The sequence below is a fragment of the Diadema antillarum genome, unplaced genomic scaffold (assembly GCF_040938485.1).
Source record: "Diadema antillarum isolate AM-2024a unplaced genomic scaffold, OU_Dant_1.0 scf00000071, whole genome shotgun sequence".
NCBI classification, from domain to species: Eukaryota; Metazoa; Echinodermata; class Echinoidea; order Diadematoida; family Diadematidae; genus Diadema; species Diadema antillarum.
This window is the reverse complement of record NW_027270960.1, coordinates 5,861,705-5,933,793: the sequence shown is the minus strand read 5'-3', so window position 1 is coordinate 5,933,793 and position 72,089 is coordinate 5,861,705. Positions and strand designations below refer to the sequence as shown.

General features: G+C 37.4%; 1 protein-coding gene across 2 annotated transcripts; it reads left to right on the top strand.

The window, feature by feature from the left end:
• The first annotated feature begins 19,214 nt into the window (after positions 1 to 19,214).
• On the top strand, positions 19,215 to 71,554 carry LOC139716903 (carboxy-terminal domain RNA polymerase II polypeptide A small phosphatase 1-like). Of its 2 annotated transcripts, XM_071628426.1 has the most exons (9): positions 19,215 to 19,403; positions 41,448 to 41,569; positions 43,739 to 43,780; positions 52,330 to 52,431; positions 58,408 to 58,464; positions 62,687 to 62,779; positions 66,517 to 66,615; positions 70,001 to 70,087; positions 70,861 to 71,554. In XM_071628426.1, exons 1-9 carry the CDS (start codon positions 19,328 to 19,330, stop codon positions 70,996 to 70,998), a joined length of 816 nt encoding a protein of 271 aa, XP_071484527.1. In that variant the 5' UTR covers positions 19,215 to 19,327; the 3' UTR covers positions 70,999 to 71,554. The 2 variants fall into 2 exon arrangements, with proteins under 2 accessions (XP_071484527.1, XP_071484528.1); XM_071628427.1 differs by lacking the exon at positions 43,739 to 43,780.
• The last annotated feature ends 535 nt before the right edge of the window (positions 71,555 to 72,089 follow it).

Here is a 72,089-nt window from a genome sequence, read left to right as displayed (position 1 = left end):
CTAGCCACCAGACCACATACTGTAAATGTAAGGCATGGGCTATCAATATAAATACTGTATTGAAAGTGCATTGTGCACTCCACATATGAAGTTACAGGTAGCTTCAACAGAGTATCAAAAATCAAACAACTACAACAGCACAACGTTCACTAGAATTGAAGAAGAATTAGGAAGTTATGGGATTTTACAGTTTTGCATCTCTTTAATATTTGCAGTAAATCTTAATGTCTACATTCAGTATATGTACATCTAATGAAGTAATGATATCCAATTGACTTCACAATCTCCCATTGACAAGCCTACTATATACACCGAATACTGAATAATATTTCTAATCTATAATACTGTATAAGCTGTTATTTTCGCGCACAGATATTTTTGTAAATGAGCAGGTCATAGACATTTTCGGGAGATGCTGTTTCCGCGCATTGACACTGAGGTCATCTTTAAGTTTACTGGTAGACTAGCGCAAGGCGATAATTTTGTGTCTTGTTAAATTCGTGGCCCAACAGTGATTCGCAAAATTTGTGAAAATTATAAACCCTCACAGAAATATCAGCTTATACAGTACCGGTAATAAATTTCCTTTTGAAATAAAAAATAAAGGTAAAACATTTGTATTGAGTATTAAACTACTTCATGTCTAATTATTTCTATACTTGTCAATTACGATAGATTATCAATAATGACCTCTACAGGTGTAAATGGGGTTAAACGTACATAATTTTGCTATGGAAATTATCTGAAAGTATGATTTTTCTGTGAAATCTCTACTGTCATATGGTGAATAATCCAATGGAAGGGTCATGATGTAATGACATCATCATACCTTATTTGCATAGTTCGTTGTGTACAATATCACTGTAATGTGAAAACATGCAAAACTTAACCATAAAAAAGTGTCTAGTTAATATGTCAGATTTTGGTGAATTCTTTATGTTACGTTCATATCCTTAACAACAGAGCACATCTCATTACTCAATTGAACAAAAGGAATACTGGGAAAAAATCTGATGATTTTTCTTTTTAGATATAAATACGAATATGCTGTTAATATTGGAAATGTGGTGCAAATAATGAAAGAGTTTCAAAAGGGTTTTAGTAGCCACGGAATCTGTGAAAATTTCCATTCTACACAATTTTCCATTCATGTCTACTGTAGTGCATATTATAAAAGAAAGACAATTCTATACACTCTACAGCATGGAATAGATCTGATACAAATATTTAGATAGCAAATACACTGCATATAAGATCTTAAAGAAAAAAATATACAGGTCCAAGGCTGGAAATAAGGCTAGAAGCTACAAAGTTGTCGACTGCATGAGTGCCCATATTCCCAGATCGCTGGCTGTCACACTTGGTTAGCAGCAAAATTAATCCACCACATGACGTGGCTGGGGCATGTACTCTTTGCAAGCTTACCAGTGATAAACTGGTGTTAGGAGAATTTAAAAACAAAACAAGAACACGAAAAAAAAACAACAACCCTTCCTTGACTTTTTCACCAGGAAACGTGGCTGCCCCCCCACTCACCCCATGGGAGGTAGGCTGAAGAAGGTATGGCTTAGCATACATAATGTCCAGATAGTATCTCCCCACTTCACTGCATCCATTAAAGGGTGAGAACTCGCTGAATTTAAAACATATCATATTGCCTGTATTTTCCCATTTACTCATGCAGGCACACAGACACACACAGACACACACAGACACACACACACACACATGCTCACACATACGCAATCAGCAAAGAGCCAATCTATGCTTTGGGCCAAAATATCTCATTACGGGTAAATTATACGACAGGAGTACTCGTACTGCCGGTGGAATCCTGGAATATTAAAAATATTGTGGTATCTAGCCCACAGCATTTCTAAATTTGAACACAATTTTCATATGCCACAAATTATGTGTCAAAAAAATCTCATGGTACATTGTACTTTAAATAGGGTGGTGATTCCAACTTTGCATAAAATACCATGTTCGCAGTTGCAAAAAAAGATAACCTTTTTGGAAATCTGGGTGGCCCAACATAAATTTTAAGTCATGCTGTATCATCGCTAGTTTTGAGCCCTGTATGCTAGTAAGAAATTTTGTTCTAAATTCACCTTGTTTGAGGGCATTTTAAATATACGAAGTGATGAATAATTAACAACTCCATATATTTTACCGATGGATATTGCTTGCAAGTGAAAAATTGTGTGTGATATGTATGAGTTTTACATGTCACTTATCAAAACACGGTAAGATACACATTTACAAAAAACTGATATCCACTGCAGTCCTCCGGTTAATACACACTATCAAACCTTTCTCAATTTGCTGTACAAATAAAGCTAGAACCTTCCTTTAAAAATTTTCTCTGTGATGCTGACATGAGAATCTGCAATTTGTACAAATAGCTTGACTTTGGGTAGGAGCAATTCAGCAGTCCCTAACTTAAACTTTAACTTCACTCAATTACAGACTTTGTCTTTAAAAACATACCGATCTTCATTCATTCTATTCAACCTACAAGTACTGCAGAAACAGGAGCAAAGGTGCACAATATAAGTACCGTATTTCTAAAAGTGTACCAATACCCCATGTATCATATTTGCTATATATTTGTAGAATGTTCTTGAGACATGCCCTATGTTATGATCTGATATAATGAAACACATTTACTTTCAAGGGCTGTCACAGGGGAATTATTTCCAGGGTGTTGGTGCACTTTAATCTGGCTAAATTTTAAGGAACTTCGCTTACAAGTCAATAATTCTATTGAAGAGTTTCTCCGTGTGAACATAGTATAATATATATTCATTATTCTAAATACATATTGTGCTCTTTTTGACAAGATACTGTACTTTGCACTGCTTCAATAGCTTACAATAGCTGTGAGAATTTCCATATTAAACATCTTTCAACATTTACACATAAGGAGAATTTGACTGTTTCCATCAATCTACAAATGAATGGAAATCTGTCAGATGTTAATAATACATGAATCACAACTTGCATTCCATCACAATAAGTGCGATATTGGTCAAAATTGCAGCCTCAGTTTTCTTGAACTTAAAAGTATGGAGGAATATTAAGATGAGGATGCTAAATTGCAATTTTTTAACAACTAATGACTGTTGGGCACACTACAGAACAAAAGCAGAAAGTCCTATATCATGCCTGTGTGGTATGCATCTATTACAATTCTACTGGCTATAGCAATGATCATGTTCCTGTATAGTGATACTATCAGTGCCTTTAAAATACTTTGCCCAAAATAACTCATGTTTTATACATTGCATACACGGACAGTTTTTCATTCTGCTATGAAAAAGATGCAGATGTCTTCCTCGATGCACTAAATTTTTTTTTTTTTCATCCTACAGATCGGCATCCATTGTGAAACATCAATCATTCTTAGAGGATGAAATAACACCTTTACACTTCATAAAACATATGGCATAAAAAAAGAAACATCATGGAGAGCCAACCAGCAACTTTGGCTGAAATGAAAGAGATGCTGGCGCAGTTGAAAAATCTGTTGAAAAATCAGCAGGCCCATTCACACATACAGCGATATAATGCCGTATTTTGCACAGTACAGTGTATTTAGCAATAAGAACACAAACACCTCGCGAAAAATGTATGGTACTTGTACATGTATCTCGAGTGATCTAGTAGTTCGAAGTTCGAACAATGTGGCATTTGAATGTGAATCCTTTCACTAAATACATTTACTGTATCACCCTTCAAACGGTGGTGTGTTTCTCATTCAACCTGACATATACTTCCCCGTCTACTACATGTATGAAAGAAATTGCTTTATATGTGCAGTGCTTCCCTTGGAGAGGTGTAATTTTGGGCCAGAATCGTCATAGTATTTTGTGAATGAGAACCAGTGGCGGATCCAGGCAGGGGTGCACTGGGCGCATGCCCCACCCCCCCCCCTTTATTTTCGTTAAAACAAAAGAAATAAAAGAAAAAATTGGGGGTGGGGCGCTTGCACTCCCCCTTTTTGTAAAGGCGCCCCCCTCTTTACGGAATTCCTGGATCTGCCCCTGAAAACAGTTCCAAATTAAATGCCACGGTATCTATTACTTGGTATTTTGCGAATTATGAGAATACATTGTAGTTTTCAAAAAAAAAAATGGTATTTAATACCATGGAGTACAAATTTCAATGTGAATGCACCTAATCTGGTCATTGAGTGAAAACTGAATATTTGCACAGATTACACATACCAGCAACTTCTTTTCCGAGTTACAAATTGTAGCTTTGTTTCATTGACTTAGACACAAACATGTGTATGGTAATTGGTGCTCTGAATTTAGTGAAGGGTAGACAAAAAAAACCCCAAACAAATCTGATGTTTTCAACTCAGCAGAGAGTTGCACTTCAAATCTCTTCACACCTTACGGCACAAAGGCTACAATAAAGGGGAGATTTATCCAAAAATATGTGAATTTAGTGAAAGCTATGCAAAAATACTGCAAAGTACACATCAGTGATGGTTCTAGAAAGTATCATGATCAAACAGTCCATTCAAAAGTTACACATTTTTCAATGTTTCCTAGTAGCATGGGGATACTTTTTTAATTTTTTTTTCTCTCTCCAATGTGCTTGTTTTTCTTGTATACTGTTACCAAATGTAATGTTATCATCTTCGCCTTGTTCTTGTTACATGTACGTATTTTAATGAGAATTTGGAAATAAATGAAATGAATAAATGAATGAATACATTGGTGGCCTGATTTATTTGCACCGACCGGAGTACATTCGAAAACCACAAATAGCACCAGTCAGTGGAGTGCATCAATGCGTTAGATACGCTCATCGGTAACAGTTGAATCTAGTCGAGATTCTGTGGCTGTGTTTGTACATGTATGTACAATACCTGTAATACACAACATTTTCGCGTCATGAAACTTTTGCGAATTGGAGGTGACAGCCTTTTTCCCTGCAAGAAAGTTTTGCAAGTTGCCTCTAACATTCGATGCATATAGTGTAGACAAGAACTTTTGTTCTTTCGTAGTGACTGGAAGAAATTACATAAGGAATTACAGCTGTACATGAATTAAGTGAACTCCTGGAAAATGCATAATGCAGTAAAATGAGGAATCTTCGCATGCATTTTAATGTATTCCATGGATTTTCCTGAGAGCAATGATTTGCGAAATTTGCGAATGCATGCGATAATTTTTGTCTACACTATGATATGCACTGAATGCCAGTGACAATTTGTGAAAATTTCGTGTTGCAAAAAAAGACCATTGGCTCCAATTTGCAAAAATGTCATGCTGTGAAAATATCTCGCTTTATAGTACCGGTACTGTAGATAATGTAAACAAAAATGTGATGAGTTTAAAGCCATTTATAACACTGTACATTAAAAAAAAGAGGGGGTTACATGGGTTAACAGGACTATATAGAAATGCAAAAAAGCTGTTCTATAATGAAGTGATCGTTTTTAAACATAGATCTCTGCCTTCAGCGAAATATATTGAACCTCTCCACAATCTAAACTCTACGCAACGAAGTAAAATCTTTAAATTCCATATTATTTCTCTCTTTTAGGGGAGAGGTCACACGTTGATATTATTGACGCATAAAGGTCGACTACATTGTGGGATGGACTTCAATCTATTGATGCATAAAAGATAGAAATTGAGATTGCAGGGTTGTAATATATTCATCACGATACATGATAGGCAAGCTCATATTTTGTGGCGATTTAATATACACCACCTAAGGAGGAACAAATAATGATGTGCAATGTCCAAAGCCCCAAATTATGATTACAGTGCAATATCAACAGCACCGAATGAGGCTTATACCATCCATTAAGGGGTTCCCTGATCATACATGGTGTTCTATTGGCATATCATAATACAATGTAGATCATGCCAGAAATAAAGCAATCAAAATGACATGATATGCAGGGGCGAATCCAGGAATTCCATGGAGAGGGAGCGCATAAAGGAGGGGGGGGGGGGGGTGCACGCCCTCCCACACCCCCATTCATATTTCTTTTCATTTCTTTTGTTTCAATAACAACAAAAAATCAAGGGGAGCTGCACCCGGTGCGGTCCTACCTGGATCCGCCACTGATATGGATCTACAAGCAATCATTAGTGTAGATTTTATTAGAATAAATCATATAAATCATACTCCTAGCTGTTGTGTTCCTGTCATGTACTGCCATATATACACGTTGTACCATGTATGTCAATACAGTTTGTAAATGTATGAAGCACATGTATTCAATTTAAACCATATTCCCATCAGCGTGTGGGCACATCATCACACTATTTCAGTGCTAATTAAGAAGATAATGGGTTTGGATAGAAAATTCATGCTCCATTGTAAAATTTGGAGAGCAACACAAATGGTGCTATTTTTGTGGATTTGTGGTGTCATGTAAACTTTGTTGGGGGAAACTCTGAGAGGGAAAGTACAGTCAAACCTGCTCTAGTGACCATCAGTCAACATGTATAATGACCACCTGCCCAGAGTGGCCATGTGGTATTGTGCTGCAAATAAAAAAATTAAAAAAAATGAACCTGTGTAAAGTGCTCATCTGCCCAACACAATTAGTGACCATGGATTTACAAAGCAATTCCAAACAAATTTGTCTATAACTCAGCAAAGAAATTTCATGTGATGTTTTACAATGTAAAATGATCTGTGTTGTTGGTTGTCAGCACTGTACAGTACAATTATTGGCCCTAAGTTTTGCACTCAAATGATACACAGTGAGTATGTTTGGACTGTTCACACAATAAAAAATCAGATACATTATGTACATTCCTTTTATACAATGTCAAGATCAATCACTGATAACATTAAATAGCAAGTTTTTCTCTTCTCCCATTTCTCTGCCATATATTCAATCTATAAACCTTACATCATAGTCAAGGGTGGGGGAGTGCTTATGGTTCTTCATAATTAGCATATTAAGCTCATCAAGAATTTAAAGGGCTTGTATAGTTTTGGTTGAGACGTAATTTCAGGTTTCTAACATTTTTTGGTGAGATAATGAGAAACCTCTTATGAAATATGAAAGAGCATGTAATTCTATGAGGAATTCAACGTTTATTTGATGAATTGGTTTTGAAATGGCTGAGATATCCAAAAAAAGAGTGTTGTAATAAGTGTGAGACCCACACTTTTTCACGATCGCTTTGTTTCACTTTGTTTTTGGATGTTTCAATCATTCCAAACCCGATTTTCATCAAATAAACTTTGAATTCCTCTTAAAATGGTATGCTCTGTACTATATCATAAGTGTTTTCTTGGTATCTTGCAAAAAGTTAAAAGCCCAATTTTCATCTCCACCAATACTGTACCATCCCTTTAAGGGCATAAATGAGCAGAAATTACAAATCATAATGGAAGTTTCCTTTGTCATATATGGCTTTGATACAGTTGCCAGATCTTCAAGTATGCATGCACTAGTACTTGTACCTCACAGTAGAACTTGGCCTTGAACTTTTTTACAAATACTCATGCTGTAAGCACCTTTACAACTGTAAATTTTATTCATACTGTGTACTTGCTGAAGAGCAATGAAGAATGGAGTCACAATGGTTGTGTCATTGTTCTCTTAGTAAAATATATGTGGCTGAAAGAAACACTGTGCACATCAACTCATATCATTCCACATTTTGTTTTCTTTGTTTTGTTTTTGCTCTTTACCCTGCAAAATTAGCAGAGGAAAAGCATCAATATCTACACCCTGGCCACTCCTTGAAAATCATGGAATTGCTTGCAGCGCCTGTAACACTGTTGTTGTTTTGATTTTTGTTCTTATTTTTCGTTTTGTTTTTGTTTTTGTTTTTTGTTTTTTTCTACCTCCACATAGGTTATGTTTGTCTGTCTGCTAGTCTGTCTGTATGAATAATTGCTTGTCTTTTTACAAAATGACTCAAAAAGAACTATATGAACAGATCTAACAGAAATTTTCTATTAAAGAGAAGTTGATACTTGACACAAGGAACAGATAATTAAATTTTAGTACATGTTACTTGTAGTGATCTGGATCAACGTCTGGTTCAAGGATTATTTTTTCAAAGAATTCTTTATCATTGGGAAAATGTATGTGTAGTAGGGCAAACATGAGCTACTTGGCAGAGGTCTGCACCCTCCAAATCCAGTTTTCCTTTTTATTTGTCTATATAATAATGCTAGCAAAGATCAAAGGTGTCTACTTGTATGATGGAATAGTATGGTGGATAGCATTAGGTATTTAAATTTCCAATCTTCATAATGAATTTCCCTTAAAAACTGGCAAAACATCAACAGAGAAAGAGGTAGTCTTCTCTAAACCTATGCAAAAAAAAACCAAAAAAACAGTACACATAAAAGTATCAGCAGACAGTAAGATTGTATAATTCAACCTGAAGGTTACACCAGGATCCTGTTTCATAAAACTTGTTATCAGTACTTTGACAGTAACTGCCACATTTCTATTTTTGAAATAAGAAAATTTTGAACATGTTCAAAATTTCTCCGCGACAAGAAAAACTGTTTGTGAATTTGATTGCAGTTGTCTACGAATTTAAATTCCCTAGAATTCGCTACGCTCGCAAATATTTGTCGCTCAGTGAGATACCCACGTAAACTGGAAAAATTCTGTGAATCTCATACTGACTGTGTAAAAGTTGCAAGCCCTGACTTTACTGTGGGCAGTATACAGTTAGAGGCTAAACTTTTGACGATGGCAGGCAATACTACCCTGTTGTTTATTTATGAAATTGATTGTAAATTACTGGACTGCTTGTTTTAATTTCTCTTCTTGACCTTCTCATATATTCCATTTCCTGAAGCCTTTTTCTCCTTCTTTCTCTCTCTTTCATTTGTTTTCATCTTCATTTGCACATCTGTCTTGTACATGGTTGCATATGAGTTAGACAAAAAAAAATCTGTCTGTCCAGAGGAGCTTTTTAAATATCTTTTTTTTTTTACTTTTATGCCCGGATTCCATGAAGCCAGATGCAGACTCCATGGAACATATCCCTGGCTACAGACCAATCTTTCAGTCAACATATGTGACCCGCTACAACAAAAGAATCCTAGAGTCGCTGACGGCTGAGCCGAGAAAATCGAGTTTGAAGTCACATCATCGAAATTGGTCAAAACCAGTGAATTTCTGTTTTTTGCACAATTTTGTAGTCTAATGTTTTGTCTATCATCTGCCGAAATTTCGAAGCTAAATGATCAAAGGAAAGGCAAGAGATCAGTGTTTTTCTAAGCCATGATTTTCCGACTTTCAACGAAACAGAAACGTGTCCGAAGATTTGGATTTAGCGCCGCAGCTAGACTCCTCCCCTAGCAACGAGGGAGTGATCTTATTGGTCAGTGCGTGGCATCCTGATTATTGATTGGTCGTGCGTAGACCGCTGGCGCTATTAAGCTTGAATGAACATCGCAGAGGTCGCTAGGACCGTGCCTTCTATTGTCAAGCGGTGAAAACTGTGTGGCCTCCCCTTGATCATGAAGGCAAACTTTGAAGGCATTTTTCTCGATACAGTACTCTGATTAATCAGTGATTTCCTCAACCACAAGACATGCGCTAATAAAACCATCGATATCTCCGCGACCGAGTACTTTTATGAGTTGTGCCATATCTGAAATTAAAGAAGAAGTGTAAGGGAATAATATCATGCCAGTTTCAGAAAATTGTCCTCCCCGACTTTCGGATCCTTTTGTTGTAGCGGGTCACATATAGCTATGACTCTTATGAGTGTGTTATGGTTGCAACATTGTCCTTATGTCCATAATCTATAGACTGCATAATCTAGCCTTGGACTCGGTAAAATTGAGATCCTAGTGTCTGGGGTAGAACTTAACTACACTGCAACTTGCAAGAGTACTTGTACTACAAATGATAGGTATTATCTGATATCTACGGTTATTAATATAATTTGAAGTAGGCTGAACTGTTATCATGGTTATATATCTCTAGAAGAAGTAAAAAGAGTTCTTGAACACAACTGAGAGAGAGAAAAAAAAACAGTTATACTCACCTCTTTCACTGCTTGCGTCAGTGATATTCGAACTCTGGGTCGGCATATCATTCATCATTATTTTCTCTCAGCTCACTAAACTGACATTCCACCACAGTTTATGCCTTGCCTTGGCCCTGGGATCTACGGACGGAATACGCGATACGGCGTGGTGACTTACTTTTCAGAGTTCGGGAGGTCTAAAAGTAACGGCTATACGGCTAACAAAAGGTAGTTCTAGATCTATCTAGATGAATATTATGCTCTAGCACTCGTCAGCATGGAATGCTATGAAAAGGACAAATGCAATATTGTCATCTAGGTTGCGAATAATTCGATGATTCCTCCTAGACCGTCAGTATCACCAAACACGAAACGAAATTGCTGCGATGCGGCTTATTCTGACGAGCGAATACCGTCTGAGCGGTGACGACCCCCGGTAGCTCTCCGCGGCTTGACACGCAGTGCCTGGTCAGTGGATCCAGCTGCCTGCTGTTAAACTGCTGTCCTGAACATATGGCAAACTTTTCCGCGATTGCAACAGACTGACAATACTTTTCTCTTCGGCCAAATGGTCAAATGAATTCCGTTTTTGGACATTAAGTTAGACGAACGTCACATGGATGTATTGAAAAGGGGCAATCATTCAAAAGTTTTTACTAATGATCCAGCCTCCGCCCCTTTACCGGTAGTAGAGAGTACCATAAACCAAAGAGCGTACACACGCGTCTAGCTGTCACATTTATCATACTCACACAACACACACACACACACTTGCCTGATTTCTTTCTGCCTGCCTTTGTTTATCATCATCTACCACAAGCTTGGAGCATACACCGAGAGATGGCGTCCTACAAAATACTTTAGTACTGCAGCTGCAGCCTTTATGTGACTAGTTTAGTGTGAGAGAATTTCAATTTCGTATCTGGGGGGTGTTTCACAGAGCCGTTCTTAAAGTTAAAGAAGGACTTAGTGATCTGGGGCCTGTCTTATAAAGACTTGTGATAGAAATCAATCACATCTTTTTTGAGAGCTGCAATGCAAGTTGCGATTGATTTGGGGACTTGTGATTGATTTGTAGGCTTTATAAGACGGGGCCCAGTTCTTATGTGCTATACATATCAGAATCGCAGTATTTCAGCACAAGAAGTACTGGTCACCAGTCGGTCTTAAGTCCTTCTTAACTTTAAGAACGGCTTTGTGAAACACCCCCCTGTTCTCAGGTAGCATGATCATCATTATCACACATTGTCAATAGAAGTTTTTCACTATCTTTACGAAACGCTAATTCGTTTGCATGCACAAATAAATTTTCTCATATTAACCCGCACTTAAATTTTTGAAGTAATACTCCTTCATTTTGTGTGTGTGTGTGTGTGTGTGTGTGTGTGTGAGTGTGTGTGTGTGTGCGTGCGGTCTCTTATTATGTTGACATGATATTCATTTGTCCTGAAGATAATACTGTCATAAGAGGTAAGGAATCCAAATGCATTCATAGGCATTAAACTCTTCAGAAAGAAAATTAACTTATTATTCGTATCTCTCTCATGGCTTTTTCGACAACCTATCTTTTGACACAATGATCATTCAGTGAAAAAAAGTTGTATTCTTTAATTTTTTTTTTTTTCTCGGAGGTTATATAACGGGTTTCCAACCAGTAGCTAGAGACACGTGTTGAAAAAGATTTTGGAATATACGCAAGAAGAAGGCATATTGCATTATGTCATTATCAAGAGAATCAAATTGTTTTACTTCGTAACATAATTTGTAATTCAAGTTCATAATCTTTAAAACGACTCCAAGACCCTTAATAGAGACTTATTGATCCATTAACGGTTGAACGTGCTTTGTTAATATGGCGCCGAAACAAATAGGTCCAATATTCTCTAATTTAGATTAAAGTGCTCTGTGTTATGTTCTCAAATGGACTCAAAGAATGTACTTCGTATAGGAGGTATTCTACCTTATCAACCACTGTTGGTTTACTGTTCTTAACAAAAACGAATATCTCTGATTCAGCATAAAATTTCCCTACTTTATTTCAGTGTTTGTACGGGAAAGCGATCGGTGGAGGGAATGGCTTATTATTTTTAAGTATACAAGACTGGTTATTTCACAGTCACTATGAAAAATGTTATGTGAGGTCTGACCTCACATAACATTTTTAGTGACTGTGAAATAACCAGTCTTGTATACTTAAAAATAATAGGCCATTCCCTCTTCACTCTGTATAACTATAATAAACAAATATTGAGCCATTCGCCGTCCTCCTGAATAGACTATTGATTTCAAAATATTCATTTCAGGTATAGATCAATTCTTGTTGTTGTTGTTTTTGTTTTTGTCTTTCAAATCTGGGTAAAACCTTCCATTTGTCTGTGCTGAGGTGTGAAATTCATGTAAAGACTGCACATCGATGATATTTTGAATGTCATAACATATATTTTCATGCGGCATTGCAGCTGGCTGGTATATCACATATTGGAATTGTAATTGATTCATGTCTTCCATTTTCCGACTCTTTTCCCGTGTCAATGGAAGCCGGAATGTTTAAACCCTAAAATTATGTCGTATTCACATTATCACTCCCATGTCATAATTGCTATTAGAGCAACTGCTAGTGTGCAGCATGTGGTTACTTGTTCTCGTTTTATCACACACATGAATTTATGTGAGAAGAATCTTCTGTACCCTCGAGTATTAATAGTCATTCTCTTTTGTTTATTTAGTTTGGTCTTTAGTTGTATACCCGTCCTGGCGTGCTCCTCATTCTGTTGTCCGCATGCACTAGGCTTTTGTTGGGACCTTCTATACACTCAACAAGCTTTGCTTTTTAGTAGGTTCCATCGTATTTCTCTTTGCATTCTTTACTTTGATTGAAAATGACACATCGACCGCTATGTATGTATATTATGTTTGTATTCCTATTTCTTTTTGTGTATATCCAAGCTGGACATTTCGTATTATTATATTTTGTTATGTTTTATGTATTTTCCATCGAGAAATACGGAAATAAACTTGAAATTAAAATTGACATTGTAATAGGGCCCTATAACCAATGTGCAAAGTTGCTTCGCTTTCACACCATCAATCTAAATCCAAATTACAAATGCAGTTCACGTATAGCATATACGACTGCGACTGGAATGTCCCTTTTTCTATTTGATTTGGAATGATATTTTAGCCTTTCAAGCGTATGACGTGTGTGATGTGTGTGTGTGTGTGTGTGTGTGTATCAATTAGTTGGTTTGACTCTAATTGATTTATTGTCGATGTTTAAGGGAGATACAGTGTTTCATTGCAGTAAATACTGGAAAATGGTGTTAATTTTGTTTTAAACAGTATTCGTTTCTTTGTTTTTCCATTCTGTACCGAGAATGGGTTGTTAATCAAGTATGATTTTAAGAAAATCAATAAAGACAACAGTAAAACGAAGAGTATGCATGTGTGTAAAATTATTGATGCATTATAAAAATAATAAAGAGTGGGAGATTACGCGTGCGCTTGGGGTAGGGTATGTCTGGGTTTAGGGAAGTGGGGCTTACATGGGAGGAAAAGCAGGTTCCTATGAAAGGGAATTGCTTAATAGGCTTCAGAGTAGGAATACATGAGGGCAGGGAGGGTATTTGCCGTTCTGTTTTATAGACTCCGCAAATATATATTATGTTCACTTTGTTTGATTCAGCGTCATTACCTGATTACGGGGATAAAATTAAATATTGTGATATATTTTCAGCTATTCTAATCGTAATTATTTGATTTGTACTTCAACTATCAATATAACTGTTTTGTTCTGATTTTCAACACATTTAAAGTGATTGTGGAAATTTCATTTGTATTAAAGGTCTAATTTACCTTTGGGAGCAGTAATTTAAAGAATGTTCAAGATATCACTTTTGATCCATATGTGTAGGTTAGTTGTATATATCACAAAACACCTCACCGCATGAAATTTTTGCAATGAAGCCTAAAGTATAAGGAGATATCACTATTTTTCTCATTAAACCATAGACGGTTTAGTCTGGAAACATTTTTATTATAACTATTGTTCACATTTTGTACATTTAACAATACTTAACATCGATTATACTGGTTCAAATTTTTACATTGTTTGTTTAGTATTCCCCAACAATACTTAACATCGATTATGCTGGTTCAAATTTTTACATTGGTTGTTTCTTTTCCCAACTCATATTTTAAAACTATTTTGAAGCACTAATGCTGGGTTTTTGTTTCATCTGCAAACGCTAGATATGCCTTTAAATGGAAACATGAATAAAGATCCCTGGTGGAAAAAAGTGTTCTGATATAGAGTATTTATCTTGACAGAGAGGAATTCAGATAAACGCCCTCAACGACGGATCCGAGCTCCTCCCTCAAGGAGAGTCCGATCCACAGAACTCTGTTTTGGTCCGATCCGGTGACCAGGAACCGCGAAGTATAAGAAAGTTTCATACCTCAGTCTGACAGTGGGCCGTGGACTCACACTGATAATTATAGTAAAACATCAGTGGCCACTCAAAGGTGCACCGCGGGGTACCGCGGGAGGTTGGCGCACACATTATAAGCTTGGTAATCATACAGGCACTAGACTTCGTTCATATTGCAACTCATGAACTGTCATGTTTCTAGCAGGAGTGAGGACCTATGATTAGGCTAATCATGGAGCTAATAGCTCCATTGTATCTGAGTCGGCCTATAATTTCCGAATTTCCTCAAATTTTACAATGTACTGCTGATATTGCTGCATTATGTTTATTTGCGTCCACTTTCTATGGAATTTAAATCTAAAGCTTGTACAGTGTAAATATAGAGTAAAAAGAGTTTGTTCGCAAAAACCGATAAGTCCATTTTTGAAGATTTTGCAGTACGGTCTCTGTCATAAAGTACAAAGTAATACCTTTTAAATGACATATTGGTCACTACATATAAAGGTACATTTCTGAAGTTATGGTCAAAAGAAGCAAATATTTTCTTATTATTCTCTTTATTTTTCTTGACCTTTAATCGCAAATATCTCCATTATTTTGGCAAATATGGACTTATCGGTTTTTGCGAACAAACTCTTCATATCTACATTGAGACAGATCAAAAAACTTTACAATGCCATAAAATCATGTTCAAAGATGATATGGTGAGCCTGTTTCATTCATCATGTCTGCCAACGTCTATTTTCAATAAAACATTTAATAAAAAGCAATAATTATGAAAATAACATTCTATGGTATATGTCACTTCCTGGTATCTACACATCATGTTTATACGAGCTTCTGAGGTTAACCAAAAAGGAAACACTTCGACTCCCAGGTAATCTTGCAAAATAAATTATTTTCTTCTCGCCTCGCTGGAATTCCACGTCTCTCACATTTCACTCATGATCAAAGTGCACTTCCTGTCACTTTAAGAACATTAACTCTTTCAGTATCATGTCGATGTATATACACTAAATTAATTGAGACTGAGGAACTTAACGAGTTCAGAGGTCACGCATTGATGGTGGGGACATAACCGCCAAAGGAAAAGGACGTGTTGCTTGACTTGCTTCTATCATTGAAGAAAATGAGACTATACTCTTCATTGCTTCTGCGGATGGGTGATTATGATATCATATTTATCCAATCCACACTAGTTGTCATGATTAATTCTTGCGAGTGATGATCTCTTTGAAAGGCGTATATCCACTGAACTTTGTCGCTGTTTAAATTGATCACAAAAGAAAATATAGAAATAGCTTCTCGAATTCCTGTCTGCATAAATGAAAAAAAAACTGATTGCATGTAAACAAAGGTATTGATAAATAAGTATATGGATAAATAGTGAAGAAACAAAGAAGGAAAAAGTAATAGGAATGAAAGAAGGCAACGACGGACCAATGTTACTATGACAATTCGAATGAAATGTTGGATAAAATGTTTTGGTTTATATGGATGATTGAAATAAATGAAAAGGACATGAAGGTTATGATCCTATTTTGAAAAGTTGCGTTTGCAATCATCACAGTCGATCATGTTTGTACCAATCAATTAATTTCAAATTGAAATTGCAGCAAGAAGAAGAAATCTCAAGTTGTACTAAAAACTCACATTCTCAAGAATACTTTGTTTCAAACAAAGTCAAAATAAAATACCTATACAAAAGTAACACCAAAGTAAGATTATACTATTTTTTTTAATAATAAAAAAGTCATCACGCTTCTTCAATGAAAATTGGGATAACCGAAAATTACGGTCTGATAATAAAACCGCAAAGAAGCTACTTGACGAATAGGCCATTATATATAAAAAAAACCTCGCGGAATAACATTTTTTGAAGGTACTCTGACGGATAGGCCTATATAGTGATCATCTTGCCAGTGTCGTTTTAACACAAGCGTATATGATTTCAGTGTTCATCCTTATTTAGATTAGGCGTGGAGGATTTAAGGAGAACATTAAAGGCATGCAGTTTTGCTCTTACAGATCGTAATACTCCTCCAGTAATTATTGTCTCGAATATAATATTCAATCACAGATTTTGAAATGTTATTACGGGAAGTGAATTTGCTAAGCCTATAGATATCCTGGGCGATGTTCGTTATTCCGAAGGTTCGTCAATCCGAAAATGAAATAAGGTTCGTAATTTCGAAGATTGTATATTCTTTCGAAAACGAAATATGAAATTCAATTCACAAATAAGAACAGAAGGCTGCCTCACAGGGCGTGACGCATACTAGTATTTCATTTATTTTAAGAAAAATTATGATGACGATAAAAACATTATGAGGTACGTATATATCTCCCATTTCTGCATGCTGCTACTACATAACAGGTAGCCTCTTATTTCTACTCCTGTAGGAGGAGCAGTAGCGCGAGCAGTAATATAGCAGTATGATATTTTAGCATACTATATCATATTTTGGATAAAATACTTAGCAATCTTCTATGAATAGTGATTGGTTGAGAGATCTTCAAGTAATTATTTTCAACTCTTTCAGAAGGTAGGCCTATTTGACACTCCGTGCATGATATACGATTTGGAAAATGACGTCACTGTTTATGACATTTTCCAAATACTGTACTGTACTACCAGTAACTAGTACATGGGGTACTCCACATTATGATGTCGCGTAGATGATTGTGACATCACAAACAAAGTTCTGACATCGCGCCCTGCTTCGAATGGGCACTTTGTGAAAATGTTACAGAGCAACTATGACATCACAAAGCAATTCTGACATCACGCACTTACTTCGTACAGTCATTTTGTGAAATGTAACAACACTACTGTGACATCACAAAGCAATTCTGACATTGCGCTGCTTCGTACAGTCACTTGTAGATCGCATCCAACATGCGACTTTTCGCCTCATATAAAAAAATGAAAACAAATACTAAGTATACTCTTCCCAATTTCGAGTTTCTGGAAAAGAAAAAGTGCGTAAGATGAACCCTAGGAATTTCAAACCTTTTCGTTTTAGGATTAACTAACTTTTTATTTCGTAGTCAAATTAACCAACCTAACGAACTGAACAACCAGATATACTTGGCACAATATTTTCTGAATATTCCAACGAAGGGGACACTATGCAGAATTTCAGTTGAAAAAATTCAAAAATTATACGTCGTGATCATGAATGACCAAGTTTATTCATAGATCTTCAAATAGTTCAAGCAGTAAATGAGAAAGTCAAGAAACAATAACAACATTCAGAATTTAGCTTGTTTGGGGTTTCTTTGCAATATTGGCAAATTAACAACCTGTCGTCTCACTTTTTAAATTGAAAACTTTAAAACAATTTCACCAAAAGTGTACGCCAAATCATCGAATTTCATTTCTAAAGATGCAAAAGCTCCCTCATGTGGAGGGGAAGGGGAATATCCCCTTCCTCAATCTCCCCTGTTATTTGTAGGTCTCTGCGCAAGTATCTACTGGTAGATTTTCAAATGATTTTCATCACCACAAAGTAGAATTAAGTTTTTTTATGTTCTTTTTTTTTGCAACTTTCAAATAGGTCTTAGTAACCTATCGTCTTACATTTTGACAAACTTCAAAATGAAGGCCACCCATATTATAGGTAGGGACCCGTAGTACCTATACTGTACACCAGATCGTTGAATTTAACTTGACTTTCTGAAAATGCAAGGCCGCTCCTCATCGCCAGCATAAAAAGTCTCACAATGAATGTAAAACACACACACGCGCACGCACATACACACACACACGCACACCAAACAACAAAACAAAAACAAAAACAGTCCAAAATCCAATTGACCTTTTTTTGAGATCACTGTTCGACCAATTATAAAAATGACTTAATCTTGATTGTTCTGACTACATATGAATTAACTATTTTTGTTTTATTAGACACATGTTATGTGGTTATATCGTTTCATCTGGTAAAGGATCGACAAGGTATAATAGGGCCTACAATTGTCTCTAATTGTAATCATGCCACTTTACATATCAAAATCCAAATACAGTTTATATATAAGCTAGATTTAGTGTCATTGTCCTCATCCAGCGGTTTGCCCAGAATATCAATCCATTCTCCTAGCTATTCTTGCTGTAATTCATCCTTTCATATACCAGGGAGGTGAGACACCTCCCTGCATATACCAAGGATATCCCAAAATAGCAGCTGCTATTATACAGTGGGTGGATATCTGCTCAATCCGTATTGTGAGTAATTGTAGAATTGCAGACTGTTCAGCACTGTTCAATAAAGAGCACTGATCTGTAGACTGGGCTGACATGAACATTTTGCTTTCGTGTTCTCAAGTTATTTAATACAACGTACAGATAACACCGCGCCGATGTCTTGGAATCAGTTGGATCTAGAAAGTAAAAAGAACATAAAAAAAAACAACCAAAAAAACAAAACAAAACAAAACAAAACAAAAACAAAGTTAATCACGCACGAATATGTCGTCTAACAAAAAGCCAATCTTGGGCGTACGATGTGTGCCAGCTAGATCAGCTAATTTCATGACACATGCTCTTTAGTTTTCCCTATTCCGCCTGGTAGCTCTGCCTCTAGCACAACCTCGGCACAAGACTGACCATGTAAAATTCAGTATGCCCTGCAAGAATTTGTGTGTGTCCATCCTACACAATTCACGGGCCAGCCCTTTGGAATGCCGCCAATTTTCGCCGAGGGTTTATTTACATCCGGGCTTTTGCTGCCTGAACCCGCTCCATGTAAATTGATCTTATTATTTTCCCATAGAAAATGTTGACCCGAAACCTCCATTTTGAAACGAGCGTAGTAAACTGTGCCGTGACTGCCCATGCAAGGATTACTATTGCATCGAATTTGGACAAGATCTTCTGAGAACAAGTAAAGACAAGCACGCTAGATGGAAAGTACTTCCATTATCACTCAAGTAAACCGGGATGAGGAACAATTAAATACATTTCCTACATCAGAATCAGGTAACTTTTGGTGCTATTTTCGAACGATCGTCGTATGTTTTCTGCGGGACGTCCACTTGATTCGCACGCAGCGCTCTCCGCGCGAACGTACGTGCGTACGCCAGTGATTTAATACCCATTTTATCGTGAAGGGCTGAGCTCGAGTTTCTTCCAAAATGATTGTTTCCTGTAAATTTCAAGTTACTTTTTATTATCTAAGAGGGCTATCAGCAAATGATGTAACATGTTTAGTACTATGAAGACTGTACAATCAGTATTACCTGACTGTTTGAGCTGATATTTGAGGGAGAACTAGAGTAAACAGTGAACGGGCGGGCGGGATGATTTTGAAAATCCGGAAGCGCTGGAGCGAAATGTTGATGGCTTCACAACAGCTAGTGTAACGAATAGAAGAACGCTGAACCCCTTTGATTTCAATAATCACCATATATGATCACCTCAATTATTCGTCAAAATAGAGCTAAAAAAAGCCACCGAAAATATAAAAAAGAATAATGCACCAACATCGCATATTGTGTCAGAACTAGAGACTCCAACCAGGTAGTTGTTGAACGTCGCCCCTTTTTCTAGCTGAGAATGGTGGTGCAAAACAAAATTGTAACGTTAAACAATTCTGACACTGGTCTTTTTTGCTCCTGTGTGCTGTTCACTGCACTGCATATGGTGGCCTGTGGCTGTGCTGCTACATGTAGGCCTATATTGGGTGACCCGCACCTCGCCATATGTTTATGCATATTTGAATCACATTTTGTCACTAAAATTCCGTGAAATCCCATTTACATGCTGGAAAAATGCTGAAGATTCCAATGGATGGAACCACAAATTCACTGTTCGATACCGGAAATTTGCAGCTATCGTCCTCAAACGCGAACCATGCGAAAAAGTTGCGCGCTAAGGAAGGGGCCCGCAACTTGCCACCTGCGCTCCCATAGACAAAGCACGGAAAAGACGTGTGCGGGTGACCGTGATGCTCCCATAGACAAGCACGTAAAACTAAAAAAAAAGAAGCTTGTGGATGACCGTGAGACTTGATGATACTTGTAACACGTAGGACCTATTCCTCACTAAACTGTACATGTAGCTGTTATGTGCTAGCTGCTCATATCATTATGTGTGGTCTGGCTCTAGGCCCTACCTACCTACATGAACTAGATGTCTAGATCTGTAGTAGGCCTTTCCCCTTTCATACCATTACCAAACTCCTCTAGGCTCTGGGCCGGATGTCACCCGAGCGCACTCTAGATGGACGTCTGGGGTGTGATTTGTTAAGTAAACACGATGCGCGGGTAGAGCACCGTTTCATACCAGAGGCTCGTCTGGAGTGTGCTCGGGTAAGCTCGGCACACGTTACCACAGCAGCTATTTCTTTTGAGTTTTAAAATTGTTTCTTTCTTTCTTACAGCAGTTTAAAGTAGAGCGTTTAAGATTAAAAGATCAAATCACACTTCTTAATTATCTATCATTAACAGATTATTAATACAGCATATTGTCATCACTGATTTTATCGTCGTTACCTGCATTCACATTGCATGCATGCATACTGTACAGTGAATTGTGTTTAATACACACATTTTTTTTTCCAACGCACGTACAAATGTAAGTGGTAAGTGATACAAAGCGCGTGCTTAGGACCACGTTTTACGATTTCTGGTTTTGGTCTATAAGATGTACAGTGTTCGTGCGGAGACCTTCATACCGGAACGACATTCAGTGTTCATCCACTGTTTGTCCACCGTTCACCCACTGTTTGTGCTAGACAGTCTAGCACGCATCGCGTCCACTATTCGTCCGCTGTTCGTCCACTGTTTACCCAGGTGTCTTTTTCGGGCTACCTTTCATACCAACTGTGGTCTAGGGTGAGCAGTGGACGACCTCTGGACATCATCCACTGTTCAGCATAGCTGACTGGTATTCACCCATAAAGGTGCATGAAAAATGTTGTTAATTTTTGACCCATTTTCTAAACCAAATAATGCACAAGTTTAAGTTTGTAGCGTTTAATATTGGAGATCCAACTCACTCTTGAGTGGACTGCATCTCCACTAACGGACTCTCATCTGTGCATTATTTGTACAAATACAATATCATCTGAATGTAAACAAGTATAAAAATACAAAATGCTTACCGTTCAAATGGAATTGAAAGACCGAACATCCAGAGTTGAGACTTTACTAGCCTTCATTCTGACGAATTGTCCAACACCTGCTACAGTGTAAGTTTCATTCCTCTATACAAAGGCAAAGTGGTAAACTGGTACGTACTTCTTGGACTAGGTTAAAAGGTTATGTGTCCATTTAGCCTGATCGGATGCTGTGCTTTGCACCTTTTTGGTTCTTTAAAAGAATGCAATGATAATTCTAAACAAATCACAAAAGGTATGACCTTCAGAGTTCTGAATTGTAATTTGTATATTGACCCTCGACCCCCATCGGCATGCAGCCCCTACCCCCTCCCCCCCCCCAAAAAAAAAAAATATTCTGCAGCTCCAGTTGATACCATAAGTCTATAGGATAAAGAGTAACCCTACATATGTACTTGCACTCGTAATTTATTGTCAGTAAAATTCTGTCAGAACCGTAGAAAAGCCTATATGCACCTACTTCTGTATTAGTCCTGCCATATTAGTACTACGTACAGACCTACTATCCATAGTGCCCTTGGACTCTGCATTACATGCACTTTAGCATTAATATACTTATGTAGTTAGCAAACAAAAGATGTACATTTTTTTTTTTGTCTTTGTGTGTTGTGCCTGTGCTATGGTGTACAAGTTGTGTGAAAATTTTCATCCAGCTAAAAATTCTGCATATTAAAGACATACAATTGTCGTACACATAATAGTGTATGTTTTAAAACAGAAACAAGCTGTTTCTCTGTCACCTGCTGAGATGTTTAGGTTTTGTCTTTATTATGTCTTTCAATTTATGAATAGGCTTTGTCATATTTTCCCCCTGTTTGCAACCTCTTTGTTGTTGTTGAATATTCAGCCTTTGTTTGATCAGAAGATCATTCACCCATGTCATTGCTGTTTGTTATCCAAGGATGTACCAGTAAACAAGGAATACCAGGAATACTTGTTGTTGCTTTAAGTATCTCAAGCCTACAGGTAGAATATGAAATAGCACAGTGAACATACATTGTACCTTTGTACTCCCCTGTGAGTGTACACTGTATGTAAAGCGTCCAGATCATTTGCCAATGAAAAAAAAAAGGCAATAGGACAAGAATTTGTCTTTTATTTTCCTGTGTGTATTTCATAAAGGGACATTCCAGACCTTTTTTTTGTGTGGTAATTTCACATTATGGAGTACATACAGTCTGTACATGACGGATGTACACACAGTTAAATCAATAGTGCCATGTGTAGATTTGTGGAATTTATTGTGGTCCTAGAGCAGAAAAACCAATACTCTGGAAAACCCAAAATATTATAGGGGGCCTATTGAACAAAGCTGATGACATTTTAAAACCTGTGTTGTACATTGTAGGAGACTTTACCCAGTAGTGTACTTGTAGCAGTGTAATTCCATGACAATACCACTTGCTTCACAGCTTCACCTGTGTAGAATTTATGCATGCTTTCTTCTTAACATTGTTCTGCTTCCCAGAGTATGCATTGTACCTTTAGATCATGCATTCTTTCTGTGAAGTATTAACAAAGTTGTACATTTTGTATGTCATCATCCTCGTTTATTGTGTTTTGTAAAGAATTTCAGAAACATTCTTATTCCTTATCCCAATCACCATAAATTCTAGACTGGTGGTACTGTTTCAAATCCTTTATATCGTATGTGTACTCTGTACACTTTGTACATGTATGTGATTGTTACTCTCCAGGGCACTTGCTTGAAAATAGAAGACTTTTAAAAAGAAAGAAAAAAAAAACTGCAACAGCTGTTCATAAAATTTGGAGATCAAAGAGATTAAAGAGGTGCTAAAAAAAAATTACTAGTAGCTGCTGGTATCTGCTGCCTATAGTTACAATGTAGTCATACAATGTTTGGGCTTACATTGAATAATACAATTATTAAAATGTAGATCTAGTGTACATACGAGTTTGTTGGCATACTTACATGTACTCGAATTTTACACATTTTGCATCTGTGTGTATTTATCTTTCTTCATAGAATTGGTTAATGAAGACATAAAATTTTCAGCTTCAAAACAATACCAGTTGTGTGAAATACAGTGTAAATGCTGATGACAAAAAGACAGTGTTGTGACATCCACTGCACACTGACAGTACACGTACAAGTCATGTCCAACACCAGTAGGATGCATATTATTCTTCACTGTGTGACTGAGTCTCAAATGCAGCCTCTGAACAGGAAATAGTGTTAGCCTCAGTGGGCCAAGGCTTCGTGGCCTAATTTCTTGTCACGATTGAGATCATTTTGTGAGACAGCAGTTCGTTCCTGTTCCGCTACCTGTATTGCTATAATGCAGTCCCTTTGTCATGTTTGAAATAATGAGATTATAAATACACAAGAATACAGGTTACCACCTTTCATGTCACATTACCAAGGCCAATTTAGAGTACAAATGTAGGCCTATGCCTGTATGGTGATAGGCCTCATATGACTAGTAAAGTGCTCCTATTGTCTTGTCATACAAAGATGAGATGAAACATTCTGAAACTCTTAAGAGTCTTTTATAATTTTTTTTTCCCTTTGACCATGGTGTCATCTTTAGTCATGTTCAAGACCAGATTATGTTTCAATCAATTTGTTCATATATGATACAGATGTGTAGACTTGATAATAAAGAGATATTATTGTGCAAGGGGTTTCATTCTCTTTTAATGTTCATACACTGTAATTGACATAATACATGAATTATGTGTACAAACTTTATGGCATTGTGTGCAATTTGTAGATACATCTGCATGAACTTTGCCAGTTTTTCTTTGAAGAATGTGAATACATTTGTAGGTGTACATTATCTGTCACTTTTCAATTGGATACGTACATGGTAGTAATACATGTACATTGCACAGAAGACACTACATTGTACTGTACATGTATATTACAGGGCCTGGGTACATGAGGGGGATTAGATTCAGCTTTGCAGATGCATTGCAACCCTTTTTATTTTTAGTAGATTATACAGTGCTTTAAAATATCAAGTAGTGCTCTTTATTCAAAGTCAAAGAAGATTAGAGTGCCTGTACACACTATATCATTTTTACCATCAAGAGCAAGGGCTATAGATAAAAAGTGATGTCACTCTTTAAAGGTCCAGTTTACCTTTGGGAGCAGTGATTTTGAAAAATGTTAAAGATATCACATTTGATGCATATGTGTAGGTCTGTTGTATCACAAACCATCCTACTATGAAATTTTTGCAATAAAGCCTCAAATATATGTAGCAGATACAGGGCTGTATCATTATTTTTTCAATAAATCATAACTGTAGACGGTTTAGTCTGGGAGCATTCTTACAACTAGTATCATAACCATTGTTCACATTTTATGTATTTGACAAATATACAAATTCAAATTTTTACAGTGGCCGTTTGTATCCCTAACTCACATTTTAAAACTACATGTATTTTAAAGCACTAATGCTGGGTTTTTTGTTTCATCTGCAAATGGTAAATTATGCCTTTAATGTTTAGAGTGAATTCCATGGCAGTCTCGGCCTGTCCCCTTAGTTCCACTACAGGACCGAGCATTCCTGTGTAAGTTCCTGTAGTACTACAAACGTGTACAGATGGAACCTTTCCCCCTGCCCCTCTAGCCCCCCTGCCCCTCTAGCCCCCCTCCCCCTCCTCCCGTAGAGCTGGGGTGAAAAACGAACGCCAAGTGGACAGGAGTCTGGCTTGGGTACAAGGTTATGATGAGGTCATCCCACGAGTGAAAGCGTTGCCGAGATGTGGCTGGATGAATCATAGCAAGAATTTGCATCTTCCTGTCCGAAAAACAAGAGCAAAAAGACACAGGGAGAGAGAGAAAGAGAGGGAGAGGGGGAGAGAGATACATGAAGAGGGATAGAGAAAGGGAAAGAGAAAGGGAGAGAGGCAGAGAAATGAAAAAGGATGTGAATACATTCATACTGTGCATGGATCGTTGTCCAACCACATACAACAGGGCAGGACTTTCCCGAGTAATAGTGCCAGCCCATTCATACATTACATTTGTGATTTGTATGTATTTTGCAGAAACACAGCTGAAATTTAGGTGGCGTACACGTAAATCTGTATGTATAGCCTACAGCTTTAATAGAGGGTGTTTGCATACTGTACACGTACATGGTGTACATTGTACATGTTTGCCTAAGTTGCAATTGATGCTACAGAACTGTAGTTTGCAAGCATCGTTGGAAGTAACACATTGCCCAGAATTTTGAAAATTGTATTGTTTGCGCTTAAAAAAGAAGAAGATTCTTCAGGTTGATAACTTGTAAATTGCTAATTACTATGGTGCTTTGCTTGAAAAGCAGGAACATGTCACAAATAAACATACAATATCAAACTTGAGTGCCATTGAGAGAAATTTTCTCAAATTTCCCTTTGAACAGGACACAGCAAAGATGAAGCTGCAACATATTAGAGGTACATTGTACATTATACAGTGTAAAGGGTTCACTAGAGCTGTGCTGTGGAAAATCTGTGTGAATGGAATCTGTCAGTGTCATTAACACAACACCCAGTCATGCATATCAAACTTTAGTGACACAAAATTAGATCCTCTGCTATTTGGCAAACAAATGTGAACGCTGGACTTTGAAGCCGGGTCTCCTTTTATCTTTCTGTCACTATCATTAACAGTATTTGAATATATCTCACCCCACACAGGGCCGGGAAAAGAATCGCAAACTGTATGGGTAACTGTACGTACAACTACATGTGTATTTGTTGTACAATTGTAGGACAAGTATGTCTGGTTGTCTTGAAAGAGAGTAATGTGTGAAGTGACAAAAAGACATGAGTACAATCTAGAATTACAGACACCATGCTATACACCCCGTGCCAGATTTAGACTGGCAGTGTCTACACTACATTGTAGTCCGCAGTATGGAATTGTGTATCAGGGAGAACGTCATGTATATTTTTTATTAAAAATGCAATTTATACATCTGTAGGTACTTTTCACAACTGTGATTTTCGTTTTAGTAACAGGCACTGTTTTATTTTTTTTTATTGTATTTTTTTTTTGGGGGGGGTATGTGTGTTCCTTTAAGGCAGACACAGCATTATGCATAATCCTGTAATTTCCCCCTTTTTTCCTCATGTGCCTCAGGTAATGGCTAATGACCAAGTTGCTACCGTCATGAGGCATTTCTGTTCACGCAGAGTCCATATGGGGAGTGAAATTGTCTTGTGCACATCAGTAGACAGTGTACATGTACGTGTAGTGTACATCGTAGGTCCTAGTTTGAGATTTTATTTCATACACTGTATCTGCTTATCTATAGTACTGTAAACAGTACCTTTAAAGGAACTGTTTACCATTGGGAGCAGTGATTTAAAAAAATGTTTGAGTTGTGATGCATTGCATATACTGTATGTGTACAAAAATAATTCAATTGTATCACAAAACATCCTACACTGTACCAAATAAAAGAATTTGCAATAAAGCCTATGATATCACTATTTTTCTCAAAAGACCATAACTGTAGATAATTTATTCTAGAAACAATTTTATTATAACTATTGTCGACATTTTGTATCAATACTTAATATTGATTATACTGATTAGAATTTTTTTACAGTGGTTGTTTCTATTTCTAACTCACATTTGTAGAACTATTTTGAAGTACTAAAGCTACATATACATGTAGGTTTTTGTTTCATCTGCAAATGGTAAATCATGCCTTTAATAGTCACTCGCTTTCCTGTTAAGTAGCGACTGGTTCCGTAAGTCTGGGGTAGTGATAGTTTGATTTATGTGAATCCTGTGTAGTGTGTATTGGTATCATGCACTGATTATCATTCTGATATTAAAAATTGATAGCTTGAAAACAACTTTTTGTGCCTCAGCTGTTGTAATCACCAGATGACCCAGTGTTTATTTGCACTCTTTCATTGTGTTAGCGTGGTGTAGATGTCGTCTTTTGATTGAGTAATCAATTTGTTGGACAGATCAGATATATGCAGTTGACGCAATTTACCTGGAAGGACCTTGATGAAACAGCTGCTGTAACACCATGTAATTTATTGCAGTAGGCACTATTTGTTTGGCTTGCCCATATACAACGTTGTATGCACAATGGTCAATAGTCAGCACTGTAACTTGTACAAACTGTAGGTCAATATTATGATTTGTTTATTTGCTTTATAAATGTAAGTTTATACTGCATGAATATATTAAAGTCAATAAAAGGCTGTTCACTTTGAACTCAAGAACAGGTAATCTTGTAAGATACAGCACTTGTAGTTAAATTTTGAATACTGCTCATTACAATTGATTGGTTTTATGGGTCAATGTGTATCACATTGCATTGTACAGTACATTGTATGTGCCAGTTCTTAATAAAAATATTGAATACTCCTTTAGGATCAGATGTAGCTTGTACAGCAATATTCTGTATCATAAAAGCCCTTATACCCGTGGAGTCTTTAATATACTGAAAATGTTATAACACACAATGCCAGTATGTGATGAACAATACACACTACAAGTGTACCGGTGTCTCAAATTTTCCACAATGCATCAGTGTCAAATGGCACAAGGACTCTTCCATTAAAATACAATTGATGGTCCATTGTCGATTGTGCAAAGTAATACGTATATTGGTATTTCAAGGAAATACGCGACTTGTGCATGGAGTTGTTAGTGCTTGATGAGCATGAAGGCACAATACTGAATCAGGTCCTACAATGTATGTACATACAAAAGGACTAATTTGGCAACTACATTGTATCTAAGAGTTGTACCATGCCACATTCAAATGTACAGTTGACTCCCATTACAGACTGTCTATTGAGGTCTTGTGGACCAGCAGTTTTCTTTTATAACATCGGAATTTTGTTTTTGCTTGACAAATCTATTGTATAAAGAATGAAATAATTTTGGGCGTGGAATTTTTACTTTATTGTAAGGGAAACGTGTTTTCAGCCATTTTGATTATGAACTTTGAGAGAAGGGGAAAATACCAAACATTTAGAGATGGCTGTGTGAATACAAGATGGATACAGATATACTGTAGAATGTACATCATACACGGTAGATATGAATAAGGATAAATAGCATGCTGCATATACTGTAGATAAGGATAGATGTAGTATAAGATGAAGAGAGAGAAAGAGAAATAGGAAGAGGGAGTCCAAGAAAAATGTTTTTTTTTTTTTTGTGATTCAAATACAGCTGCACTCATTGTAAGTCTCTGTTGCCGTGGACTTACTGTATACCAAGTTTACAAGTTTACAAGTTTATTTTATTGATGATCCTTCAAGAAACCCCAAAGGGGTGTACAAGGATACAGCAAACAATAAACCAGTTTTAAATAATTTCATATCATTTCTTATCATTGTTATCAAAGAAGAGAAGTCCATAAAACTTTACCCAGAAAATTACGAGCACTTTTTCTCCTAAATTAGTTGTAAACAATGGTGCCAGCAGAAATTATTATATATTCTTCACCAGGCTTTATTGTGAAGAAGAGAAAAAGTTCCTTGAACCATAACAAACCTCGCCTATCCAGAGCACCATGTAAAATTACTACCACCTGTGTGTGCCACCAGGACCTAATGCTCCTTGATACCTGGACCACAGAAACCACATTCTGGGTATCAATACCATTTGGTAAAGAGACACGCCCCCCTGTAAAGGCAAAGGAGTGGTTGGTTTTTTATACAGTGGCAGCTCTGCATTCCTCACCACTTGATTGACATGGAGAGTGGCTGTGGGGCAGGCATACAGGACGTCTACATGCATACAGTGCATATTCACAAACCAACCACTCATCCATGTCCACTGGCATGTCTACATGCATGGTTGTATGCAAACATTTTAGCCACAAGTGTGCCGGGCTTTTCTTCTCTCCTTTTATTACCTCCGCCAAGGGAGGAGGTTATGTTTTCGTTACCATTGGTTTGTTTGTTTGTTCGTTCGTTCGTTTGTCTGTGTGCAAAATAAGCCAAAAAGTATTTAATGGATTGGGATGAAACTTGCTGGAAAGGTTGAGAATGACACAAGTCACAAACGATTAACTTTTGGTAATGATCCGAGAATTTTGGGGGAATTTATGAAGGATTTTTTATATTTTGGCAGGTAGGGTCAATGAACTTGGGAGTTCAGGCTGCGCGTATTTGAGGTTTGCCTGCGCGCATTAAAGTGCGTGCTCTAGTTTCTGCTGGGGCAAGGCGCGCCATGCAGCTGAGGGTTTATGATGTAACAAAGGCTTCTGTATTGGGAAATCGGGCGACTTTCAGCACCGATGCTGTGTGTACATTTGATATCTCTATGGAAGAACGAGATCAGTGGTGGAAATAAGCTGCATGCTTGGTGGATGTCTGCGCTCTCAGAGTGCTTTTCTAGTGTGATTTTTTTTTCTTTAAAACCAACCTCATTCTATCACATTGATCAAGTACAAAAGTGCAGCAAATCCAGCTCTAAAAAGGCTACTCCTCTGTGTGAATATTGTTGCAGATTATAGAGATACACCTGTATAAAGACACTCTCGTACAAAGGATGACAGTATTGAATAATGATGAAAACATGGCACTGGAAAAGGTCAAGATTTTGTTTTTGTTTGCATTTGTTTTGTTTTGTTGTGCCTTGTTCATTTGTTTGTTTGTTGTTGTTTTTTTGCTGTATTGCCAACATAATGCCATATGGAGAAAATTGCCTGCATTCACATGGTTATAGCTTTCATGATGTCTTCCTCATTTTAGTATTTTTTCATGATGTGCTGCCATACATGTACAGTATTAGGCTGCGTTCACATAGAAGTATACTATTCGGGTATTCGGGCTCATTTTTCGAGGGCACGCGAATAGCTTGAATCGAACGATAGGATTTCCTCACACCGGTTCACATAAGAGGGCACTATTCGAAAGTACGAATAGCTGCGAAAAGTATAGCAAAGTGGTAATCGAGCTTGTTCGATTTTCTTGCAGCGTATACCGTCTCTCATTTATGAAATAATGACACTTTTGGTCTGGATTTGCCCTTTAGCAAAAATAGGCATGTAGATTGACATTCTGATGTAGTTTAGAAATTGTTAATAAGATTTGTTTGGATGTAGGAGGAAGAAATCCTCACTGCATGAGATGGTGAGTTGACGGTGCGGGTGATGGTGTATTCGGTGCCCGAATACCGAATAGCGAATAGCGAATACCGAATACTTCTATGTGAACGCAGCCTTATGTTTCATTCCCCTGTTGTCCAAACAGATTTCTTTGTGCAAGTGTAGCTTGAAGGACCCTTTTGAAAATCTGTCCATCACCATCTCTTATTCGTAATAAGTATTCATTAGTGCTGGGTAGAGATGCCAAGGCCTGTAATGAAACCTGAAGAAATGTTTGACCTTGAAGACAGATTTTCTTTTTATTTTAGTCTCTCTAGTACACTTGTACTTGGGCATTTCAAAAGATATTTCTACCTTTGTCCTAGATGGGAATGCTAAGAAATGAGAGTCTCACAACTTAGGCAGGCAAGGGCTTCCTCCTTTTTTAAAAGTACCTGAGGATAAAAATGTATTTTTCCCCTTCAGCAAGGGTTGTAGCACCCTGCCTTCTTTGTGTACTATGTACATTTGTAGCCTACATGTACTGTATGTACACTTGTACAAATGTCAAATACAACTTGTATGTTCTTTAGAGGGCTACAGTACCAAATACAGCTGTAGTATTTTGTTACCACAATGTAATATGGTTCCCCTTCATTCAAAGTTTAAAGATTATAAGATTTATTATCGGAACTGAGTTCTATTCTTTTCTGAAATTATTGCATTCAGCATGTGTTTTAATATGCTTGCTGAATAACCAAAATATATACATACATTGTATTATCTACCTTTCGTTGGCCTACATGGTACACACTTGTATGTATAACTTGTAGATATTATGTACACATATGTACATTGTATGTAGTCCTACAAGTTGTATACTCTACAACGATATGCTGTTAGGTGTGCCGAGGTTTGCAGCCCTGCTGTCAAGAGGACTAGTGTGCACAAGTTGATATCTCTGATAAATCTTCTGTCCCTGCCGCAAGATTGAACAGTCTTGTAAGGTCTGAATGTGTCTCATTTGTCAGGAAGCGTATGCATTACAATCTGGTGCGTGCCTGGAATTGTCATTAAAAGAAATGCACAGTAGGTCAGCTCGCATACACGTAGAACATTCGCACTACTGGGCTAGTGATGACCAGCAGAATTCATTCCCTATTGAACCGCACTACATATTATGGAGTTAAGGACTTCTGAGTTACATGTAGTCTCAGTCACAGTCTTTAACATTTTTTTTTTTACATGTCACAATAAATGTAGGCCTATTGCTGACAATTATACTGATGTGCAAATGTGTCATGAATGATTTGTCAGCATTTCTTGCATTTTGTGTGAGTTCAAGTGTGCCATTTTTTACTTTCTTTTACTAGAAATTTGCTCGAAAAATGAGTATTACCCAGTGACTGCTTTTGAATGAACTAGAGCAGAAATTGGAAAGTGTAGACTGAGTGATTCCATTTTTGCACATTTATGGTGCTAATCCCACAACATTGTTTATACCATTTTGTACGTATACAATGTGTCCATTTCTAAAGAGCAAAAATTGATGGTTTCTGCAGGCATACAGTGCGAGAAATATGTTTTACTGTAAAGCGAGGAATTTTCGCGTGCATTTTAATTTCACGAATTTCGCGAGTGCCAAGATTCGCGAAATTTAAATGCACGCGAAAGTTCTTTTCTACACTGTATGCATTGAATGCCAGTGGCAGTTCGCGAAAATTTCATGCCGCAAAAAAGGCCGTCGGCTCCAATTTGCGAAAAATTCATGCCGCGAATATATCATGTTTTACAGTACCTTTAACGTTTCTGACAAGCACAGTGCACACTGTACAAGTCATTGTTGAGACTAAAAAAAAAATTAAAAGGATATTGCTACACTGTACATTGCACAAAGTGTATGTTCATTTCTTGGTCATACCCAAAAGGTTCAAAGTCCTGTCTGCAACAACTTTAATGTGGAACAGCTCTATTGTGAGTGTCTGTGTAACTGTCATGCAAACACAAAAACAGAGTTTTGACTACCATTCATAACACGAGTAAAAACTAAGTATTTAAAGCAACCCTATAAAATGTGCACACTAAAAGGATGCCATGAGAAACACAGAAGTCTGCAATTTCAGTTTACATTGCTGTATACAATGGGTTGTATTATGTATAGTGTCTTGCAAGGGATAGACATATATTTTGCCCTCCACAATTGTCAGAGAAATGAGAAAATGTTAAATACAAGGTTCTCTTTTAATGCCATAATCTTGTGAAGAATGTGCAGACATCAGTAATATCAAGGATGTATGATGGGGGAATGGCTACAGCAAGTTGTGTTTACATTTTGCCAGTCTGAACTGTTGATATAAACATTTGACATTTTTGTTGACTGTATTAAAGTCAACATTAAGATTGAAACTTATTCATAAATTTCCCATTTGTAATATAAAATCTCTGCCTTTTGATATTTACATTGTACTTCTGACATGTGCACAAATAAATGCAAACACATACATTGTGATTAGCAATGTCTACAGTATTTTTACCTGCTGTGCAACATACACAAAGTGCCCTTGAAAAGAACCAGTGTACGGTCTTCACTTCTAAAGTACACATACTCCAATGTCTGTGGAGAGCCTACATATTCTTGAGGCAAGACTGCAAATGTCCAGAGAATTATTAAAACATACAGGATACTAAGGTCAGCGGGTGCATAAAATCACGTCTGACAAAGGCTGCCGACACAGATTCATGCATGTGGGACTTGGTAATATGAGTCGCACCCTCTTTTGTGGGGTTGGAGAGTACTGGTGATGGGAGGCTTGTGATGATGAAGCTAGTGACATCTAATGGCATGTTTTAATGCTTCTAGCATTGAAAGTACTGAAACTGTATCACATACATGCATTCTAGGTCACAGGCATATAGATTATAATGAAGTTAATATAAAGAATGCAGGCTGCATTAAACTGCTTTGCTGTCTAGATGCCATTATAAAGATCTACCCCCCTCGCTGGGAAGATTGTGTACGCAAACTATTGCAATACATGACTCAACTTGTGCAGTTCTTTGTAAAGTCTCTCCAAAATCAACAAACAACAACATTTAAGAGGCATTTTATCATTACTTGGAACAGTGGTTTGTTTTAGAGATCAGTAGGCCTACAACTGTAGATGGAATTGTAGGCAATATATGCTATTGAACTGATTGAAAGATAAATGTTCACACATTTTCATGAAATTTACAAAGTTTGTGTTGAAATTCAAATCAGATTATAAGGTTCTTGTCAGAGTCATTATGAAGAAAAAAAATCATATAAAATTCTAGCATGAGACCAAAAGGAGGAATAGAAGTGAATATTAAAGATACATTGTACATGTTTAGCGGTACTGCATGCTTGACAAGACAGGCTACTGTAATGCAATTTATGATTATAGACAATACATTTTGATGGATGGATGATTGATAAAGCAAGAAATATTGCTGGGGAATGAGTATTAAGATGGCATGGATATTTCAAAAGGAATGCATACAAACGTGTAGACATCATGGGGGTACCAGACATGTACGTAGCATAAAATGTATATTATGGATGTGACCAGAATACAGAGGGACAAATAGAGCTGCATTGAATATAAATCTCAAGTGCATGCTGTTTCATCATCATCATCATCATTCAGATATTTATCATCTGATTCCATGTGCTATTAAAGATGAAAAGTTATTGGCTGGCATACATGTACATGTGCATTGTAATTAACTACATGATGGCCAGGGAGAGAGAGAGTGAGAGGGAGAGATATGGTTGTTGGCATGTAGTGACCTCTTTCTCCTGTGCACTGTTAAAGGGGATGGCTAGTAACTGATCAGTGGGAATCAGTGGGAATGCTGGAGGATGATTGTTCCAATCCTTGTGGGATTCATTTAAGAGTGCATTATATCTGTTGTTGTGTGAAAATTATTTGCTTCAGAATGGTCTCATATTCAAGTAATGTGCAGTTTAATGTTTCCAGGTTAGCGTGCCTGGTCAGTGACGGGGCATTAATCTGCACATTACTTGAATATGAGACCGTTATGAAGCAAATAATGTTCACACAACAGTAGATACAGTTGTATATAATGTACTCTTAAATGAATCCCACAAGGATTGGAACAATCATCTCTCAGCATTCCTACTGATTCCCACTGATCGGTCATTAGCCATCCCCTTTGTGGTACAGTATTGGTGGAGGTGAGGATTAGGCTTTTAACTTTTTACGAGATACCAAGAAACCACTTATGAAATAGTAAAGAGCATGCCATTGCTAATCTGTGACTGAATTTTGTTGTAAAGTGCTGTGAAACCAGTCATTGACTGTGTAAGAGTGCTATATAAATGATCCAATTGTATTGTATTGTATTGTATTGTATTGTATTGTATTAGAATTGTATTGTATTCTAAGAAGAATTCAAAGTTTGTTTGATGAAAATCAGTTCTGAAATGGCTGAGACATCCAAAAACAAAGTAAAACAAAGCAATTGTAATAAAAGATGGGTCCCACCTTTTATTAGGATCACTCTGTTTTGGATATCTCAGCCATTTCAAAATCAACTTTCATCAAATAAACGTTTAAATCCTCTTGGAATTACGTGTTCTTTCATATTTCATATTAAGAGGTTTCTCATTATCTCACAGAAAATGTTGGAAACCTGGAAGTCTCAACCAAAACTATACAATCCCTTTAAAGGTAGGCCTATTGTTTACCATTGGGAGCCGTGAGTTTAAGTATGTTTCGGTATTGATAACATTTGATGCATATGTGTAGGTCAGTTGTACCACAAAACATCCTACCATATAAAAATTTTGCAATAAAGCCTAGAAGATGAGGAGATATTGCTATTTTTCTCAATAAATTGTAACTGTTTACTCTAGAAACAATTTTATTATAACTATTGTTCACATTTTGTATATTCAGCAATACTTAACAATAACATTGAATATACTGATTAGCAATTTTACATTGGTTGTTTCTCTCCCTGACTCACATTTTAGAACTATTTTGAAGGACCAAAACTAGGTTTTTGTTTCACGTGCAATTGGTAAATAGTGCCTTTAAATACGTGTATGTGTCCCTGTGGAATCGGCAGATGTACCATACAAAAGCAGGGGAATCACTGCATAGTGTGTTTGTGTGTATTTAGTGTGTGTGTGTGTGTGTACATGTACACTCTGTGTGTCCTGCTGTCAGTGTTGCAAATGTCATAGCGTGGTATGTACACTGTAGTCTGTGTTTTGTAGAACAGGCCTGTCAACACGACTCCATGTCCTGTGTTTTGTCAGAGTGTGTGTGTTTTGTAATCAGATCTCCCCCTGACACTTCTCATATTCATACAGTACAAGCACTGGGTATCATACATTCATGTGCAGTTGTCTTACAAGTGTAAATACTATTTCTTTCTTTTTTCTCTCGCAATTTTGTTATGGCATGAAAAGATTTTTTTTCTTACTCTAAATCTATCCCAACATCAGCTTTTTTTGTTTTCACTGGGATATAGTGTGTGGCATTCTGTAATGATATCAATCTGTGTTGTAATTGGTTCATAGTACCCCAGCTGTGTTGATTACACTGTAATGAAACCTTGCCTTGGAGAACATTCAAAGCTGAAATTTGATGCTACTGGCAAAGTATTTGATAGTTTCCTCCACTTGAGGATTCAGTTCTTTTTTTAATCATGATCTTTTTTCTCTATTATTATTTTCAGAAATCCACCAGTTTGCCCAACACAGATTGAAAAAAAAAAATCAGGATGTATACCAAGTGCACGACCCTGAGAAGAATAGAGATTTTAAGATCTGGGAAACAGCATACATGTATGAAAAAAGAGGCATACATAATACTGTAGAGAAGACAACGAAAACAAAGATAGAAAGGCAGTGAAAGGCCGTGATTGGCAAACGGATGCACTGAAATTAATTTATAGCCAGTTGAAGTGCATCACAGCATTCCCTCAGCAGATTTTTGTCATAATCGGATAATAGGAGAACTTGACCCTGCCCACCATCTGGGTACATGTCCACGGAAGTGTCACACCAAGCCAAGAAACGTCATCTCCCTCTCGCTCTCTCTCTCCCTTGCTTTCTTTTGCTGTCTCTCTGAATGAGATACGATGACATGCCACGCATTGTCATCGTGTTGGTGGCTTGCTGTTATCATAGTCCTTACGTATGTACATCGTCGTATGGCGGGTTCATCGATAGCTCCACTGCAGGCCCAAATGTTCTGCAATTGTGGTTCAGTGTCGGTGCATGCCTTTGGCACCGCTGAGGTTTTAAAGGGAACAGTGTGTGAAGAAGTGCATGGTCAGTTTGAAATGTATTAGGGTACAGTTTGTGTATTAGATGAACTTATACCATCAGTTATGGTGACATTTGAATAGTATTAATCCTTTTCGTGTCCAGGCACTTTCATAGCTTTGAAACCTGCAAGCTTTTTCTTTGTATTCACTCAGTAATCCCTGAACTTGACTGAGTTGTGAAATTAGCATGCCTATTCAAGTGTAGCAGCGTGCTGCAATCCAACAGGAAGGTCATTGTGACATACACTGTGTAATATTGTAATAGGGATTAGGGGGATTAGATAATCTCTATTCATTGGCAAGTACATATTGTAGTTTCCAGATGTCTGTGCTAATAGGCAAACAATGTACTGTACAGTGAGGTTTGTTTAGTATTCAAATTTCTGTCCGGTGCATACAGACTGTACATACAATTGTATATGTGATGGATGGAAGCTGACTACAGTGGCTGGCTGTATAATTGGGCCTTACAGAAGGACACTTCACACTTCTTCTTTAAATGCAGTGTATCATGAATGCCATGGCACAAATGTTTCTTTCAACTTCTCCAATTTTGCTACAGTTTTCCACGACCGCCAGCCATTGTAAGGTAGCCAAATGCAGGCGGGGACTAGTGATGACTTTAACCCCTGTTCTTCATCTGATATTCTTCCAGATCTTTTGCAAATTTTTCAAATCAATTAACAATTTTGTCTATAGTAATGTAGAGCAGGTTACTTCAGGCATTAGTTATGATATGATGGAGGGAATTAAGAGCAAAAGAAGTATTTAATATTCTATCAAGAAGAGTCAAACCAGTGGTAATCCAGCCTTGGATGTTGTATGTTGAATGATACCTTATTAAATCAGGTCCTTTTTACCTTTTGGAGCAGTGATGTAAAAAAAAAAATGTTCAAGATATCACATTTAATGCATATTTGTAGGTCTGTTACAATGTATATCACAAAACATCCTACATTGTACCATGTATAATTTTTGCAATAAAGTGTAAAATATCTGAAATATAAGGAGAAGTATTTTTCTTGATAGCAGTAAATCATAATTGTAGACGGTTTAGTCTGGAAATTTTTTTATTATAACCATTGTTCAATTTTGTGTATTTAACAATACTTAAAGGACAAGTTCACCTTCATAGACATGTGGGTTGAGTGAATGCAGCAATATTAGTAGAACACATCAGTGAGAGTTTGAGCAAAATCGAACAATCCGTTAAAAAGTTATGAATTTTTGAAGTTTCTGCTCAGTCACGGCTGGATGAAAAGACTACTATAGCTTGTGATGTCACATGAGTACAACTATATAAAGAAAGAATAAAGAAAATTCAACATATTTCCATTTTTCTCGCATAACAAAAGAACACTCGACTTCTCTCTTTCAGAAGGCAGGGGGAATAATATTACCCTTAACATACGTCAGTAGCAAGTCGAAGAAATGTGCACTTTATTCAAAAAGTAAAGTTTTGTGAAATTCTCTTTTTATTTTCCTTATATAGTTGTATGCATGTGACATCATACACTGTAGTAGTCTTCTCTTCCAGCAGTGACTGCGCAGATACTTAAAATATTCGCAACTTTTGGACGGATTGTCCAATTTTCCTCAAACTTTCACTGATGTGTTCTACTATTAAATATTGCTGCATTCTCTCAATCCTTATGTATATGAAGGTGGACTTGTCCTTTAACATCAGTTATAACAGACTCAAATTTTTACAGTTGTTGTTTCTATCCCTAACTCACATTTTAGAACTATTTTAAAGCACTAATGCTGGGTTTTTGTTTCATCTGCAAATGGTAAATTATGCCTTTAAAGCATACAGTATACAATGTAGGCGTACACATAATTATGATACAGTCAGTCATATGAGTGTGGCTCTGATGCCATCTGGGTAAAATGTCCTTGATACACTCTGTGCTTGACAAAGGTGCCATGTTGAAATTTGTCTAACACTCCTTGCATTCTGTGATGCCAAATAATTGTTTACTTGTTTATAGCAGCAGCGCACACGGAACAATATTATGGCGAGAATGCAGTACAATATGGCAGTTTTCTTTAATAATTAGAATGCAGAACATAATGTTATGGATGAGAGCAGTGAATAATCGGACGCAGTTTATAGCATAAGACTACCCTCTCAGTAATTGCCGACATTATGTATTGGCACAGTCCGTGCGCTGCGACTTTCGCTGTGGCGAGATTTGCGTCACAACATCTCACTACACCTCCCCCCTACCTTCTGCCCTTCATTTGGCTCTTAAAATGCCCCCTCTGACATCAAGGCTCGGAAGCATGACATCAGAGCTGGGAAGCATACCACCCCCGCACTGGAGCATGTTTTGAATGGTTGTACTTTGACAGGGCTTAATGCTAATGGGTGTGAAAGCTTTCTTTCTTTCTTTTTTTAAATCCAGCTATCCCATCCGCTCGCTCCCTTACGTGATTACGCTGTCACTGCTGGTCGATGCTGGCGACTTTGGGTGAAAACAAGCTTTCGGGGCTTGCCAAATTATCCCCTGGCCTGGCCGTACCTATGGAAGCTCATATTAAAGTGTCGACACTCGCCTTCTCAATCTTTTAGGGTCCGGGAAGGCGAGAGGGTGAGAAGGCAAGATCTTGTGTATACACATTGTCAGGCCCTATATGGGAAGTTTTGAGATCAGTCTCAACTTTTCGAGTCTTGAGAATGCAAGATATTAGATTTTCTCTTGCAGATCTCGAGGGTGAGAAGGTGAGAAAGGGAAATATGAGATCTCATATCTGAACTTCTTGCTCCCGGACCTGTGTAGGGAGATCTTATATCTTGCCTTTTTGTCCTCTTGGACAGGAAAAGTTGAGAATACAAGGAATTACAGTTTCTTGTCTTCTCCATGGCCCTTTTAAGCATCTGTATTAAGTACCCCTTGCATTCCTGTCTTCTCTATCTTTTGCTTTACCTGTACACATGTGCTACTAAACAGACCCCAGTTATGTTTCCCAGTGAACTTCCTTGGAGCGTGAAAGGGGGAATTTTCAAGTTGTAGTCACAATCCAGATACCGGTATGCTGTGTTAAACAATACTGTAAAAGTGGAAATTTTCGTGGTGTTGAAATTTTCGCGCATTTCGCGCAACCAGAAAGTAGCACGAAAATAAAAGCACTCGAATAATTTTGCCTGCCATATGTTCCAGTAGTTGAGGTCTTGATTCCGCGGAATTAAAAACACGCGAAACTCTTCTCACCCCACTGAGCGCGAAAACTTATCCACTTTTACAGTACATCTCTGAATTTTAAAACTACAGAGTGAACTACAATGTATACTTGCGTACTTTGAATAGTGTACATCAAGATATAAAAGATATTGGTGAAAAGATGAAGTTTATATGATATCAAATGGGGCTTGGTCGTGCTCAGCGCCGAACAAAGATCAGTGATGAATGCAGTATGCGTTACTGCGGTTTCTGGAGTTTGTCATATAACGAAACCCTCTCAAATATTACTCCTCAGCTTCAGAGGGATGCCAGATGAAATCTGGTTCCCCCTCTGTCCGTCTCAGTGCACATGATTTTGTCTTCAAAAGTTTCAATTTTAAACTCTTCTTTTGAGAAGGGTCAACACGATTTGTAACTTTTTCTTTGATATGTGATCTGCTGTAAAACAATATATTTTCACGGCATGAAATTTTTATCAGCTGCCTCTAACATTCAATGCATATAGTGTAAACAAGAACTTGTGCGTGCATTTTAATTTCGCGAATCTTGGCTCCTGCGAAATTAGAATGTTTGCGAACATTCCTCGTTTTAGAGTATTGTCTCCCTATTCTAGGATACCCAATAATTGTGAAATTCAGTGTGTGAACCAACTGGGCAGATGACATTTGAAACTGTTTATATTGAATTAGACAAGAGAACTTTTCCTGTGATTTTAGAAACAGCCTTTTAGATTCCAACTTCTCATGATATGGTTAAAGGTCTTCACTTTGATAACAATTCTGCTTTAAATATTCCCTTGTATCGTAAATGTCAGGTCCAGCTGTGCAATTTTAGTCTCCTCAAAGATAAACTTGCAGATTTTCTAATCCCATGTATTTGTAATTGTTTGAAATTTGTTTGGAAACCCATGCAATCGTTTGATACTGCACGTCTTTCTCCAGTGAGTTCCTTGTGGCAGTGGAAGATATGTTGAGTGGTAATGGGTTAAAGAAGATGTGTTGAGTGGTAATGGGTTAAAGAAGATGTGTTGAGTGGTAATGGGTTAAACACTTAGGGAGCCTTCTATGATAATGCTTTGCCAATCCGTGGCCCAGTACTTTATACTCAGAGTGGAAATTTTCGCGATGCTGAAATTTTTTCGCATTTCGTGCAACCAGAAACTAGCGCAAAAATAAATGCATACATGCAAATATTTTTGCTTGCCATATGTTACAGTAGTTGACGTGTTGATTCCGCGGAATTAAAAACATGGCACATGCGAAACTCTTACCCGGCCGAGCGCGAAAAATTAGTAGTACGAAAATATCCACTTTTACAGTATACCGTACTACTGTATTAAACATGCTCCCATTTCTCGTTGCAGGGCAAAGCACATCAAAGAAGCCGAGGAGTAGAAGTTTACTCAACACCTTTTTGTGCTGTTTTGGGTCAGCGAGACATGGCACACACCAAAGCGTACCCACGACATCAGAGTCTGATCCCAGGGTGAGTTTAATAACCTTTTCAGTTTTGCTCTCAACCCACCCGGTGTCATTTTAACCTTAATACATGTACCTGTCTTTTTCGTTTGGATTATTGTTTTTCCATGTACTGAATTCTTTTGAACGTACTCATCGGACAATTGTGACCAACTGATCACTTGTCAAAGCGAGCAAAACTTTCTCATCCCACACAGCATCAGGAGATATCAATACTTCAAAACTCTTTCTCCCATAGCTATTTTCATGACAGCAGCATACATGTAGTTTACTAGTATAATGTATAATGCCATCAAATTCCATGCTTGATCAGAAATTAGCTTCACTGCTATTGCTTCCTTAGAAGTTTTCCCTAGGTTTTCTATAAATTTGTCGTATAATACATTGTAGATAAATAAATCTACATGTATTTGTAATGACCAGTGTTCCTGAGATACCAGTGAATACTTTTCCAACTGAATTTGATAAGCAATTTCAGCTTATGAATAATATTTTAAATGGTATCCTGTGCTCTTTATGGAAGAAAACTGCTACAAAAAAGTTAGTTTGCATAGCAATGGTGTAAAAATGCATAGCAAATTGCCATGCTATACCATGGAAATTATTCCCCGGATACAAATTGTAAGTTTATGATAATATGTAAGAAAATGCTAAATTAAATGAATTCAAATGAGCATAGTTGATTATCTCCTTGGTAAATGTGAATCCTCAGTCTATACATACAGTACTTTATCACAATGTATTCCTGCTTAAAAGAAAAATTGATTGAACATCAGATTTAATTCAGGTTGTCATGCACTTTTATCAGTGCTATCCCAAGGTGTTATTGAATAGTTTGACTTGCAAAATGGAAACTAAATGACAAATTCATGTTTGTGCAAAGGACCATAGGCAGCAGAAAGACAAAGACATGTCATACATAATGTAGATTTGTGTATGTTGAACATTATGTACAATTGATAATTTAACCCACTTTTAATTTACAGCAAATTATTATTACCATAGTTGTTGCCCAGCATTTGATGTTAAAAAGGCTTTCCATTTAATCTAGATCACACCTTTCCGTATCATGTCTACTTTCATTTGGACATTCCCCCGTTCTTTCTGTTGTAGTTGTTGTAATATCTTGGGAGTATGATACCTGTGATTTTTATCTATGGTCAATTGATACCAGTGAAGAGATTGCAAACTACCTGTTGGTTAGAGAGTGTGTAAAAACACCAAACACGCTCCATCACAAAATGTCACATTTCATGAACAAACCTCTTCCATCATCCGTTAAATGGACGCCGCATACATTTCGTACATTTGTACAAGTTGTTGCGAAAGCCATACGTCTGGATGGGAGGTGGAGCGCTTGTTGAAAGAGTAGTGACAAGAACCTGACAGATTGAAAAGGTTAAGGGTCAAAATGCCACGATTGCCTTCCCTGTTATCCATCCCTTGTAATGTGTCATACAATACATGTACATGTACCCGCAATGAAGTACATTGTGCATTGTGCATGCTTAAATACAGAGTAGCCCTGTTTTGTACACTATGCATAACATATCCTATAATACTTCAAACATATTTGACTGTGTTGAATTACATTGTATTAAATGTTTTTATCATTTGGTCACTCTAGTGTCTAATTGTGAATGTACACTGGAAGTCTTTGTGTTTTAACATTTAAAGCAATAACAATTTTATTAAAATAGCAACACTATTTTTGTGCCATGAAAGAAATTATGTACCGTGCAGGTATATTGTACCAAGGGGAATCATTGCATATTCCTTCCCCTTGACAATATGTGTACAATTCAAATATGATTACAAGGTTATTCTGCTACTGTAGTACAAAGTTGTGATAACTCTTATGACTTTTAATGGGACTATAACATTGTTGTGCAAATGTACAATCAGTGGTGTTTTGTTATGTCGCTTTGCTTCTGTAGTAGTTTTGTGTTACAATGCCACCACCTCCCACCCCCCCCCACCCCCCACCCCTGGTGTTTTCTCATGTTCATACATCTTGATATTGCCATAAATGAAAGTACATCCCACATTGTATTGCTGTACATCATGTATGTAGTGCTTTTGTCAAAGGTTTTGTGAGATATTGGTGAAGCAATCCCCCTTTTTCACCCCACCCTTCTTTGTGTGTGCATTTTTCTTTGTTTTTTTGTCTATTCAGTTGCCTGAGAACCATCCAGTATCCAGTAATGTGCCTAGCTCGGTATGTCACACGTTAAGTATCTTTTTTTTTTTTTTTTTTTTTAATAGAAAATATGGTATACATGTGTATAGTATGCACGGGGATGTTACTCCAAAGAGCAAGCTTTGATGTAGACTTGTGCTTCCGGCTATACAGTGTATGCCTTTGAGCTATTTGTCTCTTCCTTTATGGATATTTCTTGTAGTCGTAACGTTTAGCGGGCTACATGTACAAACCCATAAATTGCCTGCTTACCTGGGCAACCAAAATTTGCTGTCTGGCAAGTACCTTTTGCTGCAGTATTGCATGAATTAGCACTAGCTGGCTGCAAAGGTGTCAGTTTCTTGTCCGAATGCAAACATTCTTTGCATATTAAAAGCTGATACTTGACTGTAATTAATGATTGGGTTCAAAATTAAACTTTCAGTACTATACAAGTACGAAACTTTCACATTCATATTTCGGAAATCTTCTGGAGAAGTACCAATGATTTGTGTGTGTGTGTGTGTGTGTGTGTGTGTGTGTGTGGCCTTGGTAATGAGACGAATTCTTGGTATGATTGTGAAAAAAACCCAGATATTTTATTGCAGATAAATAGATGTGATCTATCTAATAATCAAAAGATTTGAAAATCATTAAGGTTTATGAGAGTATGCTCTTTTGGGTAACTTCCCTGATGCATGTTGCTTGCATGGTTCATGAAAATAATTTTCCCTTTTTTGCATGTAACTCAATGTTTGATAGCATATTAAAGATATATGAACCTGATAATAATTGCACTACACTGTGTCAAGAAAAACTTTAGATGAGATTCGTAAATTGATCTACGCAAAAAAAAAAAAAAACTTCAAGCAGAAACAAAGACAATTGCCAAATGGATGCACGAGTTTTAGATGCATGTTTTCTTGCCCTAAAAGGGTGCTACATAACTTGCGTTGCCTTTGAATGTAGTATTATCTGTTGATAAAATATGCAGAATTTTCCATACAGTATCTTGAATTTTCCATGTATCCTGAAAACATGTTACATTACAAAAGTTCTTTGTTTTTTCTTTGAGAAGTTCTAGGAGTCCATTACAAGTGAAAGGACATAATTTTGGGAGATACATTTTATGTGTACTTTGAACTTTGTGTAAAAACAAGTCTTTTTTCCCCTTCTATAATACGATGGTTCTATCATTAAACTATGTATTTATTTTACTAGTGTACTAATATATTTTCACATATATCATGCATATACTGCACTTTGATGTTCATTCTGTTCACAGTGTATGTTTGTACCTGATACGTGTTCAATTTGTAGTTTGAAAGCTACTGAGTGAATACATGCATGTTTGTTACAAACATGATTGTTTGTTAGTACAACATTGTAGTTTTGGCTTTGGCTGTGACTAGAATGTTCACAATGTTGGGTTATTTTTCACTTTGCATGCATCCCAAAATCTCATTAAAATGTTATCATTACTCTGGCACTTATAAAGTCACAATAATGAAGTGATAAAGATCAGAACACAAATGTTTAAGTATTTTGAAGAAAAAGTAATTTTCTTGTTAGTTAATTGATGTGAACACAAATTTCCATATGGTATTGTGTAGACCAGCAAAATGAGAGCAAAGGTACAAAACTTGGCGAAAGCCCATGTTATGCAGTAAATACTTTTAATGTGATTACTTGTGTAAACATGTCCAACCATTTTCAGCATTCAAGAAATGGTATGCCACCTGCAATGTACTTTTAAGATTACAATATCATGAAATTTGTAGTCTTACAATGTAAATGATTCTTGTGTCCCAAGGTATTTCAAAGTTCTTGATACCTTTTTTAATACTGACAAAGTTCTACCCACTTTGTTTTTCACAATCCATGATTTTGATGCCCTTTTTTCATACTTTAAAAGTGTTGCAACTTTTTTTTTTCTGTCCTGATGGTTACCCCAAACTGCACTACTATAATCTATGGAGTAATCAGTGCTGCATCATGTCTCACAGTAACACAAAAAAAGATTAAAAAGGAGAAAAATGCAGTCCTTAGTATCTCTTGAAACATGCATTATGTTATTTATATTCAATTATAAAAGAGTAGCATTATAGAGTTCTGCGTGGGGTCCTGCTGAGGAATTGTAGAATTCTCTTGATACAACTCTTCAATCAGTGACACAACTTCAAAAGCAAGGGATATTCATGTACTAGTAACCTCAGCATTTCACTAGAGTTGCAAGAGAATTTGCGTAAAGGCATTGCATTGAGCATACAAAACATGGCAGAAAGTATGGGGGGGGGGGATACAAATAATATACACTGTGTACATTGTCACACAATTTGTTCTTATTGTTATACTACCTACAAATCCCTTCTAGAAATAAATGACCATAAAGCTTGAAGAATCTACTACAAAAGCAGTACTTTACTGGTATCCCAGGGCCATGAAATACATCATGTATGCTCCACATGACATTTTAGTTGCCTCCTTGCAAAACTCAAGTGACAGTGTGGTGTTCCAAAAAAAAAAAAAAAAAAAAAAAAAAAAATGAAAGCCAAGTACAATGGCATATAAAATCTCACAGGGGTAGGCCTAATGTATTTATTACATGGATGTAAATGTTATTGGATACTTCTTTTGCATGTGGTGGGGTCCTGGTGTCCACTGTGAATTTGAAAAGTAATGATGTATGATTGTTTGGCTTGCATCTCGGAGCATAGGCTAATTCAAAAGCTGAAATATGGTATACTTTTAAGGGGTACTACAGTAGTCCTGTTCTGGTTGCTCTCCTAATTAATTATGAATTTTATATGAAGATTGAGGGGCAAGATGGCATGGGTGTGTCAAATTTCAGTTCAGACTACCTGCATATTTCTTCACCGAAAAACAGTGCTATTAAAACGCATAGAGACTTTGATCTTTGTCTCCATCACACTGTGGTGTCAGAGACACTGTAGATTCACCCCCAGCAAAATATTGATTTGGGCTCTATAAGGTAAACTGTTTACCATTGGGAGCAGGGGTTTATTTTTTTTCCTTTTTTTAAGATACTACATTTGATGCATATATGTGTAGGTCAGTTGTATTACAAAGCTGACTACCATATAAAAATTTCATAATAAAGCCTACATAAGGAAATATCAATCTTTCCCACTAGACCATAAATGTAGACAGTTTAGTCTAGAAACATTTTTATTGTTCTTTTGCTCACATTTTGCATATTAAACAATATTAGTTAACATTGATTATAGTGATTCAAATTGTTACTTTGGTTGTTTCTATCCCTACCTCACATTTTGGAACTATTTTGAAGGACTAAAGCTGGGTTTGGGTTTCATCTTCAAATGGTAAATAATGCCTTTAAAGGGGGAGAATGATTGTATATTCTGATCCTATGTTTCCTCCAGTACCTACTGATTTTAAAAAGTTCCAGTGGCATTCCAGACTTGGAACAGGAAGTATGTCAAGGACTAATTATCACTTTGGCAGTGCTGCCCTGCCTGCAAAGAGACTGAGCCCCTTCATGTCAAAATGAGCCAACTGTGAGCAACTATAATATGAATGTTAATAGGGGCCACCACTCATTTCAACATTATGGAACTGTACAAGTAAAGTCTTGATGGTAGATGCCTCATGAGACATATAAGGGTTTCGAAACAACCAAAAGAATGGATTTAAAGGTCTGGTTTTGATTGCTGGATATTCATTTTCAAGAAGGTGATTTTGTTCTATCCTCATGAAAATATTGTGTATGAATTTATCTTCAAGCTCAATCAATGTGTATGAGAAATGTGTGTGTGTGTGTGGGGGGGGGGGGGGGTTGTCTTACTATATAAAAAAATCCTTGATTTCAACTCCTTATGTCCATAATGCATCAATTGATTTCATGAGTTTTATTATCTAAACATAAAAAAATTATTTCATACAAGTTTACACTGAACTGCACAAGAATGTTTAAAAATGCTACTAAATCGAAACTATCTATATACAGCTGTAAACAAATAGCATAGATGGGATGCTGTGACCACAGTAGAGTGCCAACGCCAATGATATATTCTACTTTTGAGTAAAAATGATGTCTTATGGGCCTTTAACTTACAGTATTATGTTCTTAAGTGATATCCATTGCGTCAGAGATGGGAACATTCTGTATGGGAATGCAGAGACAAAAATGCACATTTCATGTTGGTTTTTTCTAAGCCTTGTAGTACATGCCATTTTCTCTTGATCATACAAAATTTAGAATCTTAATGACCTTTTTATGGGGCTTCCATCGTGACCATAAATGCTTTATAGGAGATATCATTATGTTATCAAAGTGATCATCTAGGATGTACTGGTAGGAGGGTCTGGCAGATAGGCACTTTTAATGACATTTAGGAGAACATAAAGTGAAAATAACCAAAATGGTCCAAGTTTGGTTCATAGCATATTTACGATAAAATCAAACAAATACACTAAAACATGTAAGAAATTATTTTTATAATGGCTGTAACTCTAGCACTGATTAGGATGTGAGCTCTTTTATGTCAAAGAGCAATTTGTAGGAAGGAGAAATCATATCTTTCATATCAAATGGTAGTGGTTTTATCTAATTATTGTTTAAAGGGGGTTGTAGTCGCTGAATTGTTGGCAAACTAGGTATTTGATGATATTGTTTATGTAATATGCACATGACCGTCTAATGGGAGAGTTGCAGGGCAATGACATCCTCTTATCTAATTTGCATATCATGTGATTTTGCCATATTTTAAATGGTTCATGACAACATTTGGATCATCTTTAAATAGAATTTCATTATTCTGCTTCATTTTGTCCAGTTGTACTGAAACTAAAGCTCTTCTGTTATTTCCGATTACTAAACAGGAAAGGAAGTTTGAGCTGGGAGCTTGGCATGCATTTAGTGCTATTTCAGTACAAAGTGCTTTCAAAGTGAAGTGATATTCAGTGGTTGTTCAAAGTGGCTGGGGGGGGGGGGGTTGTTAAATGAGGAGCTGTAGATGATATCTAGCGATAACGGGGGGGGGGGGAGGGCGTGGATTAAATTTATCATCATTCTACCTGTAAGACTGGTACAAAGAGGTGAGAAGCAATAAAACTTGGGAGAGGGAATGGGGCAGGGTGGAGAAATAAAGATGTGCTGGTACATGTACATGTGTACAGTATATGATGTATCGCATTGTGTCATCTCCACTACCGAGGCAATTACTTATATTTCATTATACCTCTTTTAAGGCAGGCAATAAAGAGTCTATCTTGCTACTGAGTCCATTACTGGAAATTATGGTTCGATGGAAAAGTAAATAGTTTGATAGTATCCATTACATGATTGAGTGTGGATTCACCTATGGCATTTACCTTGGTTGTGGCATTCGGGCTATAAAAAGCCTGAGTTGCAGTGAGTGAATTCTACGTTTTCATTGGCCTCTTCTTCGCTAATATGCTGCTGCCTTTCAGAAGGCATCCAGTGCATTCCCTTCCTGTCCAAGAGGCTATTCAAAGCAATATGTATTGATTGCATCCTAAATGATTTTCCAGGATGACTTACACGCCATGAAGGCTGGTGCTTGGGACACAGCTCACCAGACCAAATGGGACCGATTATTAGTACCCTGTCAGTTCTGGGCAGGAGGGTGGCTCTGCATCATTATGTTAATAGCCACTTGGCTTTGGGAATGCAAGAGACATTGATTCCAAAATGAGGAAATAGAAATTCTCTCCACTGCGATTTTCTCGTAAGTGATGGTATTCATAGGGATATGAATAATGAAGCTAGGAGAAAGCAGAAATTATGAACGGTGCATGTGTTTTAATTAATCATCACCAAATTCTTAGGAAGTTTTTTCGTCCAACATAGAAGCTGACAATGTCTAGGTGTTTCTATACTGCCAACAGACTTGAAAAGGAATGACCAAAGGGCATTTTATACTGGGAGTGAGTTCATGTGCACAATATTCTTCTGCCCCTCATATTTTACTAGCCGAGCATTAGGATTTGTAGCTGTAGTGGGCAAAGCAGCATTCATGTATACAATATACTTGTACATTGGAACCACCGAGAGTAACTTTAATTTCAATATCTTATTTTATTCATTTATTCATCAACGTCTGTTTTTTAATGCAAAAACAACAATGAAAACAACCATCCAATATCATATTTTATTCATTGAAGCATCAATTACATTTTCAATGAAAAGAACAAACAAACAAAAAAGACCAAAAAAAACCAAACTTAAACAAATAAACACAGGCTAGTGCCGTATCAATCTCGTAGGCCTGATATTAAAGGGAACCATGAGATAGAGACACAGCAAACATTGCGATATTGGCATCGAGGAATTAAAAAATTATCACATCAATCACAAAGAATTATATAACTTATATGAATTCAACAATAATAAAAAAAAATATGTCTAATGATGCTTGTGGGAAGTACGTATATTATGAGATCAAAAGTAGAGCAGATTAGGCCTTCTTGAGTAATATCTGGCAAATCAGTGTAACTAGACAACATTTTGAACAAAGGCAAGTGGTGTGTTGCAGTTTTGGCTACCAGAGTACAATATAGACCTACAATTGTACCGAATAAAAACAAAATTGTTGAAGACATCATGTTGCATGATGTGCATGGATAATGTTTGAATGAATAAAAATTAAAAAGCATGATGATTAAATATGACTTTGTTGAAGCTCAAATTACGGAGTGTGCTATTTTATGTACTTTTAAGAGGAAGTTTTTTTTTCAGGATTCCGTGATCCCACACATTTATTTTTTGTGTCAGCAGCTTTTGTATTTCATATTTCATATTCTTTAGAAAGGTTTGTAGCTTTCTTTTGTTTTTGCTGGTCTGCACAATCCAGAATACACAATAGGAGAGGAGTCTAGTAGTACCTACTGTATGTGGTACTAAAACAAGTGTAGTTTTATGACAGATTTTACGATTAGGACTCTCCACATTTCATTTGCCACATGAATGTTTGGACAATAGCTTTATGCTGCACAAGGAAAAGCAGAGTTTGATAGATTGTTATTCTGCTGTGTTCTGTAATGGCCCCCTATAATGGCCTTGCTTTGGAACACAAGAGACCAATGACTCCATAAAATCTTGATTATCATGTAATGGTGCATTATGAGGTGTCTGTGAATGAATCCAGAAACACAAGTGAGCCTTACTGAAAGAAATAGCAAGTCATAGAATGTTATAGAATGGGTAGCGAGAATCCTGCGATCTGATTGGTCGAGAGCTATGTGTTCATTTTTACTGGCCGCACGCTTTGTCACAGTGGTGGTAAACATGTTATCGCGCACTTAGCAAGAGTACGCGTACTTGTAACAAAGGTTCGCGCACTAAAGCAAGCGTTTGCGCACTCAGCTTGGCCATGCATCCAGTAAAACTGATGCATGGCTGGCCATGCATCCAGTAAAAACGCCATGCATCCAGTAAAAACGGCAAGCACGGGTATGCATGCCCGTTTACGGCAAGCCAAAAGGAAATGCATCCAGTAATTTTGTCATCGGGTAACACGATAGAAAAATGAGTTTTTGACGAGAAAATTACCCATTCTATAAATCAGATGACGCACATGTCTTTCGTGCGTCAGTCGGAATATAGTGTGCATGCGGTAACTATGGAATTTAGCCTAAACCCACTCGGCTTCGCCTCGTGGGTAAGCATTCCATAGTTGCCTTATGCACACAATTCCGACTGACGCACTCAGACCTGTGCGTCATTTGTATACTAACTGCATATCTGAATAATCCACTTCAGTGTTTTGTTTTTGTTTTTTCTGTATAAGGCTCTTGTTTGTAATCTCTGTCAACATAATATAGTTGCTATAGGTACTGTTCTCAGGAACAAGCAAAGCAAATCGCTTCAATCAGTGCTATTAAACAAGGTGGTGTAGGTCAGTACAGGGAGATGTCTCCCTGGTCAGTAGAATGTCTTGGGTGTACCATACTCTATCGTGCAAGTTGCAGTCTTGCAAGCAGAAAATATGTTGTAAAAAAAGAAGAGAAGTGTTCAATAGTTTGCCTAACAGTACCTGACATAGCGATAGCTGACGAGTTCAGAGTCGAGCCATTGCGATGGGAATAGATTAAAATCATAATATAAACTCCTGGCTGTGGCCTATCTCTGCGTAGTTTTTATAACACTTTCAGTCCCATGCATGTCCTTTTGCTGCCTCAGTATTAAACCATTATGTTTTGCTGGACATTGGTAGATCCTGTGTTTGCGCCTGATTTGCTGTGATGTTATACTTTCATTTCAAACCTCATTGAGGGGGAATGGAAAGTCCCCTGTGCATGTAATTGTTTATTTTTCATTTACATCACAAGTACCCTTTAAGAAGTCTCGGGAAAGACATAAAGGATTACTGTACCTCTAAATCTGTTTTTGTTTTTTTCACCTTCATAACATATCAAGAATTGTGTGATGGTACCAGCTCCACTTGAGTTGTACTACCTACAGTACCCATGTACTTGAAGTCATAATCTTTGGGTACATGGTCATATCACTGTATATGTGTATTTTTCATCTAACAGAGTTTGTATATTTCTCTCTTCCCTCTTGTTTATCTCCATCTCCATAGCAACCAAATAAATATCTTCTTCCCCAGGTGAGGCAGCAGGACGCACATAAATGCTGTATAGTCATCGACTTAGACGAGACGTTAGTACATAGTTCATTTAAGGTGAGTATATTATGTTGTAATTCAAGTGCCTGTGTGCTGTTTCACTCTTATCAAAGTCCTAAAAACCTTTGTGTGTGTGTGTGTGTGTGTATACTTAAGAGGGCTCTGTATCTCTGTTTTTTTTTTTTTGTTACTTTCTTTTTTGATATTGCAAGGATTTTACGAGGTAAAATACAACATTCTTCTTTTATTTGAGCTCCTATTTTGTCATATGCTAGCTTTTCTGCAACTGTGCAGGATTATCATGGGCTTGTAAATGGCTTTTAAAATACAAATGTGTGATAAAAGATCATTAAATTGGTGACAGATATGAGCAGGTTAAAAGTAAATAGGAATTAATGTATATCTTTCTCAAATTAGCATTAGTCCCTTTTTTTTGTCTGTATGCAGATTTCGTTAATTCAACTTGCTGCATATGATATTTATAAAAGAGCAAAGTGTCAATTAAATGCTGACAAGATGATGAATTGTGCAGCAAATTTGCCCAGGACTTGAGATGGGTTAGATGTTCAGTTGACCAATTTGATTGCACATATATATACTAACCAGCTGCAAGTCAAAATTTTAGAGCTGGCTTGTGTCGTACAGTACATGTAGTTGCCTCACTGTGTACGAGCCATTGTGTGCTGTTGAATTTAGTGCAATTAACTTACATTTAGTGAATTTAAAGTATGTTAATCTCGTTAGAAATGAAAAATGAAAACAAAGTGAATAGATTTTATGAGCTTTGACAACTTGGAAATTTAAAAGCCTACACAACGTAAGGATGGAGTGACACAGCACTTTGATTTTTACTAGTTGGTATTCAATGTAAAATTTCTGAGAATCCAAATATGTGGTAGATAATACTCCTGAAATTTAGATATATTGTTTTGCTATTTTTATTTTCAGTGTGTTTGGCTCAGATACAGCTGTAGTGTTAATTTCAGGAGAGGTTAATCAGGGCAATGCTTGATACATTGTAATTCACATTGACTTGTGGTGGATAGGAGACTGCAGACAGCTGCAATAACTCACTATTCCATACCCTGCCTTATTTGCTAGCTTCCAAAACTCTTATACCCTGACTTTATTATATTTACAGTACCTATTCACGGCCACAACACTGATAATATCATGCAGGTGTTTGAAGTCCCCTTGTTGAACAAGCTGAAAATTTGTACATACAGGTATTACTGCTGAAAGTGCGTAGACCTCATTATTCAGTCTGAACAGGAAAAAAGTCATGACATCATCAGTTGCGGCAATTTACATGTCTGTTATACGGGAAGTAATTAGATAAGAGCACCAGTGAACAAAATGAAATAAAAAAACAAACAAAATTTAAACCTGGCAATGACTGGATTTTGTGCATTGCATTTCTGCCAGAATATTTAGATCTACTACTGTACATGACATGTTTTTCAGGAATTCAGACTTTTAAGATAATTTTGTTAGTGGTTTAATAGATTTGTGTTCACAAGAACCTTATTGATTTAATGAAAAATAAGTATCATCCATGTTTTGTCTGACCAAGGAGATTATATGCAGATTATTTGTTTCATGGGAGACATTACAGACAATATTTTTGCAAGTTGCTATTGGATTTTCATGAATGTTACTCGACTTGCAATTTTTGTGGAAATTACATAAAAGTACCATGAAAGGTACAGTACCATGGACACAGTTTTCAACTAGTCACATAGAACTGACATTCTCCCATAGTTTGTAATGATATTGGCAAATCTGGTTCCTGCGAGCAGTGGCCCACTACTTGTCTGCATGTAAACTCTATCCACCCTAAAATATTTTACAGCCTCTAGTCTGTACACCACTTTTAATACTAGTCAACCAAGCATGTTGAGCCCAGCCTAGCCCTTTCATAGGTGAAGGACAATGTGTATATGTACATGTGACATGTGATGTGGTAGTGTTACATTGTACCTCACAAATTGAACATTGAGTATCGTTCAGAGTAATGCTCAATTTCTGACATCTTGTAACTAAAATAGTCACTTTAGTTAATAAATCAGGACATTTAGGCCCGAATTCACGAAGGTGGTACGAATGAAACCATGGTTTAAACCATGGACAAAAACCATGGAGCGCCAAGTGTCGCACGAAATATTTCATTACGAAATTGGTCATTTCGTTGACAAAATGACCGTCAAAATGACCGACAAAATGACCGTGGACGAAGTGTTCATTTAGTTACAAAATGTTGTCATTTCGTTACAAAATAATCATTTCATCGACAAAATGACCAATTTCGTAACGAAATATTCCGTGCGACACTTGGTGCTCCATGGTTTTTGTCCATGGTTTAAACCATGGTTTCATTTGTACCACCTTCATGAATTTGGGCCCTAAGGTTTTACTCCTGACGAAGTGGTACTGACTGTATATTCCACCATTAGTCAATTGGGGCTGAGCTCTCGGTGCATGTCCCAGGTGGTCTGCGGCGTCTGTAAGCCATTTCAAATTATCGATCACATACGATGTTGTATACCCCTAGCAGGTTAATTATCTCAATAGCCTTTGATAAATGCATGAATAGGCAAATCCAATTAGGCAAATAGCTAGTTGAGGCATGGACCCTGGGCCTTGTCATTATAAGTAAATTATACATATGTTTGTACAGTTGTAATACACATACTGTACATACATAATACATTGTACATGTGTGAATGTGTGTACAAATGTGTGTACAATGTGCGTATGTACCGGTATGTGTGTGAGGTTGTACATGTATGTGTGTAAGGTTGTATACAACTGTTTGTTTGTCTACGTGTATTGTTGTGTACTTACATAATTTATGTGTTTATCAGAGAAGTGAACCTGTATCAATTATGGAATCAAATAATGTATTACTCTATTATTTCCGTTATCAGTTTAATGAAATGAAATCAGTTTGTTATTCTAGTATCTTGGTATGAATGTGTGTACCAAAAGAATGGGGTTGGTGTTTAATATTTCAGTAATGTTTAAATAGTGCAAATCCATGGACACATATTTAGTTTGTTCTTGAGATCCAAGAATGCCTTCATATTGATAAAACACAATATTTTGTGATGCAAGTCATCTTTCTTTTTTAAGCCAAATTCATCTGTAGAAGAATATTGCAAAAAAATTTTGAAACAATATTTCAAATCAGAGTTTAAAATTGGGTTAAATTAAGCAATCAGTGGAGGTTCACCTTGTTTTTATACACACGGCACAGAAGCTCTTTTTGAAGCTTTCAGATGATCGGCTATTCTAGTTTTGCTTACTTAATTTGACAGGCAACAGTCAATCGCTTCCACAACAGTGTCCCCCCCCCCCTTTTCCTTTTGTAAACCACTTTATAAGCCCTGAAATACAGATGCTGTTACAGCAAAGTGGTGAGCACTGTTAAGGGCAGATCGACTTCTGTTTTTCGTGTTTCCTTCCCTAACTCTACAAGAAAACCGAAACTTTCCTCATATTGCAGTCAGCTCCTGCCTTTCAGAGTATTTTGTTACCATGCCGACCAGATAACAGGAATGTATCATTTTTCCTCCACGCATACATTCTTTCGGCATAAAAAAACACCCCAAACATACAGTAAAGAGAAACATGAAAGGTTTCTAAATGTCAGATATGTAGAATATGCTGGGAAAGCAACTTTCAGGCAGTCATCAAACAAAATTGTTGTTATGCCCTGTTTCTTGGCTGAACTTCCTCAGCACAAAGTGCCCAGTTTAAAGATACTGTTTTGCCATTTAGGTAGCCCAGTCTTGAAGAAATGTCCAACTTTGCTGACAGATCAAATATAATGTTCAACAAATGGATGAAGGAACACTCAAGCAAGCACGTGTACAAGAGTTTTCAAAATTGTGCTTGTACTTTCAAAATATCTACACGCTGTGGTGTAGTGGATATCAAGATTTGGCATGGGAGGTCCTGAATTCAAATCCTGTCGAGTGCCTACATCCAAGGACAAGATGATTTTACCCACCACCTCCCTCTTGACCCAGGTGTATAAATGGGTACCCGTCGACGCTAGGGTAAATAATAATGGCAGGGCCTTCTGGTAGAGCAGTGGCAACACTGAAGAGGCTATCCTGGATAGGGAAGATGATCTTTAAATCATCTATGATCATATTCCATTATGCCAGGAAACTTTTTCTGAAATAATTGTTACATTCCAACAATGATTTCATTTTTTTTTCTTTTTTAAGGATTAAGTCACAGGTTTTTTACCCTTGTTGAGTTTTACACTGTCATATCCAACCACATATTTTTCATAGCTTTTATATTTGGTGCAATATCAAGATATACTGGTAGTATGTAGGACCTCATCACTTGGCAGATTTTTGCCAACTGAAAACATTACTGAACACTGCCTTTTAATAGTCAAGTAAAACAAACTCAGAAAATGGTATACCTGGTAGGTCCGATCAAGATCAGTCAAAAACCAAAGACATTAAATGGTACCATAAAATGCACAGATCTGTATTTTTGTTTTTGTTTGTTTTTTGTTTTTTTCAATGGGACAGTAATGTTGGTCATTTTGATGCAAATTAGGTCAGCCAATGTGCGATCACCTCACAAATATGAGATTTGTGTGTAAGTAATTTGATATTTTTTTTAGGAGACTCATAAAGTGATGACATCACCATATTTGCATTTTTAAAATAAAAAGATATGTGAGTGAGACCAATATCATGATTTTATGAATACAGACAGGCGAACCTTTAAAAATCTACAGCTGTCAATTCTTAGAGGAAACTTCTACTGTTACAATCATTTGATCCCACTCTAATTATCAGGGTCAACTTCAGTGGACTTTAACTTTAGGGTTGACAGCAGGCATGCTCAATAGGCTCATGCACACTGATGGTGAATTACCGCTCGAACTCAGTGCAGTTATTTTGTAATATGAACACAAATACACTGTGAACTACACTGTAAAATAACAGCTTCATTGCAAAATGCCATGGTATTTAGGTTGATAATTCAAACTTCATGCATAGTATGTATACATGACTTCATTGTGAATCATGTAACAAATACCGCCCACCATATAGTAGTGGTGTATTTTACATATGACTTGGCACACTTCATGTCTTCTTCCCACAGGAGAATGCGCATGCACAGTGGTTACCTCATAGAGGTGTACTTTTGGGCCAAAAATACCACAGTACTTCCTGAATGAGAACGGTTGCAAACTCAAGTACAGTGGCATCTGTAACTTTCATATTATCATGGTATTTTACCAATGAGAATGGTATAAAATTACATTGTACTGTTGTATGATACCACAATAATCTTAATGTGATCCACCTAATAGTGTACACTCACAGGTCATTCCGAGAATAACATGTTTTCTGCATTTGTGCATTCCCCTTTGAGTGCAGTGTAATATGCTGAAACAGACACGCAGCCACATACCGGGACCCTTTTCCAGTGTAAATATTTGTCACTCATGCCATTTGTAAGCCACAACGGTTTGCCAGCAAAAGAAGCAACGTTTGCTACAAGCCAGTGAGTAAATATCCGCAAAAGATGGCATCAAAAGAAGATGACTGGCTCTTGTTTGATCTGGACCTTGAAGATCAATACTCTCCACGAGTAGCTGTATACGTGGACACTCCTCATACATGGTGTATTTGTTCATGTGGAGGATTTAGCAAGCAGTCCAGAATACGATCACATTTCAACCCATACCTAAAAATAGACCTGTCAGTGGCTGTTTATGTTAAGCATACAGATTGTACCGAGTATGAGTGCCCTGGAGGTTAACATTTGAAATTTACTTCCCAAAAGACAAAAATGTTTGAGGATTGTTGACAATGGGACTGAGTGTCGATGCAAACAAGAAACATACTGCCAAATATCCACAGAATGTTTAGATCTGTGATGTATACCGGTAGATCTCGCAAGGGGGAGTAGACAGTTGATTCCAGTGAAATCCAAAGTCATGTTGTGGGCACAACGTAGTGTCTCATACATTTCTATCTTTTCTTCTCTTTGCAGCCAATTTCAAATGCAGATTTTGTTGTTCCTGTAGAAATTGACGGTACAGTTCATGAGGTAAGTTTCCCAACATTATATCAATTTGTGGTTTAAAATAATCATACATTTATGATGAATTGAAATTGAAGTAATTCACTAAACTTTTTGTATATGAGCTATTCTGACCATTCTGGCTTGAGGGCTTTAACATGTAGAGCATGCCCGCTAGAAAAGGATTTGGCCGGTATGATGTCAGCCCTAGGCTGGATTTGGCAAAATGTCAACCTTGCTGCAGTGGGGCGATTTGAAAGTGTATGGAGGTCTTGAGAATGGACACAAGATGGACGCTCCACATTTTGACTAGGAATACGCTTTGCTGATATGGGTATCTTATCACCTCAACAACTAGATGGGGGATGTGGTGGGGTAGGGGAGGGGGGAGGGGGAATTCCTGACATTTTAACCCGTTGAGGACGGACTGGTTTTGCTACAACATGTATTTCCCATAGAGACCCCTGCCCCAGTATACTCGGGACTCATCCTCAAAGAGTTAAAGGTGTAAGTTGGCTCTTGATAGAGCTAGGAACATTTAACTGTAGTAGCTGTTGTTCATGTGCTTTCTTGGTTTCTCTTGACTTGAATTGTCTGTGCCAGCATTGCCAATTTGCAGCTGTAATAGCACTTGTCAAATACTGTATAAGCTTATATTTTTGCGAATTTCGCAAATTTCGCGAATCACAGTTGGACTGCGAATTTTAACAACATGCAAAAATGTCACCATGCGCTATAAGGTAATGGTGTGCTTGTGAAGGCCTCTGTGTCAATTCTCGAAAACAAGATCTCGCAAACTCTCGCAAAAATGTCTGTGACCTTCTCATTCGCGAAAATATCTGTATGCGAAAATAACAGTGTATACAGTATTTGGAGCTCCAGTGGCTTTTGACATTGGCACTGGGACTTGCATCTCATGTGCTTACCCTTCTGTGTTGTATTCATAGTGTGTTTGTGTGCCCAATGCTTTGTATAAAAAAAAAGGTCCACGCTCTTGGGAAAGCTTTTTTCATTTCATTTTATTGTTTCTGTATGGTACAATATACATTTTGTAATCAACGATGATCACTTTCAGAAATATACACATGGTTCATACTAATTCATGGCTGATTTTGCACATTAAAGGTAAGGAAATCATTGTGACAGAGAACGGAGACATACAATGTAATCAAAATAATGATACGAAAATGAAGGTACCATACAGGTACATACATGATATGTAAAGACTGCAATTCACATGATGCATTACATATTTCTTCTAAAATCAGCCGTAGATAGCCGTGCACCACAATGTTTTGCAACTGTAGTGACTACTTGGACACTACCGAGGTGTTCAGGTATCTCAGAGACTCGGTAGCAAGGGGAGCGAAGGTTGGCTTGATCAGCTCTGTCTTCATTTGCTGCACACCGTGGTACATTCGAAAACCATAACTAGTGGAGGCCTGTTCTAATAAAATTGCTTGTCAGTGAATGTGTGCATAGAATCCTGCGCTCATCAGTAATGATTGGCTCCAGCCAAAATTCTTCGGCTGCTTGTGTACAAAAATACCTAGGTGTACATGAATGTCAGTGATAAAGCTGTGCACAATTTGTCTGTGGGGGTTTTCAAATATATATCCTGGAATTTGCCTAGGTTATTAGCTCTACGGTTCACACAATCGCCGCTGTGCAAATTGTCACAATAATGCTGGAATCAGGTGCAAGATTTCTTGTGATTTAGAGTGTGATGTTGATCGAGCTATTTAGTGAGATTTTTATGTTATCACTGGCAAAAGTCTTCAAGATATCTATCATGAAGCAAATCTCGAGATTTTGTTCTTTGCTGATTCACGTCAGCATGAATGTTATGTGAAGTCATAGAAAGTGAAAGTAATAGATTGATAGGCTGTCCACTTATGCAAACAAAACATATTAAGATAACATTCTGAAGACTGCTCTTCACATATAGATAACTATGCACACTGATATTAGTAGTTTAATATTAAAGACAACACAACATGAGTGCTGGTATGTTTTTACTCCTCTTGTGCAGCCAACAAAATGTCTTTTCTCTAGATATGTGTTATTTGAATGTTAGTCGAACAGAAAAAGGTAAAGAGACTCCTGTATTGGTACTAAATTTACAACAAAAAGGAGTGTATTAGATACAATATGGTATAACAGATGAATAGAATATGGAGAAGGAGCCATAATGATGTGAATCAATGTGGCGTGCACGATTTTGTTTTTCTTGTTGGTCATGAACTAAAATTTGCTAGTCCTATTATAGCTTTGTTTTGCAAAATATAATTGAGTACGGTAAATAGATTGTTTGTTTAAGTATTTAGTGTTATCAATATTCTAAGTTTTGTGTATAGGAGCAATTTCTGGGTTAAATTTGTGTGCAGCTCTAATAGTTTTCTTGTGTTGTACTAAATTGATTATGAAGTTTGGGGAAGGGGGATGTTAAGAGTGTGAAACAGGTGATGTTCCCCTTTAAACCTCAGGTCCTGCTTTTCAGCTGATCATGAAGACCCAGCAGCTGATGTGCCAATTGATAAGTGCTCTGTGATGCATCATGCGACATGTAGCATTTAGTCACCGGGTGCTCCCTAGTCTCATCCCCAGACCCCATAGTGATGTGGCATTGTTCCCAACTTTCCCCCTTAGCCTTTGATTGCAGCGCTTGTAATGTGCATTTTGCTCACAGCCATATCCCATAACTGTAGGCCTGAAGTGGCTTGTTGGTTTTCATGGGCTATAAAAAGTGGAAGGAATTTGAATCATAATGCTAAAGCCTACTTAAAAAATGCACCTGTAGGGATCAGTCTGTCGTTGGCTTCATTAGTAGGGGTCACACCTACCTTCTTTCATCTTTCACCAGGAATGGCAGTGCTTCAAACGGCAGTTAGAATAGTAATGAGTCGGTGGTCAATCCCCCCCCCCCCCACCATGATGTTATCGTTGCTGTGAGTCAACTCAACGGGGATAGTGTTCATTTCGACCTCTGACTTGCCATTACTGGCAGGAAATTCCTTTGCATTTGTCGTTTCCTCTTATTTACATTCGATAATGTTGCATTACATTTTATGATACACTGTACATGCCTTAAATCTTGAACCCATGTACCCAGTACAGGTACTCAACATAGCTGTACAGTATGATCCAGCAATGTTAAAACAATGAGGAAGTGAGTTTCACTCATTACTGGCCCCTTGTCTTTGAATGATTCAATATACTTTGGATCCCCTATTGTGCGTCTCGGTTCAAAGTGATGGTTCCTCTTATGAAGAAGCACTCATCTCAGACAACAGAGGTTTAGATGCATGTCGAGGGAAACTTTGCCTCGGGTGTGCTGCAAAGGGAAACTGAGCACTTTCCATACCCGAGCTCGCTCAAATAATTTTGAGTACAAAATATAGCCAATTGAATATGCGATGTTCACTAAAAGTGAATCTGAAAGCTAGGTACAGGTCTATATGGCATTTTGATATTTCACTTATTCAAGATAAAAGGTCACAGTCACCCATGAAGTAATGCTGTCATCTTTATTAGTGGCTGGCCTTTCTGTCCAGGTCACTCATAGGTTAAAAAAAAAATGAGCATGATATCAAGCGATGGTGATAGATGGGAGGAAAATAGGAGAAAATACTGGGAGATAATATGATACCGTAGGCCATCTCCAATAACAGATCTTGGGAAAGAGGGAGTCCATGTTTAGGCAAAGTCTTAGCAAAGTAAAACATGAGCCACAGAGTCTTGCACGAAGGCTACATTTAGATTTTTAAAAAGACATCAGGTCAAACCTGAAGTCATGGTAAGCATGATTCAGTATCCCCCCCCCCTTTTTTTCTTGGAAAGTAATGGTAAAGAAAAAAAGAAAAGGTAGGTTCACATGGATGTAGTTAATTATAAATATAGCAAGGGAAAACAAAAAAGAAATTGGGAGGGCAGAAGAAATTATTTAGTATTATGATGACACCAGACTTGAAGACTACAGTATATAGAGAGTTTTTGTACATATGTATTTCAAACATATGGAATCAGATTGTGTGGTGAAGAGTATTGCATTATACGTATACATTATATTTGCAATTTGCCCTTTTCTTAAGAGACCTCACTTTCTGTGTTGAGATGCTAAGGACTGGGCATTTCCCCAGAATTTGGGTCATGTAATAGTGAATGCATGTTTTTGGCACACATGTGATTTATAAGGATGATATTACAAGTGTGTATGTTCTGTGCATTGTCTTTTGTTTTTGTTCCCCAGGTGTATGTATTAAAGAGGCCGCATGTGGATGAATTCTTGCAGAGAGTTGGACAGCTCTACGAGTGTGTGTTATTTACAGCCAGCCTCGCAAAGGTGAGTAACCCCCAACACACAAACACAAACATATGTGATATTTATGAGGCAAGCAACCTCCCTGCCCCCACACACAAACATAGGCCCTACATGATATCTATAGTTCTGTTCATATAACATTCCTAAACATGAGGATTAGCTTAAGTTACAATCTTAGATTATTAACTTGTAGTTCCTACTGGTTAATAGGGCCTAACCATTTGTATGTATAATGCAAATATCAGATCACTCATTCACTGGTGATATAGTTTGTATACATTGTTGAATAATAAAGTCATTGTTCATATTTAGGTTGTGATTTCTTTGTACCAATGTGGAGAAATATTCTTTTGGCTATTTTTAAGGATATTTCTTGTCTGAAGGTGTGATGTACTCACTTCTGTTAATATAAACAGCAATGTTACCACACACATATTCTTTTGTAAGTGGTGTACAGTAACATGTGTTGTTTCTACTTTGGTTAGACAGTGATATACTGTTGAACATACAGTATACTATTAAAGTAGAAATCAAGCACTTTGTTTGGTGCAATGTATTATGTACATTATGATGTAAGACAATCTTCAGCTACTCAGTTGAACAGCTGTGCTTCAGAGGCGACAAGGAGGCATGCCACGCATTGACATGTACAGCATGATCATTTGACACCCAGAAAAGTGCCCATTGAAAAAAAAAAAGTAAACATGATTCTAAGGTTGAGTGTAAAGTTATAATTCTCTTGTTGAGCAGGCATGTACAGTGTATGTAGCCCGTCAAGGACAGATATATTGCATTCCATGTTTGTGTTTGTGTGTTGTGCGTGGGACATTATACCTCAAGCTCAGGTTTACACCTGTGGTGTATATGAGAACAGTTTTATTCCCCTTTGGAGTTCAGACCCACTTGTGCTTGGGCAAATAAACAAAACAAGGTATCAGGATGGGACACCACAGCAGGATGATCCTGTTATTTGTACCTATGGATGTCAAGAAATTTCAGTTTCCTTGCTGGCTTTAGACAAGTTTGCTGGAACAAGTACACGCACACACACCCAAAAAAAAAAAAAAAAAAAAAAAAAAATATATATATATATATACCATCTTGCATTTTAGATAGGAATGTGGTTTAGGAATTAGGAAAAAGTATAGTTGGTCACACAGATTCTTTTAAGCTACTAGCTTATGGATTTTTTAAAAAAAGAGCAAAATCAGACAACTTGCCAAAGATCACACATACAAAACTCACCAACACAGATATAGATATATGGGACTAAATGTTATGATTGCATTTGATTTTATTCCTCTATAACATTTTTTATTACCAATGAACAAATCGTGAAAATGTTTGCTCGTTATTAGGTTTGTGTAATGTCACCCTTTTGTTAACAGTGTCTCGCTGATCTGTGCCTTGAAGTACAACTTGTACATTTTCTGCCTTTACTTTTTATGGTGTTTAGCTAGTAGAGGATAGTATAAACAGTCCCTTGCAGAAATAACATGCAAGCGAAAGCCGGGAAGCACCTCTACTGGAAGTCATAGTTATCACTACCAAAGTATTTTAGTGCAGCCGTAAGATGAGGCCTCATTGGAACAGCTCTTCTACAGTGTAGATTCTTCAGTTTTCAGGACAAGTGCAAAATGCTAATACAAGTGTACTGGTACCTCCTGTTAAAACTCCATTAGGAGTATTTTGAGGGAAAGCTACAAGTACCTCTAGTACAGGGATTTATTTCCCTGCCAGAATGGGCAACTACATTTGTAGGTAAAGTAGTCTATACTTTTGACAGGCAAGGACACATCAATATCACTTGCCCAGCAATGAGCTTTAGGTGCCCCGTGGCAAGATGGGAAGCAGGTTTGTAACATTCTGGTGTGGCAGATTCTTATTTTAAAAATCCTTTGGCATGGGCAGAGGAGTTAGGCCTGATTGCATCTATCTTCATTTGTTGTCCACCTGGGTACATTATAAAAATCACAATTAGCGCAGGCCTGCTGGAGTAAAAAAAAAAATAATCACCTGTATGCAAAACTGTGACCACCCAGCTCAGAACCCTCAAAATGTTACAGATTAGAATTCTATGCATAAATGGATCAAGATACTTAGTCATTTCGGTTGACCGTCTCAAATTTTTCTTAATCTTGGGGGTATTCTTTTGTCTACATACTGTCAAAATTTGGCAGCTTGAAAAAAAAAAATGGAGTTCAGATCTTAGCACTTTTTCTGAACTGTGTTTGTGTGGCCAAGTGCTGCTTTCACTGAGAGATAAATGTTTTCATATGCACACGAGGCCTAAGCGACCCTAACCTATAAATCCTATTAAAATATGATATTGCACCTCCTAACACTCATTTCAGTCACTTTTTTTTTAATGTGTATGAGATGGTCCAATTTTAACAAGTTATTTATCATTTTAAAGCTCAGAGCATAATCTTTTTCAAACTGTTGAGAAAAGTGGAAATTCATTTTAGCTTACTTTTTGTGTGGGCTTGAAAGTGCCAGGCTTAGGGTTAGGGTTAGTGTTTCTGTGTTTGCTTCGGGAAATATCATCCATTTCCATAAATTATTGTCCCCGCCGAACGAGTTCGAGCAGGGGACTATGAAATGGGCTCCGTACGTGTGTGTGTCCGTGTGTCCGTCTGTCTGTCCGTCTGTCCGTCCGTCCGTGCGTCCGTGTGTGATCAAAATGTTCAAAATGCTACTCCTTCGCCATTTCTAACCCGATTTTGATTCTGTTTGCTGTATATGATAGCACTACATGGGAGCTTTGAAACTTATAAACAGAATTTCAGTTGTGACCTTTGACCTTGACCTTTGACCTATATTGTACATTTTGCTTCAAAATGCTACTCCTTCGCCATTTCTAACCCGATTTTGATTCCGTTTGCTTTATATGATGGCACTAGGTGAGGGCTTCAAAACCTGTACACAGAATTTTGACCATTGACTTCTCTGACCTTTGACCTTGATTTTTGACCTATATTGTACATTGCCTACAAAATGCTACTCCTTCGCCATTTCTTACCCGATTTTGATTCCGTTTGCTTTATGTGATGGCACTAGGTGAGGGCTTCAAAACTTCTACACAGAATTTTGACCTTTGACTTCTTTGACCTTTGACCTTGATTTTTGAAATATATTGTACATTTTGCTACAAAATGCTACTTCTTCGCCATTTGTAACCCGATTTCAATTCCGTTTGCTTTAAGTGATGGCACTAGGTGAGGGCTTCAAAACCTGTACACAGAATTTTGACCTTTGACTTCTTTGACCTTTGACCTTGATTTTTTTACCTATATTGTACATTGGCTACAAAATGCTACTCCGCCATTTCTAACCCGATTTCGATTCCGTTTGCTTTATGTGATGGCACTAGGTGAGGGCTTCAAAACTTCTACATAGAATTTTGACCTTTGACTTCTTTGACCTTTGAAATTGATCTTTTTACCTATATTGTACATTTTGCTACTAAATGCTACTTCGGCTGGGACATATATTACGCACCGCGTAATTTCTACTTTTCCTTGTTATTCTTAGAAAGGCTGTCTTGCTCTGGCGGTCATCAATTTGCCTTGACCGATGAGGAAGTCCGAATTCACTGCTCCCCCACCCCCCTCCCCGCATTAGTAGAAGACGACAATTCCAAAAACCTCAAGGTTTCCAAAGGGTTAATAAATCAATGCATTGAGATTCTACACAAAGTCCCTGCCCCTACCAAGTCAAATAATTGATTTCGTTCTATTTGATATGTTGTAATGCAGTATGCAGACCCAGTCGCTGACCTCTTGGACAAGTGGGGCGTCTTCAGGTGTCGGCTTTTCCGGGAATCCTGCGTGTTCCACAGAGGCAACTACATCAAGGTACCCTACGCCGCCACCTGGCTGTACTTCCTGAGCAGTCAGATAGACTTATCATTTGAAAGATGAGAAGCACTGCTGTTGTTGTTTGTTGTTGTGAATAGAATGGACCACCCTGGTCCACATTACTGTACAGCACCAAAGATTTTTATCTAAATTAGGAAAAATTTTCATAGAAAACAAGCAGTACTAACTTGTTTAGATCTAATTACTTCTTGTAGATGAGGGCAAATCTGTTTGCAAAAAATACACTTAATATCCCAGTCACATAGACATCCCGGATCACCCCGGACCACCCCGGATCTGATCCGGGGAGAGATCCGTGTTGACACCGGGAGGCCAACACGGCAACTTTTGGAGGTAAAAAACATCCGGCGTCATCCGGGGATTGCCGTGTTGGCAGAGCAATCCGGGGTGGTCGGTGTGGCTGCTGTGTTGATCCGTGTAGCTGCCGTGTTGATCCGTGTAGTTGCCATGTTGATTCGTGTAGATGCCATGTTTGTCCGTGTAGACGCCGCGCTCTTCCAGCCTTATCCGTGTAGCTGCCGTGTTGATACCGTGTGTACAAATCCCGGATCTCCCCGGATCTGGCCAGACGTCCCCGGATTTCCCTGGATCACCGTGTAAATCCTTGAGCATCCGTGTTTATATGTGACTGGGGCATTATTTGAAGCTCAGAGGAACTATGGTTGTTTTGCTTTACATTCAGAAAATGCATGCCAGTTATGAGTGCAGCAATATTATATCCAATACCTGCAGGTTATGTTCATGATCAGGTGAAATGTATGATTCTGTTCATGCTTGTTGAAGTATTCTATTTTCTTGCTCATTTTTTAGGTTAAACAACCAATGAATTTTCCATTATTGGACCTACATTAAAACAAAAACAAAACACACAAAAAAATATTTTTTTCTTAATTCTATTTTACAGGTTCACATTTTTCCCCCAAAGAGTGATATGATTTGTAACAACATCAGAGTAAGATGATGTAATAATATGTGACCCGCTACAACAAAATGATCCTAAAGTCGCGCGAGGTCGATTATTTGAAAATTGCATGATATAATCCCCTAATCTTTCTGCTTTAAATTATTATTTAACACATTTTATAAAAATAATCGGCCGCGGAGATATCAATGTTTAAAAGGGAGCATGTCGAGACGTCTGGAAAATCACTGTTTCGAGAACAGCGTCCTAAAAGTCTTCCTTTCGACGCAACCGCGATCAAGGGACACGCAAATCAGTTTTCACCGCTGGACAATAGAAGGTAAGCCCTAGCAACTTCCGAAGAGTTCATTCAAGCACATCAGCGTCGGCGGTCTCCTCACCAACCAATCAGTGACCAGGATGTGAGAAGCGGCTGAGCATAGCGCACCCCGCCCGCCCGCACCAGTCGACTGGGCAGTGTGCGAGCTTCACGCTTCGGTTAGCAGCAAGCAGCAAACTGACCAATGAGATCATTCTGGTCGTTGTTAGGGGCGGAACCTATCTGTGGCGCTCAATCCAAATTTTGGAACCAGTTTCTGCTTCGTTGAAACGCCAAAAAACATGGCTCAGTAAAACGCTATTTTTTTAATCTTTCCTTTGATCATTTTGCTTCAAAATTTCAACGGATGATAGAAGACATGTTAGACTCTAATAATATATCAACATCAGAAAATCGTAAGTTTTGACTAATTTTAATGCTCTGACTTCAAACTCGATTTTCACGGCTTCGACCGTGCGCGACTTTAGGACCTTTTTGTTGTAGCGGGTCACATATGTCCTCATCAATCTCCCATCGATGGGATGGTATAGTTTTGATGGAGATAGGGGATTGAGAATTTATCTTTTTGTGAGATAATGAGAAATCACTTAGGAAATATTAAAGGACAAGTTCACCTTCATAAACATAAGGATTGAGAGAATGTAGCAATATTGGTAGAACACATCATTGAAAGTTTGAGGAAAATCAGACAATCCGTTCAAAAGTTATGAATTTTTGAAGTTTTTGTGCAGTAACCGCTGGATGAGAAGACTACTCCAGTGTATGAATAACTTAGATGTCACATGCGTACAACAATATAAGGAAAATATAAAGAGAATTTCACAAAATGCCATCTTTTGAAAAAAGTACACATTCCCATGACTCGTTACCGACAAATGTTATGAGTAATATTATTCCCCCTGCCTTTAGAAAGAGGCAAGTCAAGAGCTCTTTTATTATGCGAAAAAAGTGAAAATATGTACATTTTCTTTATACTGTTGTACGCATGTGACTCACAAGCTGTAGTAGTCTCCTCATCCAGCGGTTCCAACACAAAAATTTTAAAAATTCATAACTTTTGCATCGATTGTCCAATTTTCCTCAAACTTTCACTGATGTGTTCTACTAATATTGTTGCATTCTCTCAATCCTTATGTTTATGAAGGTGAACTTGTCCTTTAAAGAGCATACAATTTTGTTAAGAGTAATTACAAATTTATATAATGAAAAGTGCTTTTGACAGGGCTGAGATATCAAAAAACAAAGTAAATCAAAGTGGTCCTTATGAAAGTTAGGGTCATACCTTTTATTAGGACCTCTTTGTTTTGGTTATCTCAGGCATTTCAAAACTAATATTCATCAGATAAACGTTGATTCCTCGGGTAATATTAATAATGATAATTTTACGTACCAGTCAATGGATTTGGCTGACAGCATTGCCTCCACTGTTTTGCACATGCAGTTTTCAGTGACCAATGTCACTATCCAGTGGACACATGGAAAACTTGTAGATCAAGTTCAGTTTTTACAAAACTTTCACCATTATGACTGTCGGATTTGTCTCTCCAGGGATCGTATAGTTTTGGTTGAGACTTAACTTCAGGTTTTTATCATTTTTTGGTGAGATAGTGAGAAAACTCTTATGAATTATGAAAGAGCATGTAATTCCATGAGAATTTCAATATTTATTTGATGAAAATTGATTTTGAGATGGCTGAGATATCCAAAACAGAGTGATCCTGATAAAGTGTGGGACCCACATTTTATTACGATCGTTTTGTTTTGCTTTGTTTTTAGATGTTTCAGCTATTTCAAACCCGATTTTCATCAAATAAACTTTGATTTCCTCTTAAAATGGTACACTGTATGCTCTGTACTATTTCATAAGTGTTTTCTTGGTATCTCGCAAAAAAGTTAAAGCCCAATTTTCATCTGCACCAATACTGTACCATCCCTTTAACGTCGACTTTTACATAGTTTGGAATTACCACTGATACACTTCAGTTAAGGGTGATTGGTATCTTTGATTATTTCTATGTGTTTGGGTTTTGTTTGTTTGTTTATTTGTTTGTTTGGTAGTTTGTTTTTACTTACATATTATTTTCAAGATCTACTGCCCTTCTTTCCCCCCTCCCCCCCAGGATCTCAGTCGGCTTGGGCGCAAACTAGAACGAATCGTCATTGTGGACAATTCTCCCGCTTCTTACATCTTCCACCAAGATAACGCAGTGAGTGTGCCATCTATTAAATGTACTTATATCCAGAAGCTTGCAATTGGAAAAAAAGAAAGAAAGGAAGATGAGGAATTGTTTCTGTGAATCTGCAAGTTGGATGAATGTTGAATCCCAGCAGTCATATTGAGCCTCTCTTGTGTCAGTTGCGGGCTTCAAGAAAATGTTGGCAGTAGCATACCTGCCAGCTGTTCCAATTTTTTTGGAAAGAAGAATTTTTTTTTTTAACCTTGTGTTCTCATTTTTGTCAAGGCATGATAATGAGTGGGCAATTTGTGTAGTTTTTGCATACTTTATCCCCAGTTTTGAATAGTCCTCTTTATACTGAATATTAGGGTTTGCAGATATGTGGTAGTCAAATTCTGTACTATATGAAGCTGTTAAAGAAATCACTGCATGAAGTGTATGTGCATGTGTGTGTGCATATGTACATGTATGTGTGACAACTTCTTTTTCTAGGACCTATCCTCATAGCATCTGCTTTTCTGTTGGTTCCCCAACACACTATTTCAGTTTCTTTTATAGGAATATGACAGGTATTCTGTAGACTTAAAGTGTATCCTGGAACTTTGATTATCATGTAAAGTTCATTCTGTATGCATAGAATTTTAAAATTTTTGTGGCCATTGTTTAATGTGTAGATACACGACGTGTCAAAATTGTAATTTGTGGAAACAATTCTATAGATAAAATAGAATGGAATGAATTAAGTGATAATGAGTACACAAAGTGTGTATGGATTATTAACCCCTTTCCTCCTAACTCCCCAGATCCCAGTCAGTTCGTGGTTCGACGACATGTCCGACACCGAGCTCCTGGATGTACTCCCCCTCCTGGAACGCATCTCCCAGGAGGAAGACGTCTACAAGATCCTCAAGAAGGAGAACCACAATCACATAAAGCGCTAGGAGGGAGGGAAGGGGGAAGCCGCTTCACCCCTAAAGTCATCCTTCCTTCCTTCCTCGGCGCTCTCTCATTTCGGAATCCATCCGCCCAATCGGAATCTTCAGTTTCTCAGAGACGGAGGTCGCCACCGACGCCCGATTTCTCATCAAGAAATAACTGAACTGCCAAAAGATTTTAAAAGAATATGCGAATAACAGCAGAATGACAAAAGATATAGGAAGCAAAAGAACAGATACAATACATTGACAAAACACAGAAGGAAATATAATGCAGATATATTTTTGTGCTTCTATGGATATGTTGTACAATATGTTTACCGTTGATCCGCAGAGCCGTATATACCAGACCCAGAATTCTACCAGACATTCAACCTCCTGCCCCCCTTGTTCATGCTCTTCAACAATAGAAGAACCAGACCGCCAACCTCATCTCGTTGCCATGACAACAAAACGGCCAGAGCAAGTTTTCTTCAAAATTCCCAAAGGACCAGAAGAAGAGAACTCTCTCTCTCACTCTCCCTTTCTTCATTTATATTTATTCAAGATAGAAAGCCTTAAATTCAGCTGGTAAATTTAACTGATTGAAGAAAAAAAATGTGTAATATTTCCCAGCTGTCCCACAGATCTCTCAAGTGCAAAAAGAGAATCTCTGAAGTGATAGGTAGATGATTTAACGAGTCAACTGCCAAAGTTGTGTTGGTACAAGGAACTAAACACAATCGGTGAGTAAGTAACCTTCAACGGGTGCACAGCGTGTACCTATGGTACTCACAAAACTTACGAAACTCCTTTGCTTTTAAGAGCAATATGTTGTGAACAAGCAGAACCGCCCGGTGATATGGGTTCACAGATTGGCAGCAGACAGTAAATTTCGTCATTTGGACATGTGTTATCACTGCCAGTGTGTATCAAGTTTCTTTGTTTTGGTCTCTTTTTTTTTTTCCAAATTCAATTCTTTTTCAGCAAGAATTAGTGAGCAATTTGTCTCCTGCCTTTGATGTATAACACGTTTACCCCTTGTGAGCTATTAGCAGCAAGAACAGCAGTCGCCTTTGTTTGGAAAACTCTTGCTGAATGTATGAAAGGAACAAACT

What these genes read in the sequence shown, in the direction of transcription:
- LOC139716903 (XM_071628426.1), top strand. Translation starts at nt 19,328, where the DNA reads ATGGAAAGTACTTCCATTATCACTCAAGTAAACCGGGATGAGGAACAA. An exon ending in TTACAGCCAGCCTCGCAAAG is followed by an intron (nt 62,780 to 66,516) that starts GTGAGTAACCCC and finishes GTTGTAATGCAG; the next exon opens with TATGCAGACCCAGTCGCTGA. An exon ending in TCTTCCACCAAGATAACGCA is followed by an intron (nt 70,088 to 70,860) that starts GTGAGTGTGCCA and finishes CTAACTCCCCAG; the next exon opens with ATCCCAGTCAGTTCGTGGTT.